General features: G+C 45.4%; 1 protein-coding gene across 13 annotated transcripts; it reads left to right on the top strand.

Annotated features, from left to right (window-relative positions):
* The first annotated feature begins 17,257 nt into the window (after positions 1-17,257).
* Positions 17,258-59,431, top strand: Slc43a3 (solute carrier family 43 member 3). 13 transcript variants are annotated; one of them, XM_027422657.2, is made up of 17 exons: positions 17,258-17,390; positions 20,497-22,778; positions 31,382-31,495; positions 32,137-32,198; positions 34,991-35,200; positions 38,624-38,981; positions 39,347-39,467; positions 41,710-41,756; positions 44,461-44,537; positions 44,749-44,841; positions 47,908-48,047; positions 49,324-49,421; positions 51,181-51,429; positions 51,631-51,750; positions 56,536-56,722; positions 57,283-57,397; positions 58,838-59,431. In XM_027422657.2, the coding sequence occupies exons 6-17, from the start codon at positions 38,798-38,800 to the stop codon at positions 58,934-58,936; spliced, it is 1,530 nt and encodes a 509-aa protein (XP_027278458.1). In that variant the 5' UTR covers positions 17,258-17,390; positions 20,497-22,778; positions 31,382-31,495; positions 32,137-32,198; positions 34,991-35,200; positions 38,624-38,797; the 3' UTR covers positions 58,937-59,431. The 13 variants fall into 13 exon arrangements, with proteins under 13 accessions (XP_027278458.1, XP_035302514.1, XP_035302515.1 ...); XM_035446623.1 differs by having other exon boundaries at positions 31,382-32,198; XM_027422660.2 differs by lacking the exon at positions 17,258-17,390 and having other exon boundaries at positions 21,304-21,347; positions 22,714-22,778; positions 31,382-32,198.
* Positions 59,432-71,247: the final 11,816 nt, after the last annotated feature.

The following is a 71,247-nucleotide window of genomic DNA, read 5'->3' as shown; positions in this document are numbered from 1 at the left end:
AGAAGGAGCCATCGGCCCCGACGGGACGGGGCGGGGCACGACTGGGTAGAGTGGGCTGGGTTGGCCCTGGACACCTGGTGTCCGCTCCCCCTAGGCAGTGCGGCCCCGCAGGGAGTCGGTTAGTCGGTCGGTCCGTGCACCCCGGCTGCTCTCCGAGGGAGAGTGGGGACAGCGAAGAAGCGCTCCCCCCCCCCATTCCCGCACTCGCTGGCTCCTCCCTCGCTTCCCGGCTTGCCGGTTTAACCCTTTGCTGGCTACTAGGAGGCGGGAGTGGTTCTCCCTCTAGCCCACTCCTCGGGCCCCCTCCCAACCTTGGGAAACCGAGAAGGTCGTGTTCCCAAAGCCTCCGCTGCCCCATGCCTTTAGAGAAATCCCTTCTTGGTTGTGTGTGTGTGTGTGTGTGTGTGTGTGTGTGTGTGTGTGTGTGTGTGTGTACGCGCAGTAGTGTTAAGGATCTCCGCTCCGCCCCATGGACTTGTCCGGGATCGGGGCTTCCTCTCTTAACTTTCCCAGAAAATACGCGGTTTCCTCAATAGTTTCCCGCTCAGCGCCCCTCCTTTTGACCTGTCCCCTGCGATCGTTTGTGTCCCTTAGGAGAACTTCAAGATTTCACATTGTCTTTGGTTCCCAGACTCCGAGCCCTGCTTGTACAACTATAGGAACAGTGTGTACAGGAGTTTGTGTGAACAAGTGCACAGGCGCCCGCAAACACTTGGGCAGGTGTAGCTAGCTGAGTGCTGGTCTTTTACCCCCGTCGGAGAACGGGGCGGGAGTGTGTGAGTGTGCGCGCTGGTTTCTGCGCTGGGTGGGCCGCAGGAGAGCTGTGTGAAAAATTGGCGCGCGCGAGTTTGGGATGGGAGGCGAAGGGTATATGTACTCGGGTGTTTTGTATACACCTTAAAGCTTTTACAAACGGGTGTAAGTTTGGGCGCGTGTGCGGGGTCTGTGTGTGTGTGCGCGCGCGCGTGTGTGTATGTGTGCGCGCGCACGTCCGCGTGCCCATTTACTTGATATGCCCCAAAGGGGCTATCTCATCCCTCGCCAGGGGGCAGAAGAGGACCCAAAAGTGGGAGCCGACTGTCAGTTTCACAGAAACACCTTCCCTTTTTACAGAAGAGGTGGAAACCGGCCTCTTAGGGGCCCTAGACGCCTCTAGCGGCCTCTTTCGTGGCACTACCAGCCAATCCCTGACCTAAGCGTCTACTTTTGAAGGCCTCTATGCCTTTTGTCCTAGCCCTGACCAGCCCAAGGTGCCTAGTAGTTGGATTTTTGAGAGCCACTAGGTGAAGGATAGTTGGGGGAGCCTCTTTGGGGACTGTCGCCAAGCGGAGCCGGCGGGTTGGGATCTGCTGCAGTGGTGCGGACTGCGGGTGCCAGGGTTATCTGGACTCAGTCGGACCCTGCCGGTGACAGTGTGGGAGCACTGGGTGGCCACTCCTGTGAGTGGAGCCGAGGAACCCTTAGTCCCGACTCCTGGCTCCTCCTTTCGTATCTATGCCAAGGTGTAACGCTGTGTAGGGCATACAGTCGGCACTTAATAAATGCTAGACTCATTCTTCTTCTTCTTCATTCCATGCTCCATTTATTATCTGTCATTCTTCTCTCGTACTCATTCGGTTTCTCTCATTTTCTCCCCCAGCTCCTATTCATATTTTATGATCTCCATCTCTATTCTCTCCTTCACTTCCCCTCCCTTACTTTCTCTGTCCTTTCCTCCCCCAACGTGCGTCTGCTTTCTTCTGTCTTCTTTGCCGTTTCCCGTGTGTGTGTGTGTGTGTGTGTGTGTGTATGTGTGTGTGTGTGTGTGTGTGTGTGTGTGTGTGTGAGTACCAGCCGCTTGGCCTCTCCACGTTGCCTCTCCTTTGTCTTCCCTCCCTTCCCCCCTTTCATCTGGTTCCTTGGCGGGGTGGTGGTGGTAGTGGCGCTCAGCCTTCTTGCACCTCACGCTGGAGTGCCCCCTGCTGGTTCAATCTTTTGTTACTTCCCAGCCTAACAGTCACTGAATTTTCTCTCCTGCTTTTCTCGTTTCCAGGTCAGGTAGAAACAAAAAGGGGCCTACGTGGGCCTCCTGTCCCTCTTTTAAAAGGCATGAGTAGGGCCCTGTGTTTCCCTGGGTCCCACTCTGCGCAGGGCCCGCGCCTGAGGTGGGGGTAGTGCTGGAGGGGGCGGCGGGGAGGGAGTGTTGGGGGTAGCCGGGTGGGATTTGGCGTCCTTCCCCGGAATGAGCCGCGGCACAATCTGTCGCTGGGTTTGTTTGCCGAGCTGCCTCCGGAGCGCAATGGGGCTGGCTCCCGGGGAGCGAAATATCACAAGATGCGGAGACAGACGCTGAGGGGCGGGTGGGCGGCGGGCTGACTCAGGTGTGCTTCATCGACTCCCTGGGCCGCAGCTCTTCTGAGAGGGGTGGGAGGGGACACTGCCCCCCAACACAGGCTGCCAACCCAAGCTTGAAGGGGAGCCCCATTCTGTGATGAGCGGCGGGGAAGAGGGTCCTTAGCTCCAGGCCTCTCCTTCAGTCCAAAGCTGGGATCCCGGAGACAGTCACAAGCTCTCTAAGCCACCGCCTTGTACAGGTGTCCGGGTTTCCCATAGTTATCCGCTGACTCACCACTTCCCACTCTAGATTGCCAGCGTTTTGAGGGCAGGAAATGCTTCTCATATAGTGTGTCCAACAGGTGCTGAGCAAGGCTGTTGGACCACTGGCTGGTGGGTGGGCAGGTGGCTAGTGTTGCTTTCCCAGAATCTCATTGTGCATTCGCTCTTCCCTGTGGGCTATTCCCACCCCTTGTTTCTCCCGATATTTACATTTGGGGTCCCCTCTCCGTACAACTCTTGACATCTCTCTCCGGATCAGAACACCAGCTTTCTTTAAGTACCCCGGGCCATTCACTCTCTTCCTTATGCCTCCATTTCCTTATTTGTACATAGAGATTATACTACTTATCAGGTTGCATAAATCTTCATCTCTCCAGATGAGCTGGCTGATTACTGTTTCGAGGTCATCATTTTTTTGGTACGGGCTGTTCCACTAGAAGAAGACCCCGTGATGGACTTTTTCAGTTAAATGTTTGGAGATCCCAAGGAGTAGGCTGATGGCACAGTGTGATTGGAGAGTGTGGTTTGGTCATGTAGGCCCATCTCCCGCCTGGACCCTTGGCCAGGCTCTGGGTACTTCTTGGTCACAGAGCTGGCCCGCCCTCTGGTGGTTGTAGATGGAGCTGCAGTCCCACTAGAAGCCAAAGCTCTCTGGAAAGGGGTTGATGAATATAGACTATTTCCCCCGCGCAAGCCAGTGTCTGGAGAAAAGTAGGCTTCTAAAAGGACTCGCAGAAGAAGTGGAATATTGTCAAAAATGGGCATTTATGTGTCCCATGGGCATGACTATTCTCATTGTGTCACCGCTGCCGCTCTTCCCTCTGGTGACCCCCTTTAGTGAGTTGACAGAGCCCCATTCCAAACTCGGGCTGTTTGGTACCTTCAGTATTAGAACCCTAGCTAGTGAATGCACACCATGGGATTGCTCAGTGGTCCTGAACACAGGGGCTCTGCAGAGTTTATGCTTCTCTCCGCAACTCACTGATTAAAACAGGCGACTGTCACCAAGTGGCTTAAGTTTCCTAAGCCTCCAGGTTTCTCATGTAGAAAATGGAAGTAAGTTTCTTAGTTTCCAGATCAGAGAGTTGATTGAAGATTAAATGAGATAAAGCATGAACGAATCTAACAGTGTGTCTCCTCAATAATGCTAAGTAATGTCATTATTTGTGCTTTGAGCCTAAGGTGACCTGGAGACTGGATTCTAAGGGTAAACAGCAGAGTTAGGACCTAAGCTCACCAGGAGCAAGGGGTAGTGCTATGCTTGGGAGTCCTTAGTCATAACCCCCCCCCCCAATGAGTTGAACTTGACATTGCCACTCTCTCCTAGCACATGCCAAGGTTGTCCGGTGTGATGGCAGGAGTCCCAACCTGACCCGGAAGATCCAGCCTGAATTCTGCCCGTGAGCGTAACCAGGGCTTCAGTTTCCCTATGGTTGAAATGAGCATCATGGGGTTGGTGTCCTGGGAGTCTGGCTTCCTGGCATGCCTGGTTCTCTGGGGCTTCTGAGATGGAAGCTGCTGAGAACAGAGTCTGTCAGCCAGATTTCGCCCAGCTCTCACCATCCCAGCTCTGGGTGGTGGGCTCCAGTAGATGATCTGGGTTTGTAGAGATTCTGCTGAACCTCATTTGGGGCTCCTTAGCTCTCACGGTCCACCATGCAGGGCTTGTGAGTGTTTTCCTGCAGTCCGGTGATCTGGTCAGTGACCACACACACTGCATAATCTTGCACCTGTGCATCACAGCTTCTCCCCAGCCTCACTCTGCCAGCCTGATGGGGGCAGGATTACCCATCAGATACTTTCTAAATTGAGGAAGAAAAAGTCCCAAGCCATATTAGTTTAAAGGTCAAGTTTGGGACCTGGAGAGGTGGTTCAGCGGTTAAGAGCATTGGTTGCTCTTGCAGAGGGCCAGGGTTCTGTTTCCAGCATCCATATGGCAGCTCACAACCGCCTGTTGTTATCCAACTCGTGTTATCTATGGTACTGTGTATAAGTATTTACTTCAAGGCACCAACTTCTGTGCATTGGATGATTTAGAGTAACTCTGTGAGGGAGCGTTTGTTTACAGTCCTCTTAACAGATGGAACACAAGCTTGAAGAGAGTGAAGCCATCTTGTACCTGTGCAGGAGGAGTCTTGCCTTGAACCCCATGCTCTTGGGACTCTTCTAGCCTTTCTCTAACCAATGTCCCTTCATGGGATAAGAACTACTTAAGGCCAGGGAGATGTGCCCTCCTAGAGCCCATATACTTCTGGTGGTGACTACAGAGTCTTTTTCTCAAATGGCCCCACTCTTCCGTGAGGACACCCATGAGCCTTTTCTTCTCTTCTGTGTCCCCACAGCAGAAGCTGAGCTCCAGGGAGATGCTTTAGAGACAATACTCATGGACCTTAGACCTGCAGTTAGGGTCGTTTGCATGCATATCCCTAAGGACCCTTGTTTAGGTGAGATTATAGCTGCAAGAGACTAGGACACAGTGTATTTCTGTATAGAACCATATGGAATCCAATCATTCTAAATTTGAACCTAGGTTTCTAATATTAGGTTTCTTTGAAGAGTGCGAGAACAGTGCCTGTGGCTTCGGAAGCAAAGGTTACTTTGAGGGGGAAATCTTGCTTGCTTTGACTGCTGTTCCAGGAGAGAACTCCCAATCTATGCTACATAGTAATTCTACTTGCACTTGTGCCCCATTCTTGTACATGTTGGGGTCTGTTCTGCCAAGAAGTCACATGACTATATGGAAAGGAGACAAGACAGAGCAGCCACAGAGCCAGCCTCCGCATCTAGATACATACCAACCTCTCCTTTCTTGCAGCCCCATGCAGTGCTGAGCCTCAGTCAGGATTTGGCCTTCTGGAGGCTTATTAATTCAAAAGTTAGGTCCCACTGTGTTGACAGAGTTCCCTCTCGGCTGAAGAAGGCCCCCTGTCTCCTTAGACCACGAACTTGCTAACTTACCCAGTGCAGAGTCCACATTTTCTCTGATTCTACTTATTTGGTGCACCTGGAAGCAAGCCTTGTCCCTGATATCACATAGACATGGAATGTGTGTGATTAGAGCTGGAGCAGCTCTAATCCTAATCATGGTACATGGGTCGTGTTAGTATTGCTCAGGGGGTAAAAAATTAAAGTGGGGGTGGGGTGGTGCTTCGAGGTCCTGCTTGTGGTGTTTATTAGATGGGTTGCCTTGGACTCATTCAGTCTTCGAACCGTTTCAGAGAGAAACAAGCTGACGGGTCCAACCATTTGCTGTAACTTACTATCTTCCCATTACCTCTTTGAAGATAACACATACGGCTGGTTGTTCTGTCATTATTTCACTGTGGGGTTCTCTTTGAAAAGAGTTTCTTTAGTTATATTCTTTCCCTTTCAGTTCCATTAGATTCTCCAGGGAAGGCAAGTTCATGGGAGAGGGGAATTGTAGGATGATGGTGAAGAGAAGGGCCACAAGCCTCAGAAAGAGGGATGTAAGACCCCTGCAGACTGGGGTCACTTCCTAGTCTAAGCCCCCATTAAGATCCTATGAACAGATGTCTCTCTCTGCCTTGTAGTGCATTTTCCTCAATTAATCTGAGAATTAATCTTCCTAAGGTGTAGTCTTGGTCATGCATCATCCTGCTGAGAAGCCTCAGTGGCCAAATCTGGGGGGCAAATGATTTGTATCTGTCGAGGTGCTCACTCAAATCCATCATATGAGTCTAAAGACTTCAGTAGACAAAGAGGTGAGGGATGCGGCTGGTTGCTTCACCCAGTTGGGTAGGGAGAGAGCAAACAGATACTTGGAAAATAGTTCAAACCGTTTGTGATCAAAGAGATGGAAATGAAAGCTGAATCGGGATAGCATTTCAGACTGATTAAATTAGCAGAATTTAACAGACATCATCATCTTGCGCTGGCAAGACTGGGCGAAGTCTGTGCTTCTGAGTCTTTGGAAGCAGTGTGCAAGTCTGCGAAACAATCAAGTGAATGTAACGGGAGCCTTGAACGTATTATTTTCTTTTGGCCCACTAATCTCACTTCTGGGCATTGGTCTAAAGAATTTAATTCAATTGGTAGAAAAAAAAAAGCTCTAGGCATGCCACTAGCATTTCTCTCATTTCTCCAGGCAGTGAGATGGTTAAGAAATCCAGGGCTGATCTATTCAATTCAATACTGTACACCCGCAAAAATGGTAATGATCAAGGATATGCAGAAACATGGAAACTGTTTATAACGAGTTTGTTGATAAAGGGCAGGGCACAAAATTTGCATGAATACTGACTGCAGACATGCAAAATAAGTACTCATTTGACAAAGTCAAGAGGAGAAAATGCAAAAATGAAAATTGTTGGGAGAGTGATGGGTGGTTTTCCTTTCTTGCTTAACCATCTTCTTTGTTAATGATGTTGAAATTTATTTACACAACAGAATGGGTTCTTTTTTAAAATTTTTATTTATTTATTATGTATACAGCATTCTGCTTCCATGTATATCTGCACACCAGAAGAGGGCACCAGATCTCATAACAGATGGTTGTGAGCCACCATGTGGTTGCTGGGAATTGAACTCAGGACCTCTGGAATAGCAGTCAGTGCTCTTAACCTCTGAGCCATCTATCTCTCCAGCCCCCAGAATGGGTTCTATAACAACAAAATCTTATATGACCAATGGAATTAAACTGCTTAGCTTATGCTTACTGTCATTACAATCATCACACTTACCAGGCCCTTCCTCCACTCCAGGAAGCAAAGTGAGCACCTTGTGCATTCGACTTCATTGATCTTTGCAGGCACCCTGTGACAAAAAATACCCTTCCTGGCCAACCAATGACTGGTCCAGCCTCAGATTCACGCCACAAAAGTGAGCCCACCCCTGTCACTTCCTGGAGTTCCAGGACCCAGAGGATGGATGGCACAGAGATCTAGGATAGAACCAAACATGACTGGAGGAAAAAAATGTCAATGTAATAATGTCTAATGATATTCTGATGTACTCATAGGTTCGTGACTACCCCAGTTGTCATCAGGGAGGCTTCATCCAGTTACTGATGGAAACAGATGCAGAGACCCGCAGCTAAAGATTAGGCCAAGCTCATGTAGTCCTGCTAAAGAGATGGAGGAAAGATTGTATGAGCCAGAGGGGTCAGGACATCACAAGAAAAGTCACACAAACAACTAACCTGGCTTATAGGAGCTCACAGAGTCTGAACCTACAACCAGCAAGCCTGCATGGGACTGGCATAGGCCCTCTACACATATATGGCATTTATGTAGCTTGGTCTTTTTGTGGAACTCCTAACAGTGGGAGCAAGGGCTGTCCCTAATGCTTTGACTGGCTTTTGGGAGCCTATTCCTCATGCTGGCTTGCCTTGCTCAGCCTTAATACAAGGGGAATAGCTCAGTTCTATGGCAACTTGATGTGCCATGCTTTGTTGATAGCCATGGGAGGCCTGCCCCTTTCTGAATAGAAACAGAGGAGGAGTGGATGGGGAGGGGGGTTCATGGTCAGAGGGGAGCTGGTTGGAAGGAATGGGAAGAGAGGAGGGAGGGGAAACTGCAGTTGGGATGAAAAATAAATAAATAAATTTAATTTAAAAACATACCACTCCCATTTTATAGATTAGGAATCTTACTTCTGTCGTGGCTGTCCCACCTGCCCAGCCAAAGAGTGGGGCTTTAACTCCAGTCTGTTTGATTCATAGAACTAATGTTGAATTCTAAAATTGGCATTGTATATTAGTGTTTGAGGAACTTCAGTCACTAATGTATTACCATGATTTGGGGGATGGCTGTGGTTCACATACCATCTAAAATGAATCACTTAGCTTTAAAATTTCTATCAAATCACATTTAAAACATTTAAATGCTTTCATTAGCATTTTCTTTATAAAACTATCCATTATCTATCTATTTATTTTTATTTTATGTTTGTGAGTGTTTTGCCTGGATGTCAGATGACTCAGAACTGGAGTTACAGATGGTTGTGAGTCACCATGTGGGTGCTAGGAACTGAAGCTGGGTCCTCTGGGTGCTCCTAACTGCTGAGCCATCCCTCTAGCCTCCCCATTATCCATCCATCCATCCATCATCTGTCTATTTATCTGGCTATTTTTGTTGTTTGTGATGTATATGTACATGTTCATGTATGAGCACATGCCTGTAGAGATCGATGTTGGATGTCTTTCTCATTTACTCTTTTTTTTCTTACTCTTTTTTTTTATTTTAGAAGCACTCTTATTTACATATCAATCCCCCCATTCCCTTGCCCTCCCATGCTCCCCACTGACCCCCCAACCCACTCCCCAGAGATAATGAGGTCTTCCATGGGGACCATCACATCTGTCACATCATTTGGGGGAGGGTCCAGGGCCTCGTTCCCGTATCTGGGGTGCAATAGTATACCTCCATAGGGAATGGGCTCCCAAAGTCCATTTGTGCTCTAGGGATAAACACTGGCTCCACTGTTAGAGGTCCCATAGACTGCCCTGGCCTCCTAGCTGGCACCCACACACATTCAGAGGGCTTGGTTTGCTTCAATGCTGGTTCCCCAGCTTTACGACTAGGGTCTCCGTGCTCTTACTAGGTCAGGTCAACTGTTTCTGCGGGTGTCTCCAGCACTGTCATGGATCCTTTGCTCATCCCTCCTCCCTCTCCTCTCATTTACTCTTCAACCCCCTTTTATAGTGTATACGTCTGCATGTGTGTTTGAGCACATGTGTGTGGGAGGCCATAGAAAGCAGAAAAGGGCCTCAGATGCCATCAGGTACTGTGGAGCTAAAGTTGCAGGCAGTTATGAACTGATGTGGATCCTGGGAACCAAACTTAGGAACTTTGGAAGAGCAGCGAGTGTTCTTAACTGCTGAGTCAATTCACCAGCTCTGCCACCTGACTTCATTTTTTTTTGAGAAAGAGAGACAGAGAGAGAGAGAGAGAGAGAGAGAGAGAGAGAGAGAGAGAGAGAGAGAGAGAGAGCATAGAATCATTTCTTAAGTGGGTTGGTTGCATTTTTCGCTGCACAATAAAACACCAACATTTACAGTGCTTTAAAAATCGCAGTAATCTCCTGTACCTTCCTTTGGGTAAAATCCATGCCACAAAGGGAGTGTCAGTCTCTCACCCCAGTATTACCTCCTCCACACACTTCTCTACTCCACTTCTGAGGCCTGAATCCTCGCCTGCTTTTTCTCCTTAGCCTGAGCTTTCCTGGCCCCTCTTACAAGATGCATTCAGAACCACACCCTCTATCTCAGGCACTTCCCCAAGTCTTGCCTGAGTCAAATTTAGATCAATGCCATCCACAGAGGAAACCTGGGTTCAGATGCTTGTCTTCTACAATACCACTACCTGGGACTTTTCACACCCTTTGTCAGCTGGCTCTTTGTAACAACCAGATACGGTATTAAAAAGATTTATGCATGCTTTACACATTAGGAAGACGAGCCTCCCCCCCCACCCACCCCCGTCCCCATGAGCTAAAGCATAAATTACAGAGAGATCACATACTCAAAACTGGGCTCTGTTGATCCTTGTCAGTGATCCCAGCACTGTTGAGGTGGAAGCAATAGGATCAGAAGTTCAAGGACATCCTTGACTTCATAGTGAGTTCCAGGGAAGCCGGAGAGATAGGTGAGACCTTGTTTAAAAACAAAACAAGCAAAACAAGATTCCAGATTCAAGTCCGGCATCACTAGATTCTCAAAGGCCTTCATCTCACTGATCTGCACCTGGGTCTTATTCACGATGAGGATCAGCTAGCAGGCCAACAGCTCCCCTCTGTGTGCTCTCCAAACTTGATCTATGAGTTGCTTGCCTCCCCAGATTGTGCAGGAGAGAGGCATTCTCATCTATCATGGGTGCGGGTGTTAATTGGTATGGCTGCTTTGAAGGTCAGTTTGATAAATGGCTATTAACTTTAAAATGTACTTACTCTTTGATCTAGAAATTCATGTTTTAGAAAGGGATCCTGCAGTTACTCTTGAAGTGTGATTGTGACTATGCTACCTTGTTTGTAGTTGCTTATTATATTGTCAAACAACCTAATATCACCAATGAGGCATTAGGGACTCAAATCCTACTCCATATATAAATATCCCCAAATTGTCATCGAACTTAATGTGAATTATAAAAAGAAGAACAAGGGCTATATGTTCTTTTTTGGAACAGAATTAAATATTCTAATGTGGCTGGAGGGATGACTCATTGGTTAAGAGAGTACATTGTTCGTCCAGAGGACCTGTGTTCAGTCCCAACACCCACACTGGGCAGCTTGCAACTGTATGTAACTCCAATTCCAGTGGCTCCAACATGCTTTTCTGACTTCCATAGCATATACATGGTACATATACAGTCACACACAAATGCACACACACACACACACACACACACACACACACACACACACACACACACACAAACAGGAGCACACACGTGTAAAAGAAATCTTAAAAAAAAAAAACCCGTTAACAGGTGAGTTAAGGGTTGGGAGATGGCTGAGTTGGTAAGGTGCTTGCTCCATAAGCACAAGGACCTACGTTTGATCCCCACAAAACACAGAAAAAGTTAGCATGGTGGTGCCCAGTTGTAATCCCAGAGCTGGGAGTCAGAGAAAGATGGATATCTGGAACTCTTTGGCAGACCAGTCGAGCCTACTTGGTGTGCTTCCGGCCAATGAGAGACTCCATATCAAAAGACAGGGTGGTAGTAGCCTAAATGACCTGTATAGCCAGAGGCTACCTCAAATTCCCACAACCAATATCAGAGGTGGCTAATAGCTCAGATGACCTCTACACTATCTGTATGACCTAGTCAAGCCCAGACCTTTCCTTAGGCCCTTGAGCTGGTACAGATAGCCTATCTCTAGAACCAGCTTCCTGGATGAAGTGGCCTGGGCTCTGAGTTGAGTTCTGATGTAATTTTATTATCTTGTACACCAGGGATTTTATTACACCAGAAAGTTTTTTTCTAAGTTATACTGTGTTTAAATTTGTTGGGAATAAACTACCTGACAAAATACTCTTGAAGTCTGATCCAAGTTGATAAAATAAAAAAAACAAAAACAAAAACAAACAAACAAAAACCCAGGGTGGATGTCTTCTGAGAAACACCACCTGTGGTTGTCCTCCGGCTTCTGTATACATGCACACACACGTGCAAAAATATCTCTCAAGTGCACTGACACAGGAACGCACACACACCTACATACACATACACTCACAGAAGACACAAACATACTAAAACAAATAAAGATTCCATTAAAAAAATAAGAGACAGAACAATTAAACAGGATGCTACCACCTGTGTCAAAAGCATGTGGGGTGAAGTAGTGATACAATAATTTATACACACATTGTACCATTAGGTGCAGAGACTCTGGAAGGACTCGGGGGAAATAGTAACACAAGCTGGCCGGTATTATGGTTTGGGCTAAAAGACTAGGAGGAGAGGGCAGGGACTGGTCCTGATGCTATGTTTGTACTATGTGAATCTCAAGCTAATTTGGTGGGTTTGGGGATATGATTTGAGCAACAGAGATTGTGGAGACTCCAACTCCTTCAGCATCACTTTGCACCCACATTTTTTTGGGTGCTCTTGGTATTAATATTTCTGAAAGACCCCCGAAGAGGTACTTTCGTAGAAGGAGACCCGCACCCAGGAATCAGCGAGACCACGAACTTGGATGCAAACTGCAAGAGGCTTTATTGGAGATACCCGGGTACCCGGGCGACTTAGCTTCTGTGAGGCCAAGCGCTCCGAGCCAAGGGAAAGGGGTCCTTATATAGGGAAAAAGGCGCAAGCTAGGAGCAGGGATTCTATTGGATAATTCTAATGAGGCATTGTACAGAGCTATTCCCATTGGTCAATGTAAATGAGGCGCTATACAGGGTTATTCAAATGAGGCGAAGTACAGAGTTATTCAAATGAGGTGAAACACAGAGTCTTTTCAAATGAGGCGAAATACAGAATCATTTCTATTGGATGGTTTAAATGAGACACAGAGCCATTCCAGATCAGCATATTCTCAAGGTCTCGTGTCTGGTACAACAGACTCAATTCCCCCCCTCCGCATCCTGATGGCTGACCTTGGGGTGGAGACCTTGGGATGGAGTGTTTCTCATCGGGCGGGGGCTCAGGGGCAGGGCTCCAGGCCGGCTCACTTGGTGTTTGTTCTCGTGCCAGCCCACCTGGTGCTCGCCCTCGTGCCGGATCACCTGGTGCTCGTTCTCGGGCCGGGCGTGCGGCGGGTGGCGGGAAGTGTGGAGGCCGGCGGGGGGGGGGGTGGGGATCGGGGGAAGCCACCGACCGGAGGAGGAGGCAAACTTGAGAAAGAAAGGGCTAAGGGGCAGGGGTCTTTCATTTCGATATTGTCAAAAGGCTGAAAAGCCTTTTTCTTCCTTCCTTTCTTCCTTCCTTCCTTCCTTCCTTCCTTCCTTCCTTCCTTCCTTCCTTCCTTCTTTCCTTTTTTATTGTTGTTGCTGTTGTTGAGAGGGATGTTGGAGATCAAACCTAGGAACTCACAAATACTCTCTGTGTGCTCTATTCCTAAGCTATGACCCTAGACTTATGTTTTACTTTATAACCTTTGTACTAAAAAAAAAAACTGGTGCATGTATTATCTCTTTAATAATTTAACATTTAAAATTAAAAACAGAAGAATTTCTTGCTTGAGTCATCCACTTAAGAATGGGGGCTTTCCAGGCTGCAGGGGAAGCCTCAATACCTGTGGTCTACAAGAGGAGTAGTCAGGGTGTTGGGCTCTAAACACCACTCTTCTAACATTTCAGGTCCTTTCTGGCTTGTCCAGAGGTAGGTGTCTGGTCATGTGCATTTCAGGGGCTTCCACATCTAGGCTTCCACATCTTTTTGCCCTTTATTCTTTTGCTTTTCTTGTTCTTTTTTTTTTCCTAGACAAGGTTTCCCTGTGTAGCTCTGGCTGTCCTGGGACTCTCTCTGTAGACCAGGCTGGCCTCAAACACAGAGATCTGCCTGCCTCTGCCGCCAGAGTGCTGGATCAAAGGTGTGCACCACCACTGACAGGCTGTTTCTTTCCTTTTTAAGAATTTTATGTGCATGGATGTGCATCTGTGTATATAGGCCAGGTGCTGATGGAGTCCAGAAGAGGTAATCAGATCTGCTGCAGCTGGAGTTTGGAGTGCTTATGTGCTGGGAACTGAACTCAGATCCTCTGGAAGCACAGCCAGTGCTCTTAACCACTGAGCCATCTCTCCAGCCTCCCCCCCCCCCTGTTATCTCCAAGATAGAGTGGACTAGTTACTTTTCTCATAGATATGACAAAATACTTGACACAACTAGAGAAGGAAGGCTTTGTTTTGGCTGAGTTCCATGGGATATCGTTTATCATGGCGGGGAAGCCGTAGTACCAGGAGTGTGAGGCAGCTGGTCACATTGCAGCTGCAGTCTGGAAGCAGAGAGAACATGGAGTGGAGCTTGGTTTCTCCTTTTCATGCACCGTGGGACTCCAGCCCATGGAATGGTGCCTCTCACATTTAAGGATGGGTCTTCCCATGTCAATGAACTCAGTCTAGAGACTCCCTCACAGAAGTGCCCGTTTCTTAGATGATTCTAGATCCTGTAAGTTGACAGAAAATATTTACTATCACACAGGGAAAATGCATTCATCACGCTATGGTGAAAGTGGGAACTGATACTAGGTGGTAAGACAATTCTCTATAGTCTTAGAAAAAGTAGAGAGTTGACCTGTAAGAGTTAAGCTCATCTGGAGAGATGGCTCAGAGGTTAAGAGCATTGACTGCTCTTCCAGAGGTCCTGAGTTCAATTCCCATCATCCACATGGTGGCTCACAGCCATCCGTTATGAGATTTGGTGCCCTCTTCTGGCCTTCAGGGATGCATGAGGAGGAATGATATATATATAATAAATAAATCTTAAAAAAAAAAGAGTTAAGCTCATCAAATCACCTAGGGGGAGTAGAAGGAAAGTCCTTGGTCAGAATGTTTTGTTGGTGCAGGCTTCATAAAACTTACCCCTGAATGACTTAAGCAACAAGATATATTATGTGTCTCATAAGGTGGCAGACCCAGAGACAGAGACATGAGGAATGGTCAATTTAGTGGTTTAACGATACCATCAAGAAACAAACTCTGATGCCGGGCTTTGGTGTTGCACGCCTTTAATCCCAGTGCTCGGGAGGCAGAGGCAGGTGGATCTCTGTGAGTTTGAGGCCAGCCTGGTCTCCAGAGCGAGTGCCAGGATAGGCTCCAAAGCTACACAGAGAAACCCTGTCTCGAAAAACAAAAAAACAAAACAAAACAAAAAAGAAACAAGCTTTGTCCATACTGTAGCTTCATCATAAACCAGATGGGTTCTGTCTTGTTTATAAGTTGACTTCTGGAAACAGGCAAGACTACATTTTTATATAGTGCTGGGTATCAAACCTGGGAATTTTCCAGCTGAGCCACAATCTTCAGCCCCATCCACTTAATTTGTGAATGATTACTGGATGCAAATATAGGTTCAGGGCTGGAGATTATGTAGTAACCAGATGTGGCTATGACATTGTGACAGGGCTTGCTGCCATAAGGTTTGGCTCAGACCTCCTAATTTTCAACAAAGCTACCTCATCCTGAACCCCATGTTCCCACTCTGATCTCCACATCCTGCTCCAGTTCCCTCTTGCTCTCTGAAGGTGAAATGCCCTTCAAACCTCTGATATTTGACACTTGGTTCCAAAGCTAGTGTCACTGTTTCAGGAGTTTGTGAAGCCCTTGGGACATGTGGCCTAGCTAGCAGAAGTGGGTCACTGAGGTTGAGTCTTGAAGGTTATATTTACTTCTGGTTCAGCTCTCGCTCTCTATGTCCTGATCCACCAAGATGTGAACGTGCTGCACTGCAAGCTTCTGCCACCACACCCTCCTCACCACGATGGTCTGGCAGCTCATATATAAATCCTTTTCCCCTTAAAACACATCTGTCAGGCACTTTGCCATAGTGATGAGAAAATTAACCACCCAACACTTACAACCTTCTGATTATTATTTGTTATCAGTTTTCTCCTACTAGTACAAACAGGAATTTGCAATTAATTTCAGGACATTGAATTTGCAGTTTTTTAATTTTTTTTTTGAGACAGGGTTTCTCTGTGTAGCCTTGGCTGTCCAGGAACTAGCTCTGTAGACCAGGCTGGCTTCAAACTCGTAGATCTTCTTACTCTTAAAGCCTGATACCATGTAGGAAGGGAAGAAACTATGGTAGGTCAACTCTGAAGTTAGAGGGTGATAAATCAGGTCTGTCCTGCTTGCAGTGGGTAGAGCCCTGGCTGTTCTATCAGGGGGAAGCCACCGAAGGAGGTAGAGCCTTCAGGACCTCCCTTCCTCAGCACAATTGCTCTGATCGAGCTGCTCTCTGGCTTTGGCAGGTGCAAGAGGTTGTCATTAAGTATCACCTGAAGGCCCAGTGAGATTGGAGCATATTAGGCCTTAACTGGCTTGACTCAAACATGGAGGAGTGTCAGCAATAGACTTTGATCCTACTCCCCTTGCCTGCTTAGGTTTCCTTGTACCAGAGCCACCTCATCACTTGACTGGGCAGTGACAGCTCTTAAGTGTCACTTCTCCTGAGGTGAGATACCTTGCGGGTGTGGACAAATGATGTTTTTTTTCTCTCCCTGGGAAGTATCCATACACTAAGTATCCATAAACTCAAACTGAAAGCCAGTCCAGCCCAGACTCTGCCTGAGTTCTTCTGATGGGCAGGGTAATGAGGAGGGAATGTGGACATGCTTTGCTTTACAAATTGCAGAGAGCCTTGTAAATGCAGCTGAGGAGAGAGAACTCCTTCTTTCACAAAGGAAATGGTCACATGATGCTATGAAGGGTTGATAGAGAGGCTCAGCAAGAGTTTACACCGATGCTACCCCCTCCACAGGAGCATTTGCTTTTCTTTTTAATAGAACACACACACACACACACACACACACACACACACACACACACACACACACACGCAATAAAATTTTTTTATAAACTTATAAAAAATTTTAGTGTTATTGGTGTGTGTGTGTGTATTATAGTACATGTGGAGGTCGGGGAACAATTTTCTAGAGTCTGTTCTCCCTTTCCACGATGGGTTACAGGTCACCAAGCTTGCACACCATGCACTTTTAACCAACAAGCCACCTCACTGACAGTTTATGCTGAAAAAGAATGAAAGGGGGCCTGGGGATATGGCTCAGTTGGTGGGGTGCTTATCTAGTGTACATCAGTATTCTAGGTTTAGTCTCCAGATGGTAGCAAGCCCAGCACTTGGTAGTAGAGAAAGGTGGATCAAGTTAAAGTTAGCCTCTGCTCCACAGTGAGTCAGGCCTGAGCTACAGGAGATGAAAGGAGAAAAAGGAGGGGGAAAGGGAAAAAGGGAGGGAGGGAGGAAGGGAGGAAGGAAGGAAAGAAGGAGGGAAGGAATGTAGGAATGAAGGAAGGTAGGTAGGTTGGTTCGTCTGAGTGTGGGCTTGCCTGGTCATCATGAGTTCTTCCTGGAGCAGTTCTGCCTTACAGACAGAGATCCTCCAGTCCTTACAGGAATCAGCCTCTCAGGACAGAGCAGTGGTTTGGGGCCTCAGCTGGGTTCTGTCCATAGCAGGGGAAGGCAGCCAATGGTGGAGGAAAGTGAGATAAGGACAGAGAGGCTGCACTTCCTGTCAGCTCCCAGGGGATGGTCCAAAAGAGCAGGAAACCATTCATCTGCTCGGCATGTTATAAACAGAAGCCCGGTTCACCGTTTCATCGATTAGTACACTCTTTGTGTTACTGGGAAGGAACTTCTTGTTTGATGAAGTTCTATGTGGTGAGTACCTTTTTGGAATAAGAGTTTATTAAAAGAAAAAAATAATTTTTTTAAAGGATTAGTTGGTCAAGTGATAGCCTTGCAAGAACTAGGACCTGAGTCCCACCCCCAGAAACCATGAGAAAACAAAACAAAACAAAACAAAAGAAGCCCAAGTGCTGTGGTTGGTTTGTGTTTCTAATCCCAGCAGTGGGAAGGTAGGGCGGATTCCTGGAACTCGCTGAGCAGTCAATCTAGCCTAATTGCCCAATGAGAGACATTATCTCAAAAGGAGGTAAGTGGGAGTTAGTGAGATGGCTCAGTAGGTAAGGGCCTTTGCCAACAAGCCTCTAACCTCCATGTATGTATGTGGTACATGTGTAAACACTACACACACACACACACACACACACACACACACACACACACACAGAGAGAGAGAGAGAGAGAGAGAGAGAGAGAGAGAGAGAGAGAGAACTAGAGAGATGGTTCAGTAGCACTGGCTACTCTACCAGAGGACCCAAGTTCCATTCCTAGCACCCACACATGGCAGCTAACAACTGTAACTCCAGTTCTAAGGAGACCCTAAAACCACTTCTGGCCTACACTACACACTCATGGTACCCAGACACACATGTAGAGAGAACACCCATACACATAAGATAAAAAAGAAATCTCAAGAAAATAAGGAAATGTTTTAATTATGCATGTATGTCTGTGTGTGGCTACGTGCATGTGGGTGCAGGTGCCTGTGGAGGGCAGAAGGATCTGAACTCAGATCCTCTGCAAGAGCAGCATGTGTTTTCCCCTGCAGAGCCATCTCTCCAGCTCCTGGGTCACTTATATAGTTCAGAGCACTAAGCATTGAGGGTACTGTGTGATAGAGTGCCTTGGCCATAAAACAGGATTCCTGCAATACACACCTGAGCTTGCTGGGTCATCTTAGGAAGGCATGTCTGTTGGGACAGCCTGCCTTGCCTTGGGCAAACCATTTCAGGAAGGAGAAACTGCAGGAGGATATGTGGGCTAAGGTTGCAACAATTACCTCACTCTCAAGCCCTTCACCCTGACCCTATAAAGGGATGCAGCAACCTCTCCGTCCCCTGCAGACCCCTCAATTTCCCGAGGGAGAGAGGCTCCCCCTTGCTGTGTGCATTAATAAACACAGTCCTGTCTGTTGAAGGTCAGACCCTGTCTCTTTTCCACCTTCTGTCTCTTTACAGGGACTCAAAAATCTAACACTAGATTTAATCTAAATGTAAAGCTGCAGTGAGCTTTCACATACATGCAGATGTCCTGGTTAGGTTCATGTCAACTTGACACAGGTAGAGTTGTCAGTGGGGAGGGCACCTTAACTGAGAAAATGCCTCTATAGGGTTGGGCTGCAGACAAGCCTATGAGGCATTTTTTAAATTAGCGAGATTGATAGGGAGGGTTCAGCCTGTTGTGGGTGAGATACCGCCCCCCCCCCCCCGCCCGGGCTGGTAGTTCTGTGCTCTATAAGAAAGCAAGCTGAAAACCCTGTCTCAAAAAAAAAAAAAAAAAAAAAAAGAAAAAAAGCAAGCAAGCTGAGCAAGCCATGGGGAGCCACTAAGCAGCACCCTTCCATGGCCTCTGTGTCAGCTCCTGTCTTCAGGTTCCTGCCCTATTTGAGTTTCTGTCCAGACTTCCTTCAATGATGAACAGATATAAGGAAGTATAAACCGAATAAACCCTTTCCTCCCCAAGTTGCCTTGGTCATGGTGTTTCATCGCAGCAATAGTGACCCTAAGTAAGACAGAAGGCATGCCACTGCTACTTAAGGGCAGGCATTCTCCAACTGTTGCTGCTGCTTTGGGAGGTGGTTGATATGCCCCGTCCTGGTTGGAGGAAGCAGGAAACTAAGTGGTGAACCTTTGAAGTTGTAACCCAAGCCTGCCACTAGTCTATGCTCTGCTTCCTGTTCTGCCGAGATATCAGGGAAAAACCATATTATAAGCTCCTGCTGCCAAGATGGATGGTATTCTTGAATTGTGAGCCAAAATAAATTGCTGTTCTCCTGAGTTATATCATCAGGTATATAGTCACAGCAACGAGAAAGCCACCAATATAGAAGGTCTTCTGACTGAAGGCAGCAAACCCACCCTTCCCCTCAGAGGTAAACAACTGTCTTCCTTCTGTCCCTCTCAATCAGCTTTGCCCATCAAGACCTTTACATGAGTAGAATTGTACAAACATTTTTATGTTGCCTTTCTCCCTCTTGCTTTCCTTCTCCCTCTCCTCTTTCTTTCTTTCTTTCTTTCTTTCTTTCTTTCTTTCTTTCTTTCTTTCTTCCTTGAAAGTCTTCTGTATCCCAGACTGGTCTCCTATTCATTATGTAGCTGAGGATGACCTTGAACTTCTGAAGTGGGTTTTTTTTTTTCTTTTTTCTTTTTTGGTTTCCCAGTGGCTTTGGAGGCTGTCCTGGAACTAGCTCTTGTAGACCAGGCTGGTCTCGAACTCACAGAGATCTGCCTGCCTCTGCCTCCCGAGTGTTGGGATTAAAGGCGTGCGCCACCACGGCCCGGCTTTCTGAAGGGTTTTGTGGAGTAGTATGCATTGTGTGAATAAAGACTATTTACTCCTCTATATTCTTTTTTTTTTTTTTTTTTTGGTTTTTTGGGACAGGATTTCTCTGTGTAGCTTTGGAGTCTATCCTGGCACTCGCTCTAGAGACCAGGCTGGCCTCGAACTCACAGAGATCCACCTGCCTCTGCCTCCCGAGCGCTGGGATTAAAGGTGTGCGCCACCAACACCTGGCCTCCTCTATATTCTTAATGGTGGACTACTGGATGGAGCTCTTCTGAATAAAGCTGTTGTGGACACCCTGCTGCTCTCAGTTGGTGGGCACACACACACACACACACACACACACACACACACACACACACACACACACTTGTTTCTTAAGGTGAATCATAAGTGGAACTGCTTGTCAAAGGGCAGGCGTGGTAGGTTTATAGTGTTGAGACTTGCAGAGTAGAATTTCCTTTCCTGTGTGTTTCTGGCGAGGGTGGGTCTCAAGGAAGACTCTGGAGAGCATTTGGAGGGTGGACTGGAAGCAGCAGTCATTTTGTAGCTCAAACACATTTTGCTTTATCTTTGGCAGGTCTGATTGGCGAGTTTCCATAGCTGGCTTCCCCTTTGCTTGACTTCTGCTCTCGAGTCAGGAATGTTTGAAGTGGTTTCCATTGGAAAGTCCCTTGGTTTCTGTGAAATACAGCACCAGCAGCTGCAGCAAGAAGAACTGACAGAGTTTTAAGCCTTCAGTCCATTTCTTGGGGTTCTAGCTCAAGCTTATGGGGTCTACCCTGTTCTCTGTCTCCCTTACAGTATGTGTAATCATGGCTATCTGACTCAAGGAACTGAAGCTCCAGTATGAGGTAATCTGGGTAAGATGGCTTAGTCATTGTACATAATTAAGACCAAGTCCCTGTAACACACAGGACCTGAGTCACACACACACACACACACACACACACACACACCCCACACATACCACACACACATACCAAATACACATATCATACCCCTCCATACTCCTACACATACACCCATACATACCACATACTACATACATGCACACACAATATGTCTATTCTTAGTTGTCAACTTGTCTACATCTAGAATTAGCTAAAAACAAAACAAAACAAAGCCACTAGGCACTCCTTCGAGGGATAGTTTTTAGGTGATTGGATCACTGAAGGTCTGAAGACCCACCTTAAATCTGGGCCACACCCTCTTATGGCAGTTGATATAAAGGACAAGGGAGAAAGAAGTTCTTGCTCTTTGCCTGCTTGTCCTCACTCTTTCTGGAAAGTCTATTCCTTCATTGGCATTAGAGCCTATTTCCACATTCCAACCAGCTGAGACATTCAGCCTTGTGGACTGAACAACTACTGGATTCTTGGACTTTCTGCTACTAGCCAGCCATTGTTGGACCCAGCTGGACCACAGCCTGTAAGTCATTCAATTAACCCCCTTTATATAGAGATATATTTACATTATCACTTCTCTTTCGGTTGAGAACACACGCACGCATGCACACACGCAGGCATACACCGATACACAGAGTAATTTTTGTTCCTGGGTTGAACCTGGTTGATTCAGTGGGTGTTTATTTAATGACACTGGAAACTTCCAGACACTTGCCAAGCAACTGCTCCTGCACACCCTCTCTGGTTGCTCTGCAGCCTTACCTTACTCTAATGTTTTATTCTTTTAGATTTTTACCCCTTCTGGTTAGTGGGTGGGTATTTTCATTTTAAAAATGACTTCTCCTTTAGCTTCTTAAGAAATTCAAGAACAGCCAGGAGGTGGTGGCGCACACCTTTAATCCCAGCACTCGGGAGGCAGAGGCAAGCAGATCTCTGTGAGTTCAAGGCAGCCTGGTCTACAAAGCTACACAGAGAAACCCTGTATTGAAAAACCAATAATAATAATGAGAGAGAGAGAGAGAGAGAGAGAGAGAGAGAGAGAGAGAGAGAGAGAAATTCAAGAACAAGAAACGGACTGGAGCTACAAATGTTAACAATGCAGTGCTGCCGTTTGCAGTGAAACAATGGAACTGGAGGCCATCATTCCAAGTGAGATAAGCCAGGCACAGAAAAACAAGGACAGAATGTTCCCTCTCATGGATAGGAAGGAAGTCATTCTGAAGAGTAGACAAGTGGTTCCTAGAGACTGGAACGGATGCTGCAGGGAGGGGCGGAGGGTGGAAGAGGGGTGAGTGGAAATGACCCCTGCATGTTGTGTGCATGTATGGAAATTCACACTCAGCCTCATTAGTATGTACAATTAATATGTGTTAATAAAAAAGTAGGAGATTTTCTGAGGAAAGACTTTGGAAGCTGGGGAAAGCATGTGATAGAGAATTACATCTTCACCCCTCATTGGCTGCATGATCTTGGTTGACTATCTCTCTGGGCTTCAGCTTTCTCATCTATGAAATGAATTATTCATCATAACTAACAAGTATCGATTGCTTCCCAGATGCCAGACGAGGCTCTAAGCACTCCCCGTGTACTCTGTCATCGAATTCTCTTGATTCACATTGGGGTGGGTGCTCCCATGACCCTCAACTTAGATGAGGGGAAACTGCCATAGATAATGTGTCCACAGAATATACACTGCAGACCCAGGATTCAAACATGGACAATTTGGCTTCCAGCACCATGTTTTCCATCTACAACCCTCCATCACAAGGAAATGTGGGGCTAGAATGATAATGTAGACGTACAGGCTCCCCCAAAGCAGCAGGGCTTCCCCCTCCTCCTCTTCTGTAGGTTGTGATTAGAACTTGCTGTATGGTTTTGTTAAACTGCAGAAATGAACCTAAACAAACAAGCACCAGAAAAATCCAGCTGGAATAATGATGAAGACATCCAAAAGGTAGGTTCTCCATAGGATCCAGAAAGATCCAGGGCTGTCCGGACAGGACACCAGGACACTCTGACTTAGATATTCCGGTCCTTGGCAGGCAGGAGGCTTTGGAGGTGTGTTTGGCTCCACCTGTGTGTCAATCCATCAACTCCCTTTACTGACTTTGTACTGAATAAAGAATCTTCTAGTATTGATTTTCTTTCCCAAAAGTCTGTCCTTCCTGAAAGAGATTGTGCTGACCAGCCAACCTCAGAATTCCTGGCTGCTGGGGGCTTTCATTTCTCAGTGTAAATTAATAAATTGCATTTTGGACTCATTAATCAGTCTCATGAGTGTGTTTAGTGTGAGCTATTTCCTCTATACTTAATCATAACAACTCACCTTCTAGGAGGAGGGAATGGAGAAGAAATCCCTTCAGTACAGTAAGAGAAATGTTCCAAAAATTTTATGAAAAAGGCAGAATGTGTTGATCTGTAGGTGGAGACAGGCACATTCAGAGTGGCTTCCTGGAGGAGGGTAACACAGGCAAAGGAGGGGACTTCAGCATGACCCTTGAGCACAGTCCCTGAGGCCTGCCAGAGTTGGAGGTGTGTCTTTTCCTATTCACTGGCTTAGTGACTTTGCCAGGCTTTGGCATCTCTGTGGTCCTCATGCCCCTCTTTTTTATAGTTCTCATAATGATGGCATCCAATATGGGGTGGTGTGACTATCAGATAACTGCAGATGTTCTGAAGTATCCTGGAGAGCTGATTTCAGGGCTCATCCCACCAGGATCTCCAAATCCACAGATGCCCAAAACCTTTCTATAAAATTTCATTGTATGTATATATAAAATTCTCAAAAATAATGAAAAATAAACTACTAGTAAATGAAAAATATAGTAAAGTATTTACATTTAACCTAAGCACTTATACTTGAAGTCATTAGATTATTCATGGTGTGTGTATGTGTGTGTGTGTGTGTGTGTGTGTGTGTGTGTGTGTGTGTGTATGTGTGTGGTACATGGATCTGAGGTGAGTGATGGGTGTCTGTGGGTGTGAAAATGTGGAGGACAGGGGAAAACATTGGGGTCTCCTGTCACTCTTTACCTACTATCTTGAGACAGGGTCTCTCACTGAACTGGTAGCTTGCTCTTTTGATTAGGCTTCCTTGTCAGTGAGCTCCCAGGATCCACTTGACTGCTCCACGGATGCTAGTTTACAGGCATGTGGCTCTGTGGTGGAGATTTTAATTCAGATTCTTAGGATTGCATAGCAAGCACTCTTACCCACTGCTCCTTCTTCTCAGTTCCTATTCACAGTACTGAATACAATGTAAATGTTATGCAAATAGTTGTTAACAATGTTAACAATAGCTGGGCACCATAGTGCACACCTGTAATCCCTGCACTTTGGAGACAGAGGCAGAAAGATCAGGAGTTCCAGCCTATCCTCAGCTACACAGTGATTTCAGAGCCAGCCTGGGCTACATGAGAGTTTGACATAACAAGATAAAACAAAACATGTAGCAGTGATTTATTTGGGCACACAATGACAAAACAGTCCCTACCTGTTTAGTATAGTTGCACTGTCCTCTACCCCCTGAGTATCTATCTGAATCTTTGGTTGCTGAACTTCTAGTTAAGGCAGACTGACTGTGCTGTATAAAGCTCTTAGCCTGAGGCCTGGCTTACAAAGGACATTTAGTAAATGGATGTCATTACTGTTGCTATTATGAATGCCTTGAAGGGTATTTCCACAGAGGGCATTTCTGGAAGGAGTCTCATTTGGCACTGGGTACATCCTCAGGACCTAAAGACTGTTCTGTGAGAGTTGACCCTTAGGTTTCAGATGTGCAGGGCAGAATGTTCTTTGTAGTAGAGGGATCCTTCCTTGAGAGCAATCACAGTCCATTCTGTGGTTTAGCAGCAGAGAAGAGCTGCACACACAATCTGCAAGAGCTCATCAGCTCGTGGTTTCTGAGTCACTGTTAGGTCATTTCAGCTCCAAACAGGAGGCCTGGGCCGGAAGGGCAGTGGCTGGAGACAACTGGACCTTACCAGAGATCCTCCTTCAGGATCAGCCTCTGCATGGAAGCCTAGCTAGGGCTGAGAGATGCTCAGTATTTGTTTCTAGGATAAAAACAGAGGCCCTAGTGGAAAGGGTGCTCTCAGTAAGGTCCAGCTGCAGAGCTGGGCAGCTCCTGGGTTCTCTGCTCTCTTGTCCTATGCTTGTCCACAGATCCTGGTTGAAAGGAAAAGTATTGGCTCAGGACCCTGAAGGCCAAGTTCTCAGCACAAAGGAGATTTATTTGCCCCGGAGGGACAGGGGGCAGGGATAATGGTCAAAGACAGAAGATAGAGGAAGAGGGAGAAGGGGAAGGGAACCAGGGAAAGGGGACAGGGGTACTTGTTCCAGAGGGACAAAGGACTGTCTGGATGGAGAGGAGACAGATGTGGCACATAGGTAAATGGAAGTTTATAAAAGTGCAATGGGGAAACCCTGTGTTAGGATGAGGTGTTTAATTTTAATTGGACATGTTAATTAGGTGAACCAATGGGTGATTTTGATTGTTGGACTTCAATACTTTGATAGCTGGACCTTGGTAGTCAGCTTCAGGAGGAGGCAGTAGCCATAAAAGGGAATTGAGCTTGGGACTAGCTTCAGGAATGTGAGGCAAACGTGATAAGCACTACACTACAGAAACAACATGCTTAGTTTCAGGAATGTAATCCAATGGTTTTTAGCAAAGCTGAAGGAGAAGGAAGGGCAAGGCCTGCTGGAGTCACATGCTGGAGTGGCTAGTTGTCCCTTCACTGATGAGTTCTTCCTTGAGTTTGCCACAAGCTCACTTCTAGACTGGGTCAAGACAGGGGAATGGTAGAGAGGAATGGGCAGCATGCTTAGAGGGTATTGGAGTCCCATTCTACATGTGTCCCCAGGAAAGACAGAAATAAAAGCAAGAATATCCAGGCTTGGTAGGAAGAAATAAAGGCAGGTCACAGGCTTAAGAAAAAGGAGTCCCCAGAACAGAGAGCAGAAAGTATGCCCTATCTCAGGTGAAGCATGTTTGGAGATCCAATAGAGAGAGCAGACTTTAGGACCTGGGAAAACCTCTGTCTCCAGTCTCCCTCAGAGCCACACAGCCAAAGGCCTTTTTATCCTGCGGCCACTCTGAGGTGGCATCCTGGACTCACTGGCTGACAAGGGTACTAGGATGCTTAGGGTCTCAGAGGGGTAAAGAAGTGTGTGTGTGTGTGTGTGTGTGTGTGTGTGTGTGTGTGTGTGTGTTGCTGCTCCACTCCTGTCCACATTGTAGCTCCTGTAGCCATAAGTCGCCCTGTCCTGCACACGCTGTCCTGTCACACCTGGGGCCTTATCTTGCAGGACTCAGCCAGCAAGACTTTACGTCTTGCTCTCTTTGGGCTCTGAGAGCCCTTTGGGAGAAGGAGGATTTCATTTGACTAAGTTCGTGCTCTGGTTGAGACCCTGAGCAGGAGCTGAGCAGCAGGAGTGAGAGGGGTTGAGATGAAACACTGAGGAGTGGAGAGCTGGAGAGAAAGAAATGATTGGGATGGAAGGACCAAGGGAGGAGAGAAGCACACATGGAGCCTGGGAAGGAATGGGGACAGGCAGGTAGAGGGTTCATGGACAAAAGACAGGTGGGGTCAGAGGACAGAGTTGACCTGAACAGTCAATATAATCCCAGAAAGAATTCCCATCAGTCATATAACACAGGGCGACAAGGGCTGCAAATGGCTCCCTAATGGGTGAGGTGCAGATCTCTCCCGAAGACCCCACGTTGGCTTCCAGTCACTAAGTCAGAGTGAGTTTGGAGTACAGACCAGCTCTCCTCTTCTCAGAAATGACAACAGGGAGGGTACAAAACAAGACAGAGTCACCAGTAAAAAATCAACAATATAGCCCTGTAAGCAGAGCTCACACAGTTGGCTGACCATTCATCCTGACTAAAACCAAAACCAGCTCTCTCATGAGAGACAGGACCAGGAGGTCAGGCCCTCTGCTTTTGGCATCCCTACTTAGCTCAGGAGAATAAAGAAAGGCTCTTTGTCACATGTTTCTTCTCAAACCTTAAGCAGTATCCTCAAAGGGCCTCAGTCCCTTAACCCTAATGAGACCCCTCAAGAGGCCTGTACCTCTTACCCAGGAGAAGGCCCCTAAAGAGGCCTATCCTCTTAAACAGAACTGAATTCAGTATGCAGACACACCTCCTAGTAGTGCCAGAAGGATGACCCATTTTGGTGTCTGGGCCACACAGCAGTTATTACAAACCTTTCTCGGCTCAGTGGGAGGCATGGAGTCCTGGGACATCATCTCTATGGAGCAACTCCTCTAACTTCTCTACTTCCTAGGGCAGTCCAGAGAGAGGCCAAGTCCTGGGTGAGGGGGTACCTTTCTGGGGCCTCCAAAAAGTGAAATAATCCATATGAAAGACATAGACAGCCGCATGAATTAAACCAATTAAGAGTTGAGAACCCTTTCATTTTGGCCAGAGTGGCCTGGAGTGGGGTAATGCCTCAGTCTCTTGGTGTTGAAGCTCAGGGGTACAGCGTTTTTTAAAGGCATAACCCACAGAAACCACAATTACCTTCAATGTCAGATGAGGGTTGGGGCAGTGTAGCCTTGAAACATCTGTTTAGGTGGAACACAGTGGCTACTTCAGATACAACATGACAATTAATTTTGATTTGTACCTTTTTCAGTTATCATAGGTTATGTTTAGTTTGTATAAACATTACTTCTTTTGGTTATCCACTGGACCATGGACAGGGTCATGGCAATCCCAAATGTGTTGCCCAGGCAGATGTGGCTATTGGGAGACAGAGAGTTGAGGGGTCTAAGCAGACACAAATGGAGTCAGGACATGATGGCATTGCTTTCGTCCCTTCAGCTATGTGAGTGGGGCTGGGAGACACAGAGCAGGGAAACACTTGTGTGGTCTAATCAGCAATGCTACCAGAAAGCCTCCTGTGCCCTTTACTTCTGTGACTAGCAATTGAACTTTCTGTCAGCCCATTTCCAGAGTTCACGGTCTGTGCAGTACTTGGGGGGCAGGCGGACCAGGCAGCTTATTGGCTAAGAATATCAACTGAGGGGCTGGAGAAGGCTCAGTGGTTAAAAGCTCTTACCGCCCTTGCAGAGGACCTGGTTTGGTTTCCAGCACCTACATGACAGCTCTCATCCGTTTAGAACTCTAGTTGCAGAGGATCTGACACACCTCTTCTCACCTCTGAGGGTTCCCATTTGCATGGAGAGCACATACATACTCATGTACACACACACACACACACACACACACACACACACACACACACACACACGATAAAATGTTTGTAAAGAAAGCTGAGTCAGAGTACCCTGGCTTGTACTACCCTGTAACACAAATAAATTATGACTCAGAGACAGACATTTGGGTTCAAGCTTCAAGCTGAATGTCAGAAAAGCAAAGCAACTGGCCACTAGCTTCTGACCTCTGCCTCAGGCTGAATGGGTTGGTCCTGTCTCCACGAGTTCTTACCAAGCCTCAAACTGTAACCTCCCTCAGTGTGGCTGGAGAAGGAATGCCTCTCTGAGGCCTTGCTTCTGTTTTATATACTTCCCTAATGTTGGGATTAAAGGTGTGAGCTATAATTCTCTTTTAGAATGATTCACTCTTGTGTAGATCTGGGTGGCCTTGGGTTCACAGAGATTCATCTATCTCTTAATCCTGAGTCCTAGGATTAAAGGTATGTACCACCATCTCCTAGCTTCTGGCTGCTGGGATTAAAGGTGTGTGCCTGGCTTCTATGGCTTGTGGTTGATTTTGCTTTTCTGAATCATCAGTCAAGCTTTAATAAATCATAAATAGTATATCACTACAATTCCTCATTTTTTTGTCTAATACAAAAAGAAGAAGGCTACAGCTAACATAAGAAAAACTATATACAATATATACAGGCAAAAAGTTTGTCAACAATGTCTAGTCCTTTGCACTTGACAAATTCAGAGAAAATACTTCATTGCCTATCTTATCTTGGTGAGTCCAAAGTTTTGTACCTAATTTATTTTCTATTCTAATTTGCATTATCAAATTATCTTTTAAAGTATCTCAACCTTTTACACTTTACACATCTTTAGTGAGTTTCTTTTCTGAATCTGGTAAACAATGAAAACTATAACTAGACTATCTATTCCTCAACTCCCTCAGAGACCCAACAAAGAAATACTATTAACTGAATAAACAGGAAGTACAAGCAAGTGACTTCCAAAAAGTGAGAAATGTCAAAAACAGCTGGTTGCCTGGGCAGTCACCCAAGGTTCCTCTGCAACATTGGGGCATCCATCTTTGACCTATAGGCCTAGCATCTCTGACAGACTTTTCTGTGAAGCAGGATTTTCTGAAGAGCTGTCCTGCCTTGTCTTGGCAAGGTTTTGCTCTTACTCTCTTTTGTGTCCTGTTTGTCCATTTTGGACAGCATACTGTCAGCAATTGAGGCAAGGGCACTTTCTTGCCTAGTGTCTTACTTTTGCCACAAAGAAAGTTAACTCCATGTGGAGTTTCTTCATCTTTTCTTAAGTAGATTGTTGCTTCCAGGAGCAGACATGTCTCATTGTCATAAAAAATAACCTATGTTATTAAAACATTTTAAATGCCATATTCTGTAGATCTCTTAAGTGTTTGAAGATGAACTTTCTAAAATATATGTCTGTTTGACCTTGAAAACATACCTAATGTGATTACAAAGTCAATTGCAATAGGTGACTAATTACTAACGTATTTTTCCTTATTATCTTATACAGTTGGCAACAATAATTTTCAGGGACTAGAAATTTGCATTATATTGATAAATGAGCTGTATAGGTACAATACCTTAGAAAGTATGTACAAAATGTCTTAATAAATTAATCTCAAATTTGTGTCAATATACAATATTTGTATACAACATACTGAAGTCTAATCAAATGTAAAATATTTAAAACTAGTAGTCACTTTTTTAAAAGTAGATCCAAAAAGCTACCTTTTTATCTCACCATATCTATACTTTTTAGAAGTAAATTCAATAATTTTCCTTTTTGTCTTATTATACTTATATCATCCCTTTTTCTTTTCAAGAGTAGATTTAATAATCTACCTTTTTATCCTATCATATCTGTATCCTTTTTTTTCAAAACAAAATCCTTCAATCTACTGTCCTTTCTTCAACTTTCTTCGTGACCATAACCAACAACATTTTGTAACCAATATGTTTAAACGATGACAAATATCCATTACCCATTGAATGTTAAAAAACCACCCACCCCACCTCTTGGGAATGTGGGGGTTGTTTTCTTAAAGTCACTTCCTGCTGTCTGCAGGCAACAAACGATATCTTTAGGGGATCCTAGTCCGATAGATCATCTTTGCTGGTCACCTCGAAGTTGTTCTGAGAAGTTTGTAGTCCAAGGCTGATCTTTAGTTAGAATTGTTCAGCTTAATGCTGGAAAATTGTCATTGTAGGGCTCTTCCTCTTCCTTTTCCTCCTCCTCCTCCTTCTTTGAGACAGGGTTTCTCTGTCTAGTTTAACAGTTCTGGCTGTCCTGAAACTCGCTTTGTAGACCAGGCAGCTTCTGCCTCCCTAGTGGTGGGATTAAAGGTCTGACTTCTAAGGCTTGTAGCTTGTGGCTGACTTTGCTTTTCTGAATCCTCAGTCAAGCTTTAATAAATCATAAATAATATATCACTACAGTACCCCACTCTGCCCAGGTGATATTTGGAAAGTTGTTGAATCCTTCTGGGCCTCAGTAGGACAATAATGACTTCAGCATTATATGGGGACTTATCCTCATAGGGTTGTTATAAACCAAATGAGAGAATAGGCACAAAGCACTTTACGTAGTGCCCAATATATATATGGAGAGCTACTTTTCATTCACTAAAACAAAATACACGAGATAATTAACTTATAAAGAGGAAAGGTGGGGAATGTGGTTTAGTTGACTTAGTATGCACAAAACCTGGGTTTGACTGCCATTACAGCATAAAACCAGGTCTCCTGTTTATGTATGTCTGTCTGTAAAACAGCCGAACTAGAATGGAAGCAGGAGGATCAGAACTTTGAGGTTATCTTTGGTTCTACAGCAACTTTGAGGCCAAGTTGGATGCATGAAACCATGTCCTTAAAAAAAGGAAAGGCTGGAGCTAGAGAGATGGTTCAGTGATTAAGAGCACACACTGTTCTTCCTGAGGACCTGAGTTCAATTCCCAGCACCCACATCTCACATCAGGTGGCTCACAACTGCCTGTAACTCCAGCTCCAGGGGTCTCTCACACCTCTACCCTCTGTGGGTACTTCATTCATACACACATACCCATCCCCCACATACATATACTTAACATAATAGAAATAAAAAGCATGGGCAGGGGGCGGGGCTAGCTAAGAATGGTAGTGCACACTTCTAATCCAGCACTGGAGGCTGAGGCAGGAAGGTCATGAGTTTGAGACAGAATGGAGATATCCAGTGAGGCTTGGAGAATAGAACAAGTGAGAGAGGAAGACTGAGGGTGGGAAGCTTGTTCTAGCACAGAGTCTAGAGTTTCCTATCTGAGATTGAGGAAATTCTTTGTGTTGAGGTCCATGCTTATCTCATGGCCAGGAAACAAAGAGAAAAGAAGAAGGGTTTGAGACTTCGAAATTCCTTTGAAGACACACTTCTGGAGACCTAAGGACCTTCTGAAGATCTACTTCCTGAAGGTTCCATCACTTCCTAGTAGGACCCTACCCTGTGAACCAAGCCTTTAACTTGGGGCCTTTGGGGGACAGTCAATGTGTAAACTCTAGCACACAGTCAGTGATCACTTAATAGTGGGTATCCTTCATGCCACTCTGTCTTCTCAGGGCTGGAGAACACCTTGGGATTCATATGGTGTGATTCAGCCTGGCTCTTAGAGTTGCAGGTATAGACATGTTTAGTAATTTGATATCTTTTGTCTCCGATAAAATCTAGTACCTGTAAATGTCTTCTTGGACGAACACATGTATTGGTTTAAATCTGGAATGTCCCAAATAGGCTCATGGTCTCAATATTTGGCCTCCAGCTTGTGTTAAAATTTTGAAGACTGTGAAGCCTTTATGAGGTGGGAGCTGGCTGGTGGAAGCAGGGTATGAAGCTTTTCAGAGTGTAAACCATCTAGCACTTTCTGTTTCCTGGCTCATCCCCTTGCGAGGGGCCTCCATTGCATGCTCTTTGTTCTGAGTGCTACAAGGCTTTCTCTGCCATGAACTAAAATCTCTCTGGCAGAGTAAACCTCTCTTGTTTCTGTCACAGTGACATGGGACATACAGAAAATTAGTATTGGGAGTGGGACTGTTGCTATAGGAAACCCAGGTATGTGATTCTTAATCTTTTAGAAGTGGTTTTCAGAAGGACCACGTAAGAGCGGAGATTCGGACTGGAGAAGCTCACAGATGCTGTAAGTAGAGCTTATTGTGCAAATCTGGTGGCCTTCTGAAGACCAACCTGTGGCAGACATGCACACTGTAGGGTTTATACTCATGTGTTTTCAAATGGGAACACAGATCTTACTGAAAATTGATGTTGCATTCTGGCAAAAATCTGGCCACGCTCTGCCTATAGTCTAAACATTTGAGTGAGGCCGGATTCAAGAATAAAAGATTAATTTATTTGGTGGATGAAATTGCATGACTGCATAGCATCCAGGCTGAGGATGCTTTTAGCTAGATTTGCAAATGAGATCTAGAGCAAAAGGATATGGAAAATGTAGTTTGGTGAGTGAGGCGGTGAAAGTTTGTTTACAGTGTGGGCTGCTAAAGAACTCAACCATGAAGAAAACCCACATTGGGTAGCTCACAACTGCCTGGAAGTCCAGTTGCAGCAGGATCCAGTGCCTCTAGCTTCTTTGGCACCTGTTCTCTTGTTCGTACGTACATCTACTCACACACATATGAACATTAAAAATAAAAAAATAGACCTTAAAGAAAGAAGCCCCAAATTTCACCCAAACAACAGGTGCTTTGAGGGCCCATCCATCAAAGGATTAAGAAGCAAAAATGCAAATTTCACATGGAAGACTTCAGCAGAGAATTCCTGAAAATGTAAGGCACCTAGGATGTCCTGCTTGCAGACAGCCATCTAGAGAAGTGCTTGCCCAGATTTGGTGGTTCGGGCATTCAAAGGCCACTGGAGTCATGGTCCAAAGGTACCAGGCTACATCTTGAGATGTGGTGATGCTCTAGTTTCTGTCTAGCTCTTTCTGCTTCTTGATGTACTGAGATGTGAGTCTTAGCCACATGCTTCCACTGCTGTGAGCACAGCTGTGTCTTCTCTGCCGTGACGGACAGAAATGCCTCTGAAACCACAAGCTCAAATAAATATTTCCTCATTTACGCTGTGTCTGTTGGGTAATATGTGACCACAATGCACAAAATAGCTAACATGCCATGGAAATGCAGTTAGGGGGAGTGGGGTGGGCCCCAGGAGACTCATGAGGCCAGGTGCATTGGGCCTTGGTGCTCCTGCCTCTAACTCCCAAGCTCATTGTGACTGGTTGCTGTATACATGATTGCTGTCACTGACAGTAGCCACAAGGGCTGGGCTAGCAACATGACTGGCCTGAGGGCCTCTCTAGTGCCTCCTTGGGAATCCTTTCATATCCCTTTTCTTCTGAAAAGAAACGTCTCCTAGAGCATGGAGGCCTCCTATTCATGGACAGTCCAGCACTATCAGAGCCATTTTGAACGGACTAGGAGATCCCAAAGAGCTTAGCTCTATGGCTTTCTCTCCTTCCTGTCTACTCTGGTTTGTGAACCAACTTCCTGCCAGTAGCTCACAGTATAATCAGTTGGATGGTCAACAGGGTTTTTCTCCCTGGGGAGACACAGATATCTACCTCAGGGGACTGCTTCCGTAGGATGGGGCTCTTTAAAGGCAGTTGGCTTATAGTGATACAGTGACCCCCCATTTATTTTTTCATTTTTAGTGTATGAACAGTTTGTCTTCATGTATATCTGTTTACCACACGTGTGCCTGGTGCCTGTGGAGGTCAGATGAAGGCATCATATCCCCTGGAACTGGAGTTACAGGTGGTTGTGAGCCACTATGTGGGTGCTGAGAATGAACCTTGGTCTTCCTCAAGAGCAGGCAGTACTCTTAACCACTGAGCCATCTCTCCAGTCCCTACCCACTTCTTTCTTTGTTCAGTTAGGGGCAATTTACAATCCTTCCAAAATCTCATTTCCTTTTTTTTGATTAGATTTCTTCTTGATTTTCCCATAATTAAATAATGTTTGTTAACAACAATATTAGCCAGTGTACTAATTGGGCAATTTTCATACATTATCTGTAATCCACACCACAACCTGACTAATTTTATAGATGAGAGGAGTGACGCTCAGAGAGATCAGTGATTGGCTATCAACATGCTGCTGATAATTTTTCGTGGCTTTACCTCAGGAGGATGGGAATTTTTCTTTTCATTGGAAATGAAAAAGAAAATGTTTTCATTTATCTTTTGCTTCTTAAATTTTCAAAACTGGCTCTCAAAACCCTTTTTGAGACTGTAGGTGGGAAAGCCAAATACTTGGATTCTCACAAACCTAGGTTTTGAGAGGATGTGATGGCTAATCTTGGGTGTCAACTTGACTACATTTGGAAGTAACTAAAAGCCAAGCAGCTGGGCACCTGTGAAGGATTTTTCTTGGATGGATTATTGTAGGTGGGAAGCCCATTGTAAACGATTCATAAATCCATTTTTGATATTTAACTATGTTAGTTTATTCTATCGGTTCTGTTTCTTCGAGAACACTGGCTTGTTTGTATGCTTGATACATCAGAAAGCAGAGCCCTTTATGTGAAAAGGCTTACAGCTTATCTATCCATTTGGAAAGGGGGCTAAGAAAGGGTTTGTGTGCCAGGTAGTGGTGGCCCAGAACTCTTGGGAAGCAAAGGCAGGAGATTTCTGTGAGTTTGAGGCCAGCCTTGTCTACAGACCTAGTTCTAGGACAGCCAAGGTCACACACACACACACACACACACACACACACACACACACACACACACACACACAAACAAACAAAAACCATGTGTCAAAACCAAAGCAAAATGAAATTAAAGAAGAAAAGGGTTTGTGAACACTGCCTAGGAAGGATCATCTGGGGGTGGAAAAGGGGGAAGGTGGGATGGGATGACTGAGGACCTAATCATTGCTTGCACCAGGAGTATCATTGTATTTGTTTGTTTGTTTAGAGATAGAGCCTCATGTGGCCCAAGCTGGCCTTGAACTTTTTATTTAGCAAAGGACGATCTTGAACCTCTGACCTCCTGCTTCGACCTCTTGAGTGCTGGGACTACAGGCAAGCATCTTCATCCGCAGTGATGAGTTTGGAACCCAGGACTTCATGCTGCATGCTAAGCAAACACTCTACTGAGCTACAGCCTCAGTCTTTTTACCCTCAGGTATATGATTTATATGTAGTTCTTTCATTTTGCCATGTGTGGCTAGACACACAAGCCCATGTGATGTCCATGGCTTTTAACCCCAGAACCTGGCCTAGCCCTCAGCTGCTGGGTAACCGGAAAGAGTATGAACAGTTAAGTAGTGTTATCAAATGAGAACCCAGATGGGCTGATGTGCTGATAGCACAGAGGTAGGCAAGGCCTCAGTGAGAGATGAGGATCTGGCTGTGGCAGTAGCTAAGGATGGGCAGGACAGATAGAAACAGATGGAATCAATAGGATGTGATTGATTGATAGGAGCTGAAGTCCAAATACCTTCACCCAGGTCCTGGCTCAGGCCTAAGTCTTTCTACTGTCCTTGCCAGTATCTACCATAGTTCTAGAATGTTTTTGCTTTGTCTAGGCTCTGTCCTGGCCCCATGTTGTTGGCTGAAAGTATTATGCTGGCTTCTGCTTGGAAGAACATTCTCTCACTCTAGGAATAGGCTTTCTTTGTCTCCTTGGCTTGAGAAGGAGCTGCTTGAGGGAAGGCACTGGATCTCCTGAATTCCAGCACCCGCCATAGAGCTGGGTGCTTCACATGGATTCACTGAGCCAGCCAAGCAAGCAATCAATTAAAAAAAAGATGGGGTGCAGGGGAAGGAGATGAAGAGAGAAAGTCAGAACTTACTATAATCTCTCCTCTCTTGGATGCTACAAGAAAATCCTCATTGGAGAGCCACTGTAGGCTGATCAGAACAGCAATTGCCTTTCCCTGCTGCAGGAACTGAAGCAAATAGGACTCAGAATATGCTAAGATCCACACTTGCCATTGTCAATAGGTCTGTCGTGTTACTAGAGGTGGTGTCTTCTGCACAGCCGAGTGGGGTGTAGGGTGGGGCTCCTACCGGAGAGACAGGAATAGGACATAGTGCTTAGTCTAGGGTGGCCTACACTGGGTCCTGTGTTTGGGCCTGCTTGTGAGCTGTGCCTTCCCGCCTGCTCCTGCTGATTTGCATTCTAAATTCTCTTTATCTTGGCTTTGACCTTTTCTGTTCTTTCTTTGCTGTTTCCATTTCCTTATCCACCAGGTCCTCAGGAGAGCAAAACACGAGCCCAGGGCAGAAGCTTGGGTTTGCATTCATAGCACTGACTTGCAGCGAGAGAAAAATCTTGCACTGTTTCCTTTGTCTTGAGTTGTATTTTTATTTCCCCATCCTCACCCTCCAGTGTTTTAGAAATTTTAATTTTTAAAGAAATGACTTGTTTTCTTCGAAGTCCAAATATCTGGTGTCAAGACTGGGAGAGTTAAGAGCACAAGTGTGGGGGTCAGGCAAATTTTACGCTGTGTGGCATGACCTTGGGCAAAGTCCTTTTAGGACTGTTGTGTGGCATGACATTTGTCCAAAGTCCTTTGTGGCCTCCCTGCTAAGCTCCCTTTCAGCCCCAGTGCTAACTAGAAACTGGAAATCCCACTTTTGTGCAGTTAGCCTGTGGCATCTGCTCCATGGGGACTTCTTAGGCTCCTCATGCCTCGTGGAGGGACACCTCCTATAACTAAGGTGCATCAAACCCATTTTACAGGTGGGACAGCTAGTGAACTTGTCTCCCTCAGCCTGCTACACTGAAGTCACTGGGGTGTAGGATGGCAGCGCCCTCCCCCTCTGCAGTAAGTCACTTGAGTAGCCTTTTTTTGAGACTTTGTTTTTTTTTTGGTGGTGGTCTGGAAACACTAACTGGTGCTGGCTTCCCACAATCTACTTCCTATTTTTCATTTGGAGAGAGGGCTGAGCCAGGAAGCTGGGCATAGGGTTTGCATCTAATGCATAAGCAGCTGACTCTCAAAGGAGAGGAGAAAACTGTGGTACAGGCAGAGAAGACATCGGCTCATTCGCTCTGGGCTGGAGTGAGCAACACAGCTGGTTAGGCCAGCTATCTCATGCTGATCACAAGCTCCGATGGGCAATTATAAATGTCTTTGATTAATAAAAAATGGGGTGATGAATGAATAGTTAATCAATGCAGTCTGGCAGGAAGCCTCTCTCAGAACCTGGGCAGCGGCCGGGCGAGGCAGGGGGCGTTCAGCAGAAGTTGGGGGAGCAAGGAAAAGGGTCCTTGGCGGTGAAAGGCAAGGCCACCTCCAATGATGGTTTCTGATGAAACCATCTCTGTCCTGATCCCGGCTCCCTGACTTACAGTGGGGTTTTCTTGGCAGCTCTGGGGATAAGCTTGGAGTGGGGAGTGAGCTGATGAGCAAGTGGGAAGCAATGTGTTCTGTGCCCACCCAAGTGGACACCGTAAAGAGCTGGAAACACGATGTGAGTGCATCCACGTGCTCTGAACTGTGCCCCTTCATCTCGATGGCTGAACCAGTGCCTGGCACTGTGTTAAAACTAGCTCGTTAGGGGCGGCAGAGGCAGGGTTACCTAAAGGCTTAAAAACCAGGCAAAGGAGAGCAAGCCACCCTGCACGGATCCTAGATAGCAGTTGAGGTAGGAAAAAAGACGAGGTAAAAAAAAAAAAAAAAAATGAAGTGGTGGAGACAGGGGGCGGGTCGCAAGCCCTTCCGGGAGGGGGCGAGCGGGAGGAGGCGAGCAGGGGACTGGGAGGGGCGACAAGAGCAGGGAAACCCAGCCAAGGCGCGAGCGAGCAAGCGAGCGAGAACTGTCCGATTAGTCGGCTGTAGGAACGCGAGTAGGACCGGGTGAGAGAGAGTGGGTCGGGTCAGGTCGTGCTGGGCTGGGCTAGATCCGGCCGCGCAGAGATGGGTAGGGAGGCTGTCTGGGGGTGGTGGGCTTCGGGGACAGCGATCTGGGAGAGAGCGGCTGCGGGATGGGGTCCGACCTCTGGGCCTGGTGGAAGTTGATGGATGTTGGTAGAGGCAGCAGTGAATGGGGATTGTGATCTTAGATAAGAGTTTCGTTGGGCTATTTTTGCATAGTGACCAATTAGCTGAGTGACCTTGAGGCTAGTTCATAAAGCCTTCAGAAGTTTTTATTTCACTATGATGTATTGAAGAGCTCCAGCTGCTTAGACGGAGCATTTGCATTACCTATGGGGACTGCTCTTGTAGTGGACTGTGTTTAGACTTTCAAGTTAGTGGTTCCTGACTTGTGATGGCCCCTCTCCCTCATACTTTGGACAGGATAGACTTTTCCTCTATGGCATGCTTTGCCATTCTTACTCATGGGTGGTTCACAGATGCCACGACTGAGGAGATGTGAACAGTATTGGAATTTTTGTTTGTTTGTTTGTTTGTTTGTTTTTGTTTTTCCATGTTTGGGAATAAACTCCAGATAACGTTCTAGGGCTAGGCCACATTCCCTTGTCATGTATGAAACTTTTCACTTCCCAAAGCGTCATTCCCTCCTCCTGAGGATCCCTTTCCCACTGCTGCGTGTCCACAAGCTTCCTGTACCAGACTGTTTCTGCCTTGTTTTCCAGGATTCAGACAAACCAATTCCATGGTACTCCTCCCCCAGCCCAGAGACAGCTGGAGCAAGAGGGCTCTTTGAAGACTGAGGACTTGCCAAAGGAATTTTCCACACATCACTACCAGTGGTCGGTCTCAGAGGGTTAGGGTAGGATTTGGGGAATCCATTTCATTCACATCAGACCATGGCAAGCCGGGGCCTGCCCCTTTACTTGGCCACCCTCTTGACTGGGCTGCTGGAATGCATTGGTTTTGCTGGTGTCCTCTTTGGCTGGACTTCGCTGTTGTTTGTGTTCAAAAAAGAAGGCTACTTTGCAGAACCCTGTCAACAGAACTGCTCGAATAGCAGCAATGCGACAGGGCCCCCTGGTAAGGACAAAGAGTTTTTTTTTTTTTTTTCTTTTTTTTTAAAGGAAGCTGTGCCTGGTTCCTGGGAGGTGGAAGAGAGCAGGGAGGACTGACTCCTTTCCTTACTCATGTTGCCAGCCTTTCTATGAGGGGTTGTCAAAATTCTCTGTGTAGAGGAGGTCAGGGAAGGAAGCATCAGATTTTGAAGGGCCCCTAGGGACCTATACGTTTTAATGCAATCTGGCAGTCAGCTTTCTGATCAGCAAAATTGTTCAAGATAGAGGGTAGCCTCGTCTAGGAACTAACCTCGAAGGAAGGTTAGGTGATTCTGATTTTGGTTAATGTAACCTGGGTTCCTAAGTGCTTTTCTTTTCCATACTCCAAAGCTCAGGATGAGAAGTTCTCACTCATCTTCACTCTGGCGTCCTTCATGAACAACTTCATGACCTTCCCTACTGGCTATATCTTTGACCGCTTCAAGACTACTGTGGCCCGCCTTATAGCCATGTAAGTATAAAGCTCCAGCCTGGGCAGAGGTGAGGGAGAAGAGCCATCCTCTTCCGATATACCCTTGGTTCCCTTTTCTTTGCTCCTTCCCCTGTAGGCAGTAATGTATTATCCTGTTACGCGCTCAACTTCCTGAGAGGCCAGGGTTACAAAATTAGCAAAATGTTTGGTGATACTATCTGCTTTCCTTGTCCTTTGAATCGTCAATCTCATTTCCAGCAGGGCCTTACGTCGAGGTAGCTTAGGCTGTGTCTTCATTCTCCCCCCTCAACATTTTCTGGATAACCCCAATGTTAGAATTTCAGGTTCCCTCTGACTGAGATGGCTCTTGCAATGGGAGTTTCCCTTGCAGATGAGCCAGAGACCTCAGGTTGCTTTTACAGGGTTCTACTGTCTCCTGTATACTATAATGCTCAAGGCCCAGTTCACTGATAAGCTGGCTCTGCTGATCCCTGATATAGCCTAGAGCAGGAGCATGTATGTGAAGAGCTGTCAGGAGGATGGGAAAGCAAGCTCCTTACACTTTAAGCTTTTGGGAGAACAGTATGTTTAAGTCAGACATAAGTTTGAATTTTTAGTTTTCTTTTGTCTCTTGCCCACCATGTGTCCTTTGAACTTCTTCTTTATGGTATGGCTTTTGTTATCTATCTTTACAAAGTCCTCCACCACTAAAGGGCCCCAGAACCTTAGGATTTATCCTGGAATCATTTGAACTTTTTTTTTTTTTTTTTAATGCTTCTGGAAATGGAACCCAGGGCTTCATGTAAGACAGGCAAGTGTCTACTTCTGTATTGGTTACTTTTCTGTTCCTGTAATAAAAAACAAACAAACAAACAAACAAACAAACAACAACAACAACAACAAAGGAATGAAAAAAAAATACATGACCAAGGCAACTTATAAAAGGAAGCATTTCATTGGGCTTCTGGTTCCAGAGTCTATGAAGGTGTGGGGAAGGCATGACCTTAGGCAATTGGAACAGCAGGTAAGAGCTCACTTCTGGATCCACAAGCAGAAAGCAGAGAGGACACTGGGGGTCTGTTCAGGCTTTGGAAGTTTCAAAGCCAGCCACCAGTGACACATCTCTTCCAACAAGGCCATGCCTTCTAGTCCTTTCTACCAACTGGGAACCAAGTACATAAATGTATGAACTGATGGGGGGGCATTTTCATTCAAGCCAGCACAACTTCTAAGCCACACCCCTCACTGTGAACTCAATGACTTTGAGTTTGGAATCTAGATCAGTCTGACCCAGACATGTCCAAACCTTCGGACATTGCAACACCAAATTGTCACCTGAACTCTCAACAACCACATAGTCCAGTTGTATACACAAAATCTTGATAACATTTTTTCTAAGTCTATGATTCTGTTAATTCAAATTCACAGCTATTCTTGGTTGCATGCAGTAACTAACCCTTTCCTTTTCCAGAAAAACCCAGTGAGGTCCAGAGAAAGGCAGCACTGTTTCCAAAGTCTTATCTGGAGGAGGAATTAGAATTCAAGGTTTTGATTTGCATACTAGGCACCAGGGGTTGAGCCTCAGGACAAGAGGGCCTGTGCTCTGCCCACTGTGCTCCTGGGTCTTTCACACATCATGTTGTCAGTTGAGCTTATTACCCAAGACTTCACAGTTTAGCCTTAGACCCTGGGAGGAGCAAAAGGCATTGTCTTAATTATTTTCCTTTACTAGGATAAAATACCCGATAAAAGTAACTTAAGGCTCTTTCTCACAGTCCCAGGTTACCGTCAATCATGGTGATAAAAGTAACTTAAGGCTGTTTCTCACAGTCTCAGGTTATCGTCAATCATGGTCCTCAATCATGGTCGGGAAGTCACAGCAGCGTGAGTTCAAGGGAGCTGTTCACTTGTATCTGTAGTCAAGCAGAGGCTGAATGCTGTTGCTGAGATCACCTTCCTTGTTTTCTGTAGCCCAGGTTCCCCTGCCATGGGAATAGTTCACCCAAGTCAGGATGGGTCTTCCCATATCAGCTAATGGAATCACCTCATTGCCAGGTGATCATAGGTTCTCATCAAGTTTACAATGGAGATTTATTATCAGACTCTCTGTGGAGTCAGATCCACATGTCAGTCTATGAGGACTTCTCTGATGCTGAGCCTCTCAGAAGTGTGTGTGCCTCTGGAGTTCCTTGGCTGAGAATGCTGTCAAGTCCTGGATGTCAAGCAGACTCCTGTCCAGTTCTCATGTGTCTTCTTTTAATTGGATGCTTCCGTATTTCAGATTTTTCTACACCTGTGCCACACTCATCATTGCCTTCACCTCTGCAGGTGGGTGCTGCCAGGTGGATGGGAGAGACGAGCTTGGGGAGTGGATGGATGGGACAGGTGCAGAAGGCAAAGGGCCCGTGGTATTTTCAGAGATCCACAATTTGAAAGAATTCCTAAGAGATGCTGAGTTGTTGCTTGTCTGTGAAAAATTTACCCTCTTGAGGAAAGAATTGTATCTACACAGTATTCAAATGCTTTTTTGCTTTTTGTAACATGCAGGATGATTTCTGAAGACATCTCTTCATTTAGCAGAATCAAAATTGTCAACCCTGTTTCATGCAAAACAAAACAAAACAAAAAAAAAAAAAAACAAGCTTCTGATGATTACTATAAGTCTGGGAGCCGGGAGGTAGTGGCACTTGAGAAGCAGACGCAGAGGCAGATCTCAGTGAGTTCGAGGCCAGCCTGGTCTACAAAGCAAGTTCCAGGACAGCTAGGGCTGTTACACAGAGAAACCCTGTTTTGAAAGACAAAAAAAAAAAAAAAAAAAAAAAAAATGCAGGGAATTCCAGTCTTCTCTGTTTTTCTTTCCTTTTTTATATGGAGTAGAAAACTGAGAGGAGCTGAGGAGAGGGAGAGGGAGGGGGAGAGGGAAAGGAAGCACAATCTGAGTTTGAAGACTTGCTGGAGGCCACAGACAAATTTGTGGGAAGTGAGCTTGGAAGTAAGTGGTCAAGAGGTAACTCCCAACATTCTTCCCCAGGGTCAGATTAGGTGGCTTAATTTTGGGGGGATGAGACAAAAAGATATGTAAATACATTGCATAATAGCTGTGTTGAAGCCAGCTGACATCATGAGGGAGGCTCCATTTGTGTTTAGCAAGCCCAGTGCCTGAGTGTTTTGGTCCAAACAAATTTCACAGGAGTCACATTTGTAAGTCTTGAGAAAAATCCCCCTATTATTATTATTATTATTATTATTATTATTATTTATTTGTGCATTTGTGTAGACATGTGTGCTCACTTGAGTGTGCATGTAGAGTATGTGTACATGTCAGTAGAAGCCAGAAGTGTGCCCTAGGCCCCTCAGATGCCTTGTGTTTTTGAGGCAGCATCTCTTGTTTTATATAGAGCTTGATGATCAGGCTATACTTCCTGTCTGTGGATATTCATGTCTACAGGGTATCTCCCCAGCTGTCTTAGTCCGGGTGTTCTATGGCTGTGAAGAGACACCATGACCACAGCAACTTATAAAAGAAAGCATTAATTGGGGCTGGCTTACAGTTCAGAGATTTAGATCATTATCAGCATGGCAGGCAGCAGGCAGGCAGACATGGTGCTGGAGAGGTAGCTGAGAATTCTACAACTGGATCTGCAGGCAGCAGGAAGAGCAAGACACTGGGCCTAGCTTGGGCTTCTGAAACACGAAATTCATTCATCAAGACTTTTATTTTGGGATAAGTATTGAGGCTAGGGTGATTTTATTATGAAACTGATCTCCAATCTCTAGCTCATTAGGAGAGATGTACATTTGTTAACGACAGAAAGTGAATGGCAAATAGTGTGACTCATCTCTAAAATCATCTCTTCTCAGAGCTTCTCTATGCATAGAACAATAGTTACCGAGGAGGGTGTTGTCTTAGATAGTAACGGTGCTTGCTACCAGGTCTAATGACCTGAGTTTGATTCCCAGGACCCACAAGGTAGAAGGAGAGAACCAACTCCCACAAGTTGTCCTCTGGCCTTCACACATATGCCTGTGTGTGTATGTGTGTACATGAGACACACACACACACACACACACACACACACACAAATAAAAATGTGAAAAACCAAACCAAAAAAAACCCAAAAACCAAAAAACAAAAACAAACCTAGGATGCTAGTACAAACCTAATATGCCAGCAACCTTTAGATTATCTGGTACAAAAATTGTTGTCTTCCCCAGGGACCCCCCTCCCACCCCAGACAGGGTTTCTTTGTGTAGTCCTGGCTGTCCTGGAACTCTCTCTGTAGACCAGGCTGGTCTCAAACTTGGAGATCCACTTGCCTCTGCCTTCCCAATGCTGTGGTTAAAGGTATGTGCCATTACTGTCTAGCCAAAATGGTTCCTTTTCAGTGATTTTTGAGTCATTTAGAGACTATCCAACATTTAGGAGGCCTGTTGCTTACATGTCAGTTTTGCTTGCTTGTTTTTGTTGTTGTTTTGTTTAGAACCAGGAACAGGCTTACTCACGGAAGCCTTTCTAATGCCAATCTCTCCACAATGGGGAGTGCTTAAAGTTTCACAAACAAAGGAAAAGGTCACAGGCATTTCTCTCTCAGTTTTCATAGTGCTCCAGTGCAGCAGGGCAAAGGCTGTTGTTTCTATGTAGCAGGAGAGGGGAGAGATGCAGATTCAGAAGGTAGCTCAAGGTCATGGCTATGCCATGATTTTGAGGCTGGACTTGGGGACTGACACCAGAGTCCTCCTCTGCCACAGGGATGGAGCAGACATTTGTGGTCTCCCGGAGACCCAGGACCATCTTTGGTGAGAAGAGGGTTTCAGGGCACCTCAGCAGGCACGATTGGGAAGTCTATTGACCATTCTCTAAAGCCCTCAAAGGACACCAGCAGGCTGGTGAAACAAGCTCCAAGGGATCTGTGTTGTTGGGAGCCTCAAGGTGGTGAGAGCTGGAGCCTCCTGGAGGAGAGGGGAGTGTGTACAACTTTTGAGGCTTTGGGCTACAAGGAAATCACCATTCCTGTGACTTTTATGGTTCCAGACTCTGCCCTGCTGCTCTTCCTGGCCATGCCAATGCTTGCGGTTGGAGGAATCCTATTTCTCATCACCAACCTACAGGTGTGAGCCTGCATCCCTCTTCTTTATACCAGGAACCTGGGGGAGAATTTGGGGCATCATTTGTTTCCAGAGGGGTTGACCCAAACTAGTGAGGGAGGAATTGGGGTGAAAGGGGCTTGGGATATTAATCACGCCTGGCCCAAGCTGGATGCTAAGGAGGGAAAATAATTGTTTCATGAATAAATAAATCAGCCAGACTTGTCTTCTCCAGATTGGGAATCTCTTTGGCAAACACCGCTCAACCATCATCACCCTCTACAATGGAGCGTTTGACTCCTCCTCAGTAGTCTTCCTCATCATTAAGGTAAAAACACCCATAGCTGGGCTGAGGGGATAGCCCAGTGACTAAAGTGCCTGCTGTGTGAGCACAAGTAGCCAAGTTAGATTCCCAGAACACATGTGAAAAAGCAGAGTGCTCTGGTGTGTGCTTTGTAATCCCGGTGTGGGGTATTGGAAGCAGGTAAATCGCTGTGGCTAGCTTCGTTTACTTGGCAAATCACAAGGCCAGTGAGAGGCCTTCTCTCTTAAGGAATGATACCCGAGTCTGTTCTCTGGCTTCCATACACTGTCATACACATATTCACACATGTAATACTATTACTCAACATTTATTGAGCCCTTGAGCCCTTATTTATTCCAGATACTTGTCATGATTTCTGCCAGCCTTCGATGCAGGAACTATTTAAATCCATGTCTCAGGTGACACATTTGAGTCTCAGGGAGATCATGATGCTTCCAAAAGTTCTGCACTGATAACTATGGTGTTTGAACTTGCACTTAGACCCATCTGTTTTAGAGGTGAGCTTGTAACCACCAAGTTCCCTCTTTAAATTAAGACTATACTCTTTGCTTAGTTGGGAAGGAAAATGTGGTCATGATATCCTTGAGTCAGGGCTGGACAGAAGCTGGGGACTCTGCTGAAGGGGACATTTCCTAATGTGAGCTTCAGCTTTGGAAACTGGGTAGGAAGGGCTAGTGGGGTATTAGAGACCACACAGGGACCTCTCTGTCTCTCCCAAGGGCCAGCCATGAGTGTCAGGAGAACAAACTGTTGGCAAGGATGTTAGTAGCCCCATTAACAACCATTCTGCTAATGGTTTTGTTTTTATTAAATTAATTAATTGCTGTTTTTATTTAAGAGAAGGCCTCTTAAGCTGGCCCAAGACTCACTGTGTAGTCCACTTTGCTATCAAACTCATGATCATTCTTTCTCGGCTTTCTAAGTGCCAGGATTACAAACATGTGTCATGACACCTAGCTTCAATTAATTTGTGTGAGGCAGCACCTGACTGTGTAGGGCAGGCTGGACTGAATTTTGTAGCCCAGGCTAGCCTCAGCTCTCTGTTATTCTGCCTTAGGCTCTCTGGTGCTGAGGTTACAGGCAGGAATCAACAAACCTGGATTTGCTAACGATTTTTGTGTTTAAGTCATTGCTAACAGTTTTATCTGGCTACTGCCTTACTGAATGCATAGTATGAATTTTGATTGGTCTAAGGTAACCTTGGCAAACTCTGTCTCTACTACCAGTAGTACTTGAAAATGAGACAAAGCAGGTGTGTAGTGTCTAACTTCAGGGATGTTTCCTCCTTGAAGGAGGGTGAAAGCAGAGCTGAAAGAAAACCTTTAGGCTGGGACTAGCTCAGTTGTTAGAATGCCTGCCTCGAATGCACAAAGCCCAGGGTTCAAACCCCAGCTCTGCGTAATTAGACTTTGTAGCATGCCTGTAATCCTAGCACAAGGGAAATGAAGATAGGAGGCTCAGAAGTTCAAGGTCATTTTATACAGTGAACTTGGAGCCTGCCTGGCCTACCCAAGACCTTGTTGCAACAACAAAAAGCCTTTTTCCTGAAAGGAGACGATTTCTCTGTTCTTCCTCTTTGAAGGCTGCAGTGGGACAGAAGGTGTGTTAGGTGACACTGTAGTAACGACACTTTGATTATGAAGCAACAAGCTGGGGCACAATGACTGAGCAACATGAGTGAAAATGGTGGATCGGAAACTGTGCAACCTAGGACTCTCTCTGGGCTTTTATTAGACCACGCACGGGCTCATGAACCTCACTTAGTCCCATGGGCACCTTGTGTAGAGAGTCTGAGTTTCCCCGGGACTCGCTAGATCCTCTGCTGCTGGCACAAGAGCCACTTTCCAGGTTCCTTTTCCTTGATGCATCTGCTCTCCAGAGGTGGAAGAGAAGGACTGGGGCAGGAATGAGATTCTTAGTTTAATATGACTCAGCTGCTTCCTCTATGGAAGCAGACCTCAGTGTCACCCTCCATACAAGGAAGAGCCTTATCTCAACCTGAAATTTGAGGAATTTAGAGGTTCCCTTTGTTATGTGAGTCACTTAGGAGAACACAGGGGAAGCTCGGTAGCTTCCCACAGATGTGTTTTATAAGCTGAACTCTTGTGTGAAGAGTTGACCAGAAGGACTTCTTGCTGTTAGAAAGGAATAGCATAAGGGCAAAAAAAATCTCTGAGATCATGTTGAGGAGGTTCCACCAGACTGTAGGGCCAGATGACAAGATAGCCCCTTGCTACTTACTGGACCCTGGGTGAAGGAACATGAGGACCAGGAGTCCTTGGGCAGCTCCAGGAGGACCGGCAGGAGGCTGTGCTGAAGTTTTTGGAAATGTGGCTTCCAGCTTCTGCCTCCTACACTTTTCACTTGTGATAAATACATATAGCATAAAATTTGCTATCAGAATTTTAAAAAGTTATCTATTGATGAAGTGTGTGGGGGAGTGGGAGGTGGGCACAGCATGTCTGTGGAGGTCAGAAAGATACCTTGAGGGAGTCTGTCCATCATGTGGGTTGTGGGTGTTGAACTCAGATGATCAAGCTTGGCAGCAAGCCCCTTTGCCCACTGGACCCTCCTGCTGAGTCATAACCATTTTTTTTAAGTGTACAGTTAATAGTTTTAAGGACATTTATGCTGCAGGGCAACCAACACCATCATTCATCTCCAGAAATCTTCACATTATGAAATTGAAACCCTGTACCTGTTAACACAAGTCCCTCATTGCTTCCACCCCGGTTCCAGCCTCTAACAGTTGCCATTCTACTTTCTATGAGTTTGACACCCCGGCTCCCCCAGGAATCTCTTGTAGGTAGAATGACGCAGAATTTGTCTTTATGTGACTGGCTCTCTTCACTTGATGTCCTGTTCTCGAGGTTCATCTGTATTGTGGCGTGTGCCGTGATAGTCTTCCTTTTTTTAAAAGGCTGAATAAGACTCCATCAAGCGGCTATACCACAGTTTGTTCATGCATTCACTTACCCACAGACACTCTTTCTCTCCACTTTTGACTATGGGCTGCAGTGGTCTTGTGAACACTGGCATAATTCTGATGTGTTGCTCCTTTCTCCGCAGCTCCTTCATGAACGGGACATCAGTCTCAGGGCCTCCTTCCTCTTCCTGTCTGTCTGCAGTGTCTGGCATGTTGGGCGCACTTTTTTCCTGATGCCTCGGGGACACATCCCTTACCCACTGCCGCCCAACTACAGTTATGGGTAAGTATGATTGGCCAGTGCCCCACCTGATCTGAGGCAGGAAAAATAAATGATTAAGCCTGTTATAGGAGAAGAGCGTATTAGTTAGCTACTCCTGCACAACAAGGATACCGAGTTTTCTTTCTTCCCTCCTTTCTTTCTTCCTTTCTTCTTTCTTTCTTTCTTTCTTTCTTTCTTTCTTTCTTTCTTTCTAGATTTACTCACTTTTATTTCATGTGTAGGAGTGTTTTACCTGTGTTAATGCATGTATACCATGTGTGTGCCTGGTGCCCCTGGAGGTCAGAAAAAGGTGTCAGATCCCCTAGAACTAGAGTTACAGATGGATGTGAGCTGCCATGTGGGTGCTGGGAATCCAGCCTGGATCCTCTGAAAGAGCAGAAAATCCGCTTAATGGCTGAGCCATCTCTCCAGCTCCTAAGAATTTATTTCTTACATCAGAGCCAGATTTGGATGATCTTATCACTTATGCCTCTGATCATCTGATGTGTTAGCAAGGAGTTGGCTGGTCTGCCATGCCCAAGCTTACATTGGGTTTGGAGTGACAGGCATGTTGGTGTCACAGGCTAATGCTCCAGCAGGCTTGCTTGGGTGTGTGCACATAGTGATTCCAGGGTTCAGAGAGGGGGCAGAGATGCCCACAGTTCTTGGAAGTTTCCACTTGGGACTGATGCATCAGTAGCATGCTACATTGATCCATCACTTGTATGCTACATTCTCTTGGCTGAAGCAGTTCGCGTATCTAGCCTTGGTGATGATGAAAAATGGGCTGAGTTCATTGCCAAGGGTGGAGACAGAGGAGGTGGATACCACAATCAGGTCAGCTGTCAGTTACAGGGAGCCGAGGGGGCGTCTTCATTTGCCGCTCATTTGCTACTTGTTATGTTCATGTGCTCTTTGCTTCCCATTCTCATGGTCACCTTTCCCACTGACAGCCTTGCCTTTGTTTTCCAGCTGAAGACATGAGGCTCTGAGGGGTAAGATGGAGCCCTGTGGCAGACCTACCCTCTTCTTACATACTTCCAGAGTACCCCAAGCTTGCTTGCCTGTGAAAATCAATAAGATCATTACAATAAAGAATAAAATGGGAAAATGGAAACCTGGCCCCCAGCCAATAGGCACCTTGATTTAATTGGCCTGGCTGCCCCTTGTCCATCGAGGTTGTTCAAAAGCGGTTCCATGTGCAGTAAGATAAGGATCTTCCGTACTGCTCTCCCTGGTTGGGTTTTGGTCCGGCTCACAGTCCTCAGCCTGGCTGCCCGGGCTTTTGTTTCCACAGCTTGTGCTCCAGGTTTGGCACCAAAAAGGAAGAGAAGAAGACAACTGAGTGTGAAATCAAGGAGCTGCAGTCAAAGGAGTTTCTTTCACCAAAGGAAGGTGAATTCTGCTGGTTTACCCATGTCCCCTGTGGACACCTGCAGCCCTGTGCTGGCCTACTCTTATGTCTTCCCAGGGGTTCAGAATGAGGTCAGGCCAGGCAAAGAAGATCCCATAAGCATTTTCTCAATCTCCTCACTTCAGAGAGGGTCCAGAGAGGGCAGGACCTTTGTGTCTTTTCAGTGTTTCTTTCTTATCTTATCTACATTCTTCAACTCTCCTCACACTGAAATCTACCTTCCATTGCCCTAATCCCCACAGCCTGGTCTTGTCCTTTCTTGGGACTCCAGGGCATCAAGGCTGCTGTCTGTGTTTTCATTTCTTTCTGTCTCTTGGATATGACCTCTTTCCATCTGTCCCATCTCTACCTCTTCCTTCTTCCCTCTTCTGTCTGCTCTGGTCTTTGGTTATGAATGTTATAAACCATTGCTGGCTACAGTAGAAGTAAAAATAGGAGGAGAAGGAGGAGAAGGAGGAGGAGGAGGAGGAGGAGGAAGAGGAGGGAGGGAATGGAGAGAGGCAGGTCATAGGGCAGAAGTAGCAGCTGGGCAGAGGAAAGCATTTTCTAGAACAGGAAAGTTAATAGAATTACATTGTAGTTGAGTTTTTTTTTCTATATGAGCAGATTTTAGCTGTTCTTGGCACACAAAAAATGGGCAACAATATGAGATGATGGATATGTTAATTTTCTTTGCTATGGTAACCATTTTACTATCTATATGTACCCGATGACAGCATGTTGTATGCCTTAAATACACACAATGAAATTTATTTGTTAAAAAAAAAAGAATAGGGGCCATGGATGTAGCTCAGTAGAGTCCTTGCCTAGCATGTGCAAAGCTTTGGGTTCAATCCCAGCACTGTGTATATCTGGGCATAGTGGAAAGTGGGGGTCAGAAGTTCAATGTCAACCCTAGCTACATTGTGAGTTCAGTGCAGTCTGGGCTACATAAGACTCTGTCTCAAACAATCAAAAGAATAAGAGGACTGTGGAAGGCTCATATAATTAAGAGGAAAGTGAATTGCCAGACTACAGAGGTATGGAACCAGGCTGCCTCTGGACATTCTTGTAGTCTTTAGCCAGCCTACCTGCTAAGGTCAACTGGGTGAGGAACAGAACATTTAATTTATGGTCTCAACTGGACCATGGATAACAAGGGAGTCCTAAGGAAATGAGGGATTTTGGGACCAAGAGAAAAGCAGGGGACGCTGGGCAGTGGTGGCACATGCCTTTAATCCCAGCATTCGGGAGGCAGAGGCAGGCGGATCTCTATGAGGTCGAGACCAGCCTGGTCTACAAGAGCTAGTTCCAGGACAGCCTCCAAAGCCACAGAGAAACCCTGTCTTGAAAAACAAAACAAAATAACAAAACAAACAAAAGAAAGAAAGGAAAGGAGAAAGGAAAGAAGAAAGGAAAGAAGGAAGGAAGGAAGGAACAATAGCTGCCCATCACCAATCCTCACTTTGTCCCAATGTTCTCCTCGTCTTTCATTTCACCATCCTGGCTGAGAAAGATCAGGAAGGTACAGCAATAAGTGCCATTGAGTAGGCTGTGAGAGACAGATCAGATTTCAGGACACGGAAGAACAGGAGGAGAGCCATCCAGGGAGGAAGGACAAGATGACAAAGTGTGGTGGAGGGGCAAGGGGAATTCAGGTAGCCCATAGAAGACAAGCATGGAAGGTGAGCTTAGGCCTGATACTGTCTCATTAGGCCTCTTTCCCTGTCATTTATACCCAGTTCCTTCTTTCTCCATCAGAGAACTCTGGACCAGGGCAGCTGCAGGAGCAGGAACAGCAGCAGCAGCAGCAGCAGCAGCAGCAGCAGCAGCAGCAGCAGCAGCAGCAGCAGCAGCAGCAGCAGCAATGCTCGTTTAGAAGCTGTGTGCTCTCTCGTCGATTTGTCTTGCATGTGGTGTGGTTGTCCACTATCCAGTTATGGCATTACCTCTTCATTGGTACTCTCAACTCTCTATTAAACAGATTGGCTGATAATGACAGTGTGCAAGGTATGTGGGGGGCTTTGAAGCAGTCTTTTGGTAGGTCTCAGGTAGTGAGTCAGGAATGGGTGATGTGCCAGCAAAGCTGTGTGATCTTGGAGGGTTTCTCAGGGCCTGGGGAGGAGGGCTGAAGAAGAGAAAGGCAGGATGGCAGAGTCTTCTCTTGTAAATTACCCTGGAAATTACTTCTCTCCCAACCCCTCTCTACAGTCAGTGCCTTCACTAATGCCTTCGCCATCACCCAGTTTTTTGGGGTACTGTGTGCCCCCTGGAATGGCTTGCTCATGGACCGCCTTAAACAGAAGTATCAGAAGGAAGCCAAAAAGACAGGTGAGACTGGGAGCCAGCGATCTTCACAGACTTCCTTTGTGTTTAGCCTTTTTCTCTGCGCTTGTTCATCCATCCACCCAATGCTTGGTCGTACATTTTGTGTCAGCCACAGTACCAGACCCATGAGGATTTAGCAGTGGATGACACAGGTGTATTTTGTCTTCCCAAACTGTTCCTGATCCAGAGGGTAGAGAAAGTAATCAGGTAGTTACAATTCATGAGTTACAGATGGTCTGTAACCAATGGAGTGCTGATTCCATGATGAGGCAAAGTCACACCCATACAGCCTTTCTGTATCTACTTTCATTGTCCACAGATTACAGGAGATAGTCAGCACTTTACTGGATAGTAGGCTTTCTGTTAGATGTGAAATGTTCTAAGCATATTTGAGCTAGCATACACTGAGCCACGATACCCCACAGGCTAAGTATATTAAATGCATTTTCAACTTGATGGTATTTTTGGCTTCTGATGGATTTTTTCTGGATATAGCTCCACTGTGCGTCAGGGAGCCTCTGCTACACGCAGCGGGCTCTGGACACCAAGAAGGGTGTATCACCTGTTGAGGGTGAGGCGGGTTGCTAGGGAAGGTGGAGGGAGCAGTACCTAAAGTAGGACAGAAAAGGTTAAGAAGGGAGGACAGGGACAGACAGGAGCCTGCTGGTGGCTGAGGAACAAAATGGCATGAGTGGTGAAAGAGAAGGCATTCAGGAATCTAGATACTTCTTGCAAGTGATTCAAGATAACTAAAGTGCGGAGTGCATGAGAGTTGCAGGAAAACCCTGAAGGATTCAGGCTACTCCACATTGCCTTAGAGAGTTAGAGCATGGTCCTTGGGTGTGATTGGCAGAACAGAAGGATGCTGGGACATTTCACCTCTTGGAAGCTGGGGGATAAGGGATAAAAGGAGAGAGCACGGTTTACTGTTTGCTTTGTCTGCTCCCTCCTCTCAGCTCTCTGCACCCTAACCCCGAGGCACTATTTTGAAATCAAGTTTAGACAGTGTACCGTATTTACTAGCAAATGCTTCATAGGTTCTCCTTAACAAACAGAGCCTCTCGTAAGTAAATGTCACCATGAAAATCCCCAATGGTTTCTTAATATTTTCTAATATGCAGCTGCTTTTCAGATCTCCCTGACTGTCTTCTTCAGTACATTGATTCATGACTGATTTGTTCAGTGTCTCCATACAAAGTCCACACAAAACTGAAAGGAGAAAGTTCAATTGATGTGTCTTTTGCATATTTTTTTAACATTTATTTATTTGAGACAGGGTCTCATCTAGCCTAAGCTATCCTCCAAGTTGCTATAATAATCAAGGCTGGCCTTGAACCCACTATACAGTTGAGGCTTTGAACTTCTGATCCTTCTGCTGTTACTTCCCAGGTGCTGGGATTACAGGCTTACCACCATGGCCAGCTAACTGACTTTTTTCCTCTTCTTTTTCTGATACTGGGGAAAGAACCCTGAGTCTCATGCATGCTAAGCAAATGCTTTACCACTGAGTTATGTCCCCGGCTCCAGTACTCTTCCTTTATGATTTACATCAGTTATTTGTTGAAGAAAGCGGGATATTTTTCCTGTCAGATTTCCCACATTTGGACTTGGCATCCTTCGTGTATTTCGTGAATGGGCTCCTTTGATTGGGCATTTCCTGTAAATAGGCAGATTCGAAACTTGGAGGAGACTCAATTTTTTTTTTTTTTCTGGCAAGAATGAGTAGAAATGGAGTTGTGGCCTTTCTCTGGTTCCTTTGCAGGCCACTGCTATCTATTGTTTTAGCTGTTATGACGCTGACACAGGTCAGTTGCTTCAGAATTTGACAGTCTGATCCATCCATTATAACGCTTCCCATCAGCTAGAGCAGTTAATGACTTTGCAACTACTGCGATCAATTTGAGACCCATGATTTGATTAGGGTGCTATTTCCATCTTGCCTTCAGCTTTTTTTTTTTTTTTTTTTTTTTTGGTTTTTCGAGACAGGGTTTCTCTGTGGCTTTGGAGGCTGTCCTGAAACTAGCTCTTGTAGAGCAGGCTGGTCTCGAACTCACAGAGATCCACCCACCTCTGCTTCCCGAGTGCTGGGATTAAAGGCATGCGCCACCAATGCCGGGCTTTCCCTTCAACTTTTAGCAGCAACAGTTCCTCCAGAAGACATAGTTTCTCATGCTATTCTTTATGCTGAAGTAAACACTTGCCTTCCTCCTGTTGAAACAGTTTCAGGATGATGAGTTGGTGCCTTAGGGAAGTCACACCGTACCAGAGACATGGGATGGCTGTGCTATGGAGTCCAGCTGGATACACACTTAAGCTCAATGGTCTCATTTTGTGTCTAAGTTTTTAAAACTTTATTTATTTTTCTTTTAAAAACTTTTTTTGAGAATTTCAAATGTGTATGCCATGACATAGAATCATACCTGATATTTTTTTTTCTTTTGGAGAAAAGATTGCTTTGTTTGAAAAATTTTTTTTAATCACACAGTGTATCTAACATGTTGTCATCCTCCTCTGCCTTCTTCATTGCTGGAGATGGGGCTCAGGGCTGATCATGAGTGTTCTGAACCACAATTCCATAGGCCCTCACTATTCTTTATTAGATCCTTCCTTCCTTCCTTCCTTCCTTCCTTCCTTCCTTCCTTCCTTCCTTCCTTCTTCCCTCCCACCCTTCCCTCCTCCCTTCTTCCTTCCTTTTTTTTTTGAGATTGGATCTCACTATGTATGTAGTCCTGGCTAACCTGGGACTCACAAAGATCTACCTGCCTCTGCTTCCTGAATGCTGAGGTTAAAGGTGTGTGCTACCATGCCTAGTTTAAAGTATTCTTTTTTCTTTCTTTCTTTTTTTTTTTTGTTTTTTTTGTTTTTTTTTTGTTTTGTTTTTTTTGAGACAGGGTTTCTCTGTGGCTTTGGAGGCTGTCCTGAAACTAGTTCTTGTAGACCAGGTCTCGAACTTACAGAGATTCGCCTGCCTCTGCCTTCTGAGTGCTGGGATTAAAGGCATGCGCCATCACCTCCTCCGTGTGTGTGTGTGTGTGTGTGTGTGTGTGTGTGTGTGTGTGTGTGAAGTTCAGGGGACAACTTGTGGGGCTCATTTCGCTCATTCCACCAGCGATGGAATGATGATCGCCAGGCTTGGTGACAGGCACCTTTACCTGCTGAGCCATCCATCTCACAGGCCATTCTTCAAGCTCACATTTACCCATCTTTGCCCACTAGAAACTTTACCAGTCTCACATTTGGGATCCTCAGACATGACATTAACTTTAGACAGTGCCCTTGCCTTCTAGTACAGTGAGAGGTTTGGGTCTGTCCCTTTGGACATGTTCCTGCACCAAACATGGAACTGGCCTTTTGTCCAACTAGTCTTGGGTCTCTGTTGGAAACGGCATTTAGAGACCTCAGGTTGGGTGCTCGCTCTTTCCTTGTATGTTCATTCTTTTTAAAGTTAATTTTTAAAGTTAGCATGTAGTGTTGCCGGCTTCATTATGGCATTTCATACATTTAGTATACACTATTCTTATTCATCCCTCACCCACTGCCCCCGTCTGCCCCCTACTGACCCTTGCTTCTTCCTGCTGGTCCCCTTCCTCCTTACCCAATAATCTCTTTCTGTTTTTATGACATCCTTTCTCACAGGGAGTATTTCTGCACTTTCACAATCTCTCTCTCCCTCTCTCTCTCTCTCTCTCTCTCTCTGGCTTCAGTGATCCCACACATACTCATATAGGCACATGCAAGTGCACTCTGGTGTGTGAGTGCTCCATCCTTCCCACCCGTATCCCCTCCTCTTATACCTTTACCTGGCCACCTCAGGCCCATCCCACTCCACAGTTTCTTCACTGCCAGCCCACTTCCCTTTCCTCAAGCTCACTTCCGCCAGCATGAGGAAAGCAGCGTTGCACCCCCCCCCAAACACACAGCTTACACATGGACACTTACACACACATGCACACACATACATACATACAGGCACACACACACACACACACACACACACACGAGTCCAACTGGACACAGTTATGTTCATTGATCTCATTTGTTCTTGTTGTTTCTGATATTTTGGGATTGCTTTGCTTGCTTTCTTCCTGTTTGAATTTTATTGAAAACATTTTACAAGTTAAGCATTTATATTTCCTCAAAACTAAAACTGGGAAACAGGGTGTTTAGTTCCTTCTCTACTTCTTGATTTCCTTCATTTCCTTCTTTTGGTGAGCATTTTTATTGTTTTTCTTTACAATACAATAAGCACCTACATACACATCGGTTTGCACATGCCCCCTTTCTTAGATAAAATGCCGAGTACCGTTCACATTGCTGGTGTGCAGCTACCTTTTCTACGACACTTTCTTTATTTTGAGACCCTCCTCACTCCTGTAACTGCTGCCCAGCTGTCTGTCATGTTTCTGGCTTGGACTTGGTACCATGTCCCTCTGTTGATGACAGTTTAGATTGTTCCCAGTCCTTTGCTGTCACTAGTTGTGTTATAAGCGACAACAGCAACAACAACAATAATAATAGCCATCATCATCATCTATGATTCTGGGTGGCAGGGGGCAAGAGTGGTATGGAGTCTGTTTAGAGGCCACTGCATCGGTGAGTGAGTTAGGGAGCCCTAGGGAACCCGGAAGAGAAGATACGTTCGATTGACATGTCGATGGAGAGTTATGAACATCAAGGAGTTGGTGTTGAGATGTGGCCCGGTTCTGTTTGGATAGTTCTGATCTCTCTTGGCTTTTCCTGCTCTCCCTGGGCTCAACTCCAGATACCCTATCTTCCCTTCTGAACCAGGTTCCTCCTCCTCGGCTGTGGCTCTCTGCTCCACGGTGCCTTCACTGGCCTTGACGTCTCTGCTGTGCCTGGGCTTTATCCTGTGTGCCTCCATTCCTGTCATCCAGCTGCAGTACGCTACCTTCATCCTGCAAGTGATTAGCCGCTCCTTCCTCTATGGGTGCAATGCTGCCTTTCTCACACTGGCGTAAGTGAGCTTGGGGAAAGGGGAATGGGCAGGCGGTGAAGACATTGTGGAGTTGGATGGGCCTGGAGGTGTCCAGGTGAGGGCATATGTGAAAGGGCGATGGCTTGAGATTGATACAAGTGGGAAGGATGGGACATTCATATACCCGGGCCTTTGTGTCTAGTGACAGTCTCTGTCTACAAGGTGAGCTTTTATTCACCCTCGAGTACCCTTCTGCTCTAAGTCTCCCATAGAAGAGTTAGAAAGGTATTTTCCCTTCTTTGTGTCCTTGGCACTCCATTCTTGCTTCCTTCAACAGCACCTGAGTCTGTCTTTTCCTTAATGCCTTCCCAGGCCCAGGCTGGGTCTGGGTCCCCTCTCTTTTCCCAGAGCCCATTACAGTGTCTGTGTCTTATGGTTAGAAGGCCTGAGTTCAGTGGGGGAAGGAAGGGCTTGTGTGGGTGAGTGAAGGGCAGGCCTAAGATAGGGGAGCTGGCTGATAAACACTCTTAAATACCAGGCCCCGGATTGGAGCCAGGGGGCTGTAAAACTCACTGAAACCTCTCTCTTTCTTCCCCTAGTTTTCCTTCAGAGCATTTTGGAAAGCTGTTTGGGCTGGTGATGGCTTTGTCAGCTATTGTGTCTTTGCTGCAGTTTCCCTTGTTCAAACTCTCCCCCCAGAACATCGCCGTTTATGTGAGTACCATGCAGGACCTTTTTTTGCTCAGTGCACAGGCGTGTGCCTGCGTGCGTGTGCTTGTGTGTGTGTGTGTGTGTGTGTGTGTGTGTGTGTGTTGTGTGTGTGTGTGTGTGTGTGTGGTGGGGCCCTTGACTAGAATGGCTACCCAGGCTGGACCTACCACCTTGGGCCCCAGCAGGGGGCACCCTAAGCTGGCTCAAGAGGCCTGGATGTGTTAGAGGCTTGCATAGTGCAGAAACAGGAACATTCAGGGTTTCACTTCTTAAACTAGGGTGACGATCAAAGGATTAACGTGGTGCCACTTCCCAGATAGCCCGTGCTTTTCGTAGGTCTGGAGAAGAATAATTGATTGTGAGTGTGTATATAAATATGTTACTCCAGAATGGGATGCAAAATCCTCTCAGAATTTCAAGTGAAAGGGTCTCCCACTTTCAGTCAGTGTAGGCCAACCTTGGCTTTTCTAGGGAGACTATGGCATAGACTGCATTTGTCTGAGGGCAGGAGATTCACACTTTCATCCCTGGACCCCATACCCAGTGCATGCTAATGGCCCAGCCCTAGAAGGTAGTCCCAGCTCTCCAGCTTTGGGGGAAATTGGGGATCAAAGAGATTAAATGACTTACAAATTCAGATACTCAAGAGTCACACACAGCTCAGATGTAGAAGTCTCTGCACTTGGGAGTCTCATGACCCTGCTTGCCTCATTAAAAAGAGATCATCAGGGTAGGAAAGATGGCTCAGTTGGTAAGGGTGCTTGCTGTCAACTTTGGCAACTTCAGTTGGATCCCTAGGACCCCATGGGGGAAGGAGAGACCCAACTGCTACAAGTTGTCCTCTGACCTCCGAATGTGCTCCATGGCACTTGGACTTAAACACACACACACACACACAAATCTTTAGATCAAAGTGTAATGCAAGTGTTTAAATCTGTCATTAGGAGTAACAAAGCTACACTTAAAAACTAAGGGAAATTTCCTCAATTGTGAAATCAGGACACCTAACTCAATATTTAGATGTAATCTAACAGATGCCTTCCCAGCTCCTCAGTGACCTGCTTCAGGTCACTGAGTGCTCTCTAGGCCACTGTTTCCTCATCCATGAAGTGGGCTTAATGAGGACTGGCAAATGGCTTATTGGTAGAGTGATTCCTCAGCATGAACAAGGCCCTGAGTTCAATTTAAAGGGCCGAATAAGTCACATGTGGTGGTGGTACATGCCTATAATTCCAGCATTTGGGAGATGGGTTAGACTTTCAAGGTCAGCCTGAGGCACACGAGATTTAGCTCAAGAAAGATGAAGTTATGAAAATAAACAAGTCCTTCAGGTCAGCTTGGCCTCTGGGAGGGAAACATGGACCAAGGAGGACTTCATTCTTTCTATTGGTGACAGGTGCAGCTCAGAGTTACTAGACTGGCCTCTCCTTCCTGTCTCCCCAGGTGTCAATGGGGCTTGCCATTCTTCTGACCTTGGCCCATCCCTTGCTGGTATACCGAGAGTGCCGCACTGAGAAAACAAAACCATCTGTGACTCCCTAGCCCAGAAGCCCTCACGAGCTAGCCTTGATGGTGCTTTTCCCGATTCTTTCTCATCTTTGAAGATCCAGTGTCCACAAAGACTTTGTCTACCTGGGGGAACTGTACTAAGCAGCCATGCGTTTTTTCTGTTTTTTTGTTTTGTTTGTTTTCAAGACAGGGTTTCTCTGTGTAACAGTCCTGGTTGTCCTGGAACTCACTTTGTTGACCAGGCTGACCTCGAACTTCGAGCTCACAGGGACCTGCCTGCCTCTGCCTCCTGAGTGCTGGGATTACAGTCTTGTGCCACCAATGCCAGCATTGTTTTTTTTTTTTAATTTTATTTTTTAAACAAACAAACCAGGCATTTAAGTCATCCAGGACTTCTGATCACCAAGAAGAAGATTTCAGGGGCCAAGCAGCTTGCATTCACACTGACCTAAAGCAAAGCCTCATGCAAATTCTCCTTGGTTTGGGAGCAGGAAGTTACTTTTTGCCCTGGGCCTCAGCAATGGGGGGTGGGAGGGGTTATGTTGCCGAAGCCCATGCTTGCAGAATGTCTACAACCAGCTGGATTTCCAGGATAAATGTGAGGTCATTATGGCCTCAGTTGTTTCAACTCTGGCTGCCTCACACATACACTTTTGTTAGAGAGTACTCCATGAGCTTTTGGGGAAAGAGGAGCACACAGAGGTCACTGGGCCCAAGTCCCCCACCCCCTTCTGCTGATGGATGACCTTGGGCTGACCCCTCCAGGTCAGAGCATCTCTTTTTTTTCCCCATATGTAAATGCTAGAGCTTGGAGTCAAAGATTGTTTTTGGAAGTGATATCCTGGAAGGTTTTAAAAACAGTGACAGGGAGTCATATTACCCCAAAGAATTTGGGAACCAGCTAGCCGAAAAGATTTTGGGCACTCCCCTCTACCCCCCTTTGTGTGTGTGTGTGTTTTTGAGCAACGTCTCCTCTTCAGGAAGAGGGATGTTTATTGACATAAGGCATCATACATATAATTATATGATAATTATATATATATATATATATATATATATATATATATTATATATATATATATCGGGGCTGGAGAGATGGCTTAGCTCTTCAGAGCACTGGCTGCTTTTCCAGAGGTCTGGGTTTGCTTTCTAGAACTCATGGTGACTCACAAACTGTAACTCCAGTTCCTCCATGGGCATTGCATGCTTGTGTACAGACATATATACATACAAAACACCCATACACATTAAATAAATATATTTTCTAGAGGACAGTTTTATACAACAATAAAGTCTCTGTATTTAAGGCAACTATTGCTTCCACCTCTCTGGGTTTGTGTGAGCATGTGCTTGCACATGTGCGTGTGCTTGTGAGGAGGTGTCATCCTTGGGGAGCGGATGCAGGGCAGAGGTGGAGGGGTCTTGCTGCACACTGTAGGATGGCATCTTGACACAGAATTAGGACATGGGGGGGGGTGAGGCAAGCTTCTGGATCCTGGGATGTGAACTCTCAGAGTCCCTTCCATTCTCCTCCATACCTTTCAACCTCAGCCAATACCCTATGTGTCCAACTTATAGCACTAGTTGTAGTCAGATGATCTCAGGATAATCTCAGTTCTGTTACCAGCACCTGGGAAAGCCCCACAAGCACTGAGTCACAGTTTTTCACCTGCAGGGGGCAGTCAATTATTTCAGTCCTGGAGAGTGATGGTGAGAAGGAAAGTGGAAGCAAATGAGTGCCACTTCTTTATTTACTCAGGACCAGATGGGAGAAGGGCTAGTAGAGATATGGAGGGAGGCAAGATGGGAGAATTTAGAACATCCCAGCTGTTTTTATTCTACCCAGCAAAGGAGGAAGCTAGAAAAGGATAACAGGAAGAGAGAGTCATCCACCCATCCACGAATCCGTCCATCCTTCCATCCATCCTTTTATCCATCTATGCAGTCTTTCAACAAGTGTTTACTGTATCTTTACAATGTAACAGAAGCTGTCTTTGGTGTAGGCATGCTCAAGAACACAGTTCTTCTGTCTTATGTTGGGATGCTAAAAGAATGGTTCCCAGTGGTATAGGAACCTGGGTCTAAAGATGGACAACAGAGTTCTAAGGTGTGCTTTTAGCCTTGTTCCTCGGCTCAGAAGCATCTAGATCAGTGGTTCTCATCCTTTCTAATACTGCAACCCTCTAATACTGTTCCTCGTGTTGTGATGGCCCCCGACCAGGTAATTATTTTGTTACTACTTCATAACTGCAATTTTGATACTGTTGTGAATTATAATGTAAGTATCTGATATGCAGGATATCTGATATGTGACCCCCAAAAGGGTCACAACTCACAGGTTAAGAACCACTGATCTAAAGGCTCACAAGACAATTCTAGACTCCAGCCTGGCAGTCAAGGCTTCCTGACTTTTGATACCTCAACCTTTCCTCCTCCCTTTCCACCTTCAGAGGAGCACAATCCATTCTGTGGACCAAAGCCCCTGGTCTCTGTGTCTGTGTACACTGGTTCCTCTGTGTAGGCTGTCAATTTTCTCTACTTGGGAAATCTATAATGTTCATATCTCTAGAAGTCCTTCCTTTGGCTTTCTAGCAGCCTAGAGTCTCCATCACTTGGTCACACCCTTCTTGGTGACCAGCATCAGACTGCTTGGCTGAGGCAGCCAAACTTTGGTAGGCAGTATCTGGTTGTACCTGATGGAGTACCTGACATGTGCTTGCTCTATACAGGGTGTCAGTTAAAGGTCACAGAGTGGCTTAGTTAGGACTACTATCGCTATGATGAAATACTACGACGAAAGGCAAATTGCAGAGAAAAGGGTTTATTTCGCTCGTACTTCCACATCACAGTACATCGCTGAAGGAAGTCAGGGCAGAAACTGGGAAGCAAGAGCTGATGAAGAAACCACAGAGGGGTGCTGCTTACTGGTTTACTCCTTATGACTTATTCACCCTGCTTTTTTTAAAAAAATCTTATTTTACATACCAATCCCAGTTCCCTCTCCCTCCTCTCCTTCCACTTCCCCCACCCATCCACTCCTCAGAGAGGGTGAGGCCTTCCATGGGGAATCAACAAAGTTTGTTGCATCACTTGAGGCAGGACCAAGGCCCTCCCCCACTGTATCTAGCCTGAGCAAGATATTCCTCCATAGGGAATGCCACCCTGCTTTCTTATAGAACCTAGGACCACCAGCCCAGAGATGGCACCACCCACAATGGGCTAGGCCCTCTTCCACCAATCACTAATTACAAAAATGCCCTACAGCTTTATCTTATGTAGGCATTTGTGGTTCCCTCCTTTCAGCTGACTAGTCTGTGTCAAGCTGACATAAAACTAGCCAGTACATGGATTGAATGGTCATTGAATGAGTGGATTTTCCCTTGTTCCAGCCTCATTGCCAATTGGGAGGAAGCAAGAGCACCAGGCAGGGAGGAGCAAATGAAGGGGGTGGACTGGGAATCTCAGTTTGATACTTATTAGTATGACCTTAGATGGCTACTTAACCCCCACATCTCATCATTAGTATGGAAAAAAGAGACTTGTCTCCCTGGGTTGTAGCTAGGGATAGGAATCAGGTCAAATATATGGCTCATGAAAGTGACTGTGACAAACACAGGTAACATTACAGACAATGCACTAAAGCTCCAAAGACATCTAAGGTATATCAATGGGAAATGAACAACTAAAACATACTCATAAGGGCTGGTGAGATGGCTCAGCAGTTAAGAACACTGGCTGCTCTTCCAGAGGTCCTGAATTCAATTCCCAGCAACCACAAGGCAGCTCACAATCATTATTATGGGATCTGATACTCTCTTCTGACACGCAAGCATACATGCAGATAGAGCACTCATACATAAAACATATAAGTAAATAAAATTAAAGAACCATACTCATAAAATGGGATATTGTTTGGTAATAAAAACCTTTGAAGTACTGACACATACTATAATGTGGGGGAATTTGAATGCATTATGCTAAGTGAGAAAGCCGGTCACAAGGGCTTATGAATAGTATAATCGATCCCCATTTGCACACTAATGTCTTGAATATGCAAATTCACAAAGGCAGAAAGCCTACTAGGTTGTCTATGCCTCTTGGCTGGGCATGCTTAAGTGACTAGGGATAGCTTTTAAAAATTGTTAGAGTAGGCATGGTGGTGCACACCTTTAATCCTGGTACTGTGAGTTTGAGGGCAGCTTGGTCTACATAGTTCCAGGACAGCTAGGACTACATAGAGAGACTTTGTCTCAAAAACAAGACAACAAAACAAAAATAGATACACAAATAATAAGAATTGATGGGGCTGATGGCTGCAACATACTTTAAAACCACCGAGTTTTATACTTCAAATGGATGAGTTATGTGGGATATGAATTATACTCAATAGAGCTTTCATTTAAGAAAAGATGCTTGGAACCAGACAGTGGTGGTGCACACCTTTAATCTCAGCACTTGGGAGGCAGAGGCAGGTGGATCTCTGTGAGGTTGAGGCCAGCCTGGTCTATACAGCTAGTTCCAGGACAGCCAAGGCTACACAAAGAAACCCTGTTCTTGGGGCTGGAGAGATGGCTCAGAAGTTAAGAGCACTGACTGTTCTTCCAGAGGTCCTGAGTTAAATTCCCAACAGCCACATGGTGGCTCACAACCATCTGTTATGAGATCTAGTGCCCTCTTCTGGTGTGCAGATATACATGGAAGCAGAATGTTGTATACATAATAAGTAAATAAAGTCTTTAAAAAAAGAAACCCTGTTCTCAAAAAAAAAAAAGAAAAAGAAAAAGAAAAAGAAAAAAACCAAAAAACAAATGAAACCAAACCAAAATTGGGTAAAATAAACAAAATAAATAAAATGCCTGGATTTCCTAAGAAATGTAGAGAACACTCATTTCTTGGGAGTTAGAGGCAATTCTGGGAAACTAAGCAAGAAAGAAGTAAGAGTTCACTTCCTCCCCTGGGACTCTGTAGAGTTCTTTCTCCCTCCCTCTTCAGCCTCTTCCTGGAAGAGACCATCTGCAGTTTCACAGGCCATGTGGAAGCTAGCCACACAGGATTCTCAAGGCTTGAGTTGACCAATTGCAATTCCATTGTAATCCTGGATTCCAGCCACCGATCTCAGCAGGGAGGGCCAGAGGCAACTGTCTTCACTCTGCCCTACAGCGCCATGTTGGTCCTCCTTTGGGGACAGTATCATTCATGGAAAGTTTAGTTAACAATTGTCTTAGGGTCTTGCGAGATGTTCTTTAAGCCTGTTTTGGCCAGAGAAGTATATGTAATCAGCCCTGTTTTATAAGTTGAGAGGCTTATCAACTAATGTCATCAAAGTTACCCAAATATGATTTTAAACAGCTGTTTATGACGCCATCACAGGGCTATGCTTCCCCTGTGTTCATCCACCCCATTAGTGGATATTACTTCCCCACACATGTTCTTGGAATGTTGTGCCTTCTTATTTCTTTTTGCTACCAGCACAGGGATCCCAGACAACCTGAGTCATAGATAGTCTGAGCAAGCAGCCTGGAGAGTTCCAGTAATAACAGAAGTCAGAAAGTGGCCAGATGGTATCAGGGCTCATCGCAAATTGTCACCAAGGCACAGTTTCCAGAGAGTGATTTATAGAGACAAAAAGTTCCCAAATAAAAGGACGGGAAATAAAAAGGAAACTTTCTAGAAGCCAGACCCCAGTGACTTGTGATGACTGATTTAACCAATCAGAACCTGACTCCGAAGACCCCTGGTGCCTCACCCCAGATGACTGAGTAGGATAGGTGGTATTATGAGATTTACTATGTAACAAGATAGTGAGCTGCCCTCTTGAATTCTGCTCAAACATAGTCCCACACAAACAGGAAGCAAGGCCAGGGCACTTCTTGACTATTATAAATGAGCCCCTTTTCCCTCTCAGAGTCTCTTTCTCTCTTTCTGAGTTTGTTTCTGGGTGTCTGCTCACTGTTAAAACTTTTATAAATGGTGAGATAGCTCAGTGGGTAAAGGCATTTTATGCCAAACTTGATGACTGGGGTTTGATTCTTGGGGGACCCACACAATAGGAGGAGAAAAGGGACCATTGTAAGTTGTCCTATGACCCCCACACATAAATAAATAAATAAATAAATAAACAAATAAAGCTTTTGTATCTGGTGAATGCTTTTGCCATGATGCCTCAGGCTCATGGTTCCTGTCATGACCCAATGTGCCTCCCTTAATCCTCATTGATCATCTGATACTAATTTACTCAGCCAAAGATGCTGTAAGCCAAGGGCCCCAGTCCTGGAAACTCTTCCTGAGATTCAGGGCTTGCAGCAAGGATTCCTATGGCTTTGTTTGGAAGCTCCCTCACAAGCTCTTAGGAGACAGAATTAGAAGTCCTCCCTCTAACATTTGTTTAATTATGACATTTCTGTCCACTTTAAAGCACAGGCCCCTGTTCTTTGTTGAACAGATGAGGCATCTTTGTGCCTCAAGCAGCCTGTGTGGCTTGCCATAGTGGGGCTGTCTCTAGCATCTGCAAATGAGAAGTTTGTCTGTTTTTCCCTCCTCTCCTTGCCCACCCTTAGGAAGGTCCGGGAGCCATCCCCTCCCTGGAATAGGCAGCTTTTGTAGACACTTACCCACAATCCAGTCTGTGTCAACTAAGTGCCTTAGAATATGTATAAAGGTATAAATATCCATAAAGTTAATTTTACTAGGTGAAAGGGTACTGGTGCCCTGTACTTCTTAGAGAGGGCTTTGGTCAGAATTGGCTGAAACCTGCCAAGACCACACTTAATTTTTTCCTTCCTGCCATCTGGTTAACTTGGCCATCTCATATGCAGGTGTAAGCCTTCTCATTTATCTTCTCTGGTGTTCCTGACTTTGCTGCTTTAACCAAACATTCACTTTCAAAATTATACTTTTATTTATTTACTGTGTGGGGGGAGGGGGGCGTATGCTACCATGTGCACATGAAAGTCGGATAGCTTCTGGGAGTCAGTTCTCTCCTTCCACTGGGCAGGTCTCTCTTTCTACCAGGTGATGATCAAACTTAGACTGTCAGGCTTGGCACCAGGTGCCAAAACCCTCTGAGTTTGCTTGCCACTCCCTAACAATTGTTTAAACTGTAATGTAAAGATGAGGCGGCACATTTGGCAATCCAGACAGGACCTGACAGGACCTGGCTGGCCACAGGTGTGCTGAGCATGGCTGCAAATGTTCTTGTGTATCTGTGGTGACCTGAGGGAAGACATTTGATTCCTGCTGGAGTCTGGAAAGCCACTACCTTGGGAAACTGTCTTAGTTCAAGCTTGTTTCTGCCTAACAAAGCATGCTCTGCCTATTGTGTGCTTGCAATAGGAAAAACTTCAAACGCAAAAGAAAACAACAGACTGTCTCATTATCTAAAACCTTAAGCCAAAGTCAATGAAAAATATCAATCTTCATATTCATTTTGTGTGTATGTGTCAGGATTGTTTCTCCAGCAGTCAATGTGGAAAATCCAAATGCATAGAAATGTCAATGCCTGGGGGAAGAGCTCTTGATTTCCCTGGTGTTCTGGAGGTGGAGAGGAGTGAGCCTGTTCTCACATCCTCAGGCCAGGTGTCCTTGAGAGTTAGACAGGCTCTTGGTACATCTGCCACTTTGCTTTAGAATGGAGGTTATCATGCCTATTCAGAGAAGAGCAAGGATCAGTGGGGTTCCCTATGAACATACTGGCCCCACAACAAAGTAGGTCTGCAATTAATGACACCTATCCTTTTTTTAAAATTAAAGACGCAAAATCACTTTACAAGTTGTCTTTGTTTCCACTGCTGTGAAGATACACCATATCCGAGGCAACTCTTATGAAGGAAAACACTTAATTGGGGTGGCTCACTTACAGTTTCAGAGCTTCAGTCCATTATCATCACCATGGGGAGCATGGTGACATACAGGCAGACACAGTGCTGTAGAAGTAGCTGAGAGTCCCGTATCTTGCAGGCAACAGGAAATGGTCTGAAAGTCACACTGAGGGAAGCTTGAGCAAAAGAGACTTCAAAGCCCACCCCCACAGTGATCTCCAGCAAGATCACACCTACTCCAACAAGGCCACACCTCCAATAGTGCTACTCTCTATGAGCTTCTGGGGGCCAATTACATTCAAACTACCACACAAGTCTGTGACATGGTTTTATTTATTCCTTAGCATAAGTTCTACCCTATTCATAGCTATCTCCTGCAGTTTTTTCACCTCTTGACTCTGAATTCTCCATCTTTTCCAATCTGTTACCTACTCTTGAGTTTTCATAGCAGGAGGAACAAATTACAAATTCTAAGTGGGCATCAGAAGGATTTTCAGTGGAAGAAACCGACATGATCCACAAAGCAATGAACATGTATGTAGAAGATACTCAGGCTGGGTGGGAATGGCGGCACAGGGCTGCAACCCTAGCACTGAAGAGGTGAATGTAGAAGGGTCACAAGATTGAGGTCATCTTGCATTACATAATGTACAAACAGTGCCCAAACAAACAAGCAAAACGACTGAAACTCTCCTTGTGAATGACAGTTGAGTTAGAGCTCTCTTCGAAACTCTGCTGCTTGCACACAGTTGAAACGGGAACCACAGCATGAGCCTTTCTAACCTTCACTTTCTAGCCTCACTGTTTTTGAAGTAGGGATGCTGTCTCAGATTGTTAGTGGAGTGCCTGGAGACCTTTCCAGCCCTTGCAAGAGCTATGGCAACACTCCTTTCTCAGTTATACCTACTCCTATTTATCAAGTGGTAGGGATCAGTGGAGATCCCCATGAAAATGCTTGGCCCTGGCACACAACAGGTCTGTTATTAATGGTACCATGCTTGTTTCTCCAGCAGTCCCAGGTGGTAGTCATGTGTAACTCACAGATGGGCACAAAGTGACTAGGAGTCAAGGACACTGTTGCTGTGGTCTAGCTTGTGAGCAGCAGATCCAGTAATCTGAAGATTATGTTTAGTGATTTTCATATCTGCTGCTACAACCTCATGTTGGAGAATCGACAGGAGAGCTTTTGTTCTTTGCTGCCATGAAGATGAGTCCGAGCTCTGGATGTAAAACCCAGGTCTGACACTTAGATGCTGAGCCTTGTTCGTCTGTCTGTGACTTAGAGATAACAGTGTTCCTTACCTCTTAGAGTTGTTTAGAATACTGAACAATAAGGATCACTTACAATAGCACAATGAAAATACTTCCTCAGTAATAGTTGCCATTGCCATTGTTAAAATACCTGCCTCAGATTTCAGAGAGGTCTGCCTAACTCTAGCTGTGTCAGACTTAGACAAGAAATGTTTCTCAGAATTTGTTTACCTATTCAGTGTGATGGTTAAGCTTCATGTCACCTTGACTAGTGTTTGGATCTCCATGGGAATACACTTCTGTGTTGGACTATAATAGAGTTTCCAGACCCATATGAATGTGGATGGCACTATTCCATGGGCTCAGGTCCTGGACTGAATCAAAAGGAGAAAGTGGATTGAACATCAGCAGTTGCCTTTTCCTACTCCCTGACTGTGGAGACAATGTCGTCAGCCACCTCAAGCTCCTGCCATCATGCCTTCCCACTATGATGGATGTATCCCTTCAAACTGTAAGCCCAAATAAATCTTCTTTCCTTAGTTTTTTTCTGTGTGTATTTGGTCACATAAATAAGAAATACTGAAAATTGGTGCTGAGAATTCAGGCTGTTGATGTGATAAACCTGACCACTTGGTTCTTGGGCCTTTGGAACTCTTCTAGAAGGAATGTTGAAAATGTTGAGCTCTGGGCTAGAGACCCCTACAATGCTAAGTACACAAATCTTACTGGGAGTATAGAGGGAAAGAATGCTGAGAAATGTGTAGAGTGGGGTCCTGGCTAAGAGGTTTTGGAGGGGAGTAAGACTCTGTTAGGGAACCATGTTAGAGATCATTTAATGTATTGTGGCAAAGAATCTGAGTTTTTCCCATGTCCTGAACATGTGAGTGAGGCTGAATTCAAAAGTAATGAGCTAAGCCCTGGGGGTGTGACTCAATTAGTGTAGTACTTGCTTACCATGCAGGAAGATTTGGGTTCGTTCTCTAGTACTGCATAAACAATGTACGGTTGTATATGCCTTAAATCCCAGCACTCAGGAGGCAGAGGCAGAAGGATCTCTGTGAGTTTGAGGCCAGTCTGGTCTACAGAGTGAGTTCCAGGACAACCAAAGGTACAAAAAGAAACCCTGTTTCAAAAAACAAACATACAAAAGAACTAGCCAGCACAACTGATCCCTTGACAATTTGACACAAACACAACACTGTTAAGCCACAACTTTTCCTTTCTTGTTCATCCCCAAGATCACACATTAATAAAGACATCACTATATAAAACATTTTTACAAACTGCAGTAATGAGGGCTGGAAGGTTATGATTTAAAGTGGTGTATTTTGGTGCCAAGTTGACAAACAGTAGATTTGTAAGTAATTTCATTGTCACCCTGATTGGACTCAGAATTACCTTGGTAATCCACCTGTGATCACGTCTGTGAGGATATTTCTAAAAAGGCTTAACTGAGAGGGAAAGGCCCACTCTGAATGTGGGTGGCACCATCCCTTGGCCTGGAGTCCCAGACTGGATAAAAATGAGAAAGTTATAACACAAGAATTCATCTCACTCTCCTTCTTGACCGTGAGAAAATGTGACCAGTCACCTCATACCAGCATACCTTCCCACCAGGACACACTCTACTGCCTCAAACTGTAAATGAACCCTGCCTTCCTTCAGTGGCTCATTGTCAGGCATTTGGTTACAACAGCAGGAAAGGTAACTAAGGCACTAGGCAAGTGTGAATGAAGCCCCTGCTGTGTTTTCAGAGCTATGTTAGTACCAGGGATACCTAGATGAGTAAAGTAAGGCTTGGAGAAACATCAGGAAAACAGCTGTGTAGGACATGAGACAGAACAGAGATAAACTTTGAAGGTGTAGATTACCGCCTGTGAGGGAAAAAGCAGGATGCTCATATGATTGGAGTGCTTTCTCCCCCCCCCCCCCCGCCCCCCCACCCCCGTGTGTGTATATGTGAAGGTATCGAGATTGCAGAACAGTGACTCACAACCAGGCATGATGTTGGCCCTCAAAGAACATTTGGGGATGTCTGATCACATTTCTGATTGCCATCACTTGTAAGGAGAACTTACCGCTAGTGTTCTTTTTGACAGGGCATAAGGATGCTGTTAAATACCTAACTGTGCACAGAATGCCCCACAGCAAAGAAGTATTTAGTCTAAATGTCACCTGTCCAAAAGCTGTCATGAGTAGGGACACAAATGAACATTAAGGAGGCTATTTGCTTAAGAGCAAGAAGACTAAACAAAAGGGGATAGATATAAAAGGATAATAAGATAGATTATTTTATCTACTTGTAAATTAAAGAAGCAACTATCAATTTAAAATAATTTGCATTGGCATTGATTCTTGTGTATTGATACAAATTCAAAATTATTTTTCTATTTCTGTTTAAGATAATCTATATATTGATACAAATTCAAAATTATTTTTGTTACATTGTATATAGGTTCCTACTTCTGTTTAAATATTTTTATATATTGAAACAAGTGTAAAATTATTTCTGTTATACTGTATTTTTCCTACTTCTGGTTAAATTTTTTTATATATTGAAACAAATGAAAAATTATTTTTGTTATAATGTATATATGTTTTGCATATGTTTAAATTATCTTTGTACATTGATACAAACTAAGGTTATTTTTGTCATATTGCATTATACATTTCTACCTCTGGTTAAGATATTTTTATATATGGTCACAATTTCAAAGTCATTGTCCTTATACTGTGCATCTGTTTACAGACTTTATTTTTATAATGTGAAACTGTAGTCTATTAAGACTTGCAGATTAATAGTCACCCATGTCTGTCAAACTTATAGTCATGTCAGTTAGGTTTTCTAGGTGTGCAGAGATCTATTCCACAAAGACAATCTTCTAAAATAACTTAGAATTCTGTTGACATGAGGCACAACTGCACCTGGCAGCACCGATCTACTCCCAAGAGGATCCAAGTGGATCAAATACCTCAATATAAATCCAGTTACACTGAACGTGATAGAAGAAAAAGTAGGGAATAGCCTACTGCATGGGCCCAGAAGACAACTTCCTGAACAGGACACCAATACTTAATAAGTGGGACCTCATGAAACCGAAAAGTTTCTGTAGGCAAAAGATGTTTCAGTTCTTAACATCTATGCAAGGTCACCCACATTTGTAAAAGAAACTTTAATAAAGCTTAGCTCACATATACACCTTCTGACATTGATAATGGGAAACTTATAACACCTCACTCTCATCAATGGACAGTCCATCCATATAAAAACTAAAC

This window comes from Cricetulus griseus, chromosome 6, assembly GCF_003668045.3.
Source record: "Cricetulus griseus strain 17A/GY chromosome 6, alternate assembly CriGri-PICRH-1.0, whole genome shotgun sequence".
Classification (NCBI taxonomy): Eukaryota; Metazoa; Chordata; class Mammalia; order Rodentia; family Cricetidae; genus Cricetulus; species Cricetulus griseus.
This window is presented reverse-complemented; position numbering and strand designations above follow the sequence as displayed.

Bases quoted from the DNA above. Each gene is read 5' to 3' on its own strand.
- Slc43a3 (XM_027422658.2), top strand. From the start codon at position 38,798: ATGGCAAGCCGGGGCCTGCCCCTTTACTTGGCCACCCTCTTGACTGGG. The intron at 44,538-44,748 runs GTGTGAGCCTGC...TGTCTTCTCCAG, and splicing joins TTCTCATCACCAACCTACAG to ATTGGGAATCTCTTTGGCAA. The intron at 56,723-57,282 runs GTAAGTGAGCTT...TTCTTCCCCTAG, and splicing joins GCTGCCTTTCTCACACTGGC to TTTTCCTTCAGAGCATTTTG.